Source organism: Vicia villosa, unplaced genomic scaffold (assembly GCF_029867415.1).
Source record: "Vicia villosa cultivar HV-30 ecotype Madison, WI unplaced genomic scaffold, Vvil1.0 ctg.000892F_1_1, whole genome shotgun sequence".
NCBI classification, from domain to species: domain Eukaryota; kingdom Viridiplantae; phylum Streptophyta; class Magnoliopsida; order Fabales; family Fabaceae; genus Vicia; species Vicia villosa.
Window position 1 is genome coordinate 360,424 of NW_026705401.1, and position 72,089 is coordinate 432,512.

The 72,089-nt window shown below is 35.9% G+C and overlaps 5 protein-coding genes across 5 annotated transcripts; 2 read left to right on the forward strand and 3 right to left on the reverse strand.

Moving 5' to 3' along the window:
* Positions 1-8,061: 8,061 nt before the first annotated feature.
* Positions 8,062-11,610, reverse strand: LOC131631978 (pentatricopeptide repeat-containing protein At5g14080-like). The gene is made up of 4 exons (XM_058902743.1): positions 9,800-11,610; positions 9,442-9,687; positions 9,230-9,339; positions 8,062-9,141 (listed from the first exon to the last, which is right to left on the reverse strand). Exons 1-3 carry the CDS (start codon positions 11,475-11,477, stop codon positions 9,335-9,337), a joined length of 1,929 nt encoding a protein of 642 aa, XP_058758726.1. The 5' UTR covers positions 11,478-11,610; the 3' UTR covers positions 8,062-9,141; positions 9,230-9,334.
* Positions 11,611-12,690: 1,080 nt separating this feature from the next.
* On the forward strand, positions 12,691-15,741 carry LOC131631968 (zinc finger BED domain-containing protein RICESLEEPER 1-like). Its single transcript, XM_058902732.1, has 4 exons — positions 12,691-13,160; positions 13,262-14,332; positions 15,018-15,567; positions 15,661-15,741. The coding sequence occupies exons 1-4, from the start codon at positions 12,691-12,693 to the stop codon at positions 15,739-15,741; spliced, it is 2,172 nt and encodes a 723-aa protein (XP_058758715.1).
* A 2,241-nt stretch (positions 15,742-17,982) lies between these two features.
* On the forward strand, positions 17,983-18,420 carry LOC131631969 (uncharacterized). Its single transcript, XM_058902733.1, has one exon. It carries the CDS (start codon positions 17,983-17,985, stop codon positions 18,418-18,420), a length of 438 nt encoding a protein of 145 aa, XP_058758716.1.
* Positions 18,421-23,749: 5,329 nt separating this feature from the next.
* LOC131631979 (licodione synthase-like) lies at positions 23,750-25,992 on the reverse strand. The gene is made up of 2 exons (XM_058902744.1): positions 25,103-25,992; positions 23,750-24,798 (listed from the first exon to the last, which is right to left on the reverse strand). The coding sequence occupies exons 1-2, from the start codon at positions 25,988-25,990 to the stop codon at positions 24,133-24,135; spliced, it is 1,554 nt and encodes a 517-aa protein (XP_058758727.1). The 5' UTR covers positions 25,991-25,992; the 3' UTR covers positions 23,750-24,132.
* Positions 25,993-31,652: 5,660 nt separating this feature from the next.
* On the reverse strand, positions 31,653-34,039 carry LOC131631971 (uncharacterized). The gene is made up of 5 exons (XM_058902734.1): positions 33,534-34,039; positions 33,279-33,361; positions 32,482-32,880; positions 32,024-32,245; positions 31,653-31,936 (listed from the first exon to the last, which is right to left on the reverse strand). Exons 1-5 carry the CDS (start codon positions 34,037-34,039, stop codon positions 31,653-31,655), a joined length of 1,494 nt encoding a protein of 497 aa, XP_058758717.1.
* Between the last annotated feature and the right edge of the window lie 38,050 nt (positions 34,040-72,089).

Below are 72,089 nucleotides of genomic sequence, written 5' to 3' on the forward strand. Positions count from 1 at the left end.
CTTTTGGAACATGGAAATTGATGACTTCTCTTCTCTCTTGCTGACATTCGGGGTCAAATTTATGATTATCCAACGTAGTTGTAATCATCTACAGAACCGGAAAATGAATGACTATATATTAGAGTTTGACCTAACTCATCCTTACAAAACCGGTTGGTAAGGTGAGGAGTGTCCCTCTATATATATTCTTTGAAAGCTCTATCTCTAGCCAATGTGGGACTTTAGGATCTTCCTAATACACCCCCTCACGCCCAGCACTCTTTTGGGCTTGGTGCCCCAGCACTCTTTTGGGCTTGGTGCGTGGATATTAATGGTGGGCGGCCCATGGTCCGATCGATAGGCTCTGATACCATATTAGAGTTTGACCTAACTCATCCTTACAAAACCGGTTGGTAAGGTGAGGAGTGTCCCTCTATATATATTCTTTGAAAGCTCTATCTCTAGCCAATGTGGGACTTTAGGATCTTCCTAATACTATATATTAGAATTAATGTTGGTAGACGACATTAACTTATTTAATGTTTTTTTTAATCGATTGATTTATAAGAGATGGTATATTCTTTTATTCACGCCATTTGTTTGATTATTATTTGTTCATTGATGTGTTGAATTTTATTCTAGCGTTAAATTTCATCCTCCTTAGTTCTTTTGGGTATGTATCTAGCCAAGAGTGTTACTATAATATGCATCATCATTCCGTCCCACAATGGGTGAATGAGTGATTCAGTAACCATTTTGGGTTAGGAAGTATAATGAGTGAATGAGTGATTTAGTAACCATTTTACATATTTATTCCAAATGGGTTAGGAAGTATATTATACGTGGAACATAAATGAGAAATAAAAGAATTAAGTAAAAGAAAATGAAAGCGGGACTAATAATTATTTTATAGTGAACCTAAAAAGAATAACTTATTAGATTACAGACTTAAAAGTTACTTAACTTATTTATTTGGACTGTAATTAATGTATGATATTTACTTTGGTGCAATATAAATATGATACAGCCTGTACCGTAAAAATGCAGAACTATTCAAGATCAGGCTAAAAATGTATTGCACGTTAAAGTAGATTAAATTAATTTAGATTATTAACACAGGGTGCTTTCCTGAATCCTGATTGAAAACTAGCAGAGTGCTTAGAGATGGATGTTCTTCTCTTCATGTTGTGTATTCCTGCAAGTGCTTAGAATGGGTGAGTAGTATGAATTGTCGGTTGTAGTAAGTTTCCCTTCTCTTTTGTGTTCAGGTCTGTTTGTTTCCCAAAAGGTTTTAGGTTTAAATAGGTTTTTTCTTCTCTAATGTGTGAGTTAAAGGTTTAATCTGGTTTGTATCTTCTAGTTTTCTTCTGTTATGGGGTAGAGAAAAGTGTCAGTCTAGATCAAGGATACTTAGGACAACAACATTAGGAAGAAACACGATGTTGAAGTAACAAATTTTGTTTAGATTTGGAAGGGCCAAGGAAACAAAGAAGTATGTAGTGGAGTTTCGACTAGAGGAGATGAATATGAAAGTTAAGGAAATCCTTTAAGAAAGGAAAAGTTGTTGTAACTTTTTCTATAAAGTTATAGCAAAGATCATGGTCAAAAGGCTCAAAGACAATATGGATAAAATCATCACACACCTAACCAAAGTGCTTTTATGAGAGGAAGACTCATCTAGGATAATCTCATTGTAGCCCATGAAGTCTTCCATAATATCAAGAAAAGAAATATTATTGGGTTAGATAGCGTGGGTGTTAAATTGGATATGAGCAAAGAGTTGAATTTTATGACCTTTAGTTTATGCAGGTTATGAGTCTAGTCACTTCAGTTTCGTATAAATTCAATATCAATGGTCAACCTAGTCCCAAGCTTATGCCTTCGAGGGGTTTATGGCAGAGATCCCCTCTCACCATTTTTGTTTATTTAAGTTTTTGATTCCCTATCCAATATGCTCATTACTGCTATGTCAAATGATTTGATTAAAGGCCTCAAATCAGCACAAGATATCCCTTCCGTTTCTCATATCATGTTTGTAGATATTTCGATTGATATGACTTTCACTAGACAATTTTATCTGATGAATGTTGTTAGGGAGATAAAAAAAGTTAGAAAAGTTGGAAACACCAACAGACGCCCAATGTTTCAGGATCACAAGAGAGGTAGACACTACATTTCCACCAAACACTTTAAGGCATTAGGCATATGGATTATCTCTCTTATATGTCCAACATCTTCATTTCTAGTCAATGTGTGACTTAATCACCACACTTAAATTCAACAATGTCCCTCACAAGTGTAAGTCATTCATATCACTAGCCTTGATCCATACTAGGTTCCCTCTTCCGTTACTTCACCAATGAGCGCCTAATGCTCTAGGACCATAAAAGAGGGAGATGCCACATCTCCACCAGAAACCTTAAGGCATCATGTATATTAGATATAAGTTCCATCTCTTATATATCTAACATCTCTTTTATTTCTAGTTGATTTTCAGTTGATGTAAAATTTAATCACTCACTTGAATTCAATAACTTCATCCTCAAGAATAATGTGCTAATTAGAGTCAAAGGGGGTTTAGTATTTGGTAAGTTTATCCCTAATAAGCTGGAGGAGACATATTTCAATTATTTCTAGGATGAGAATTTGAAAACTGGAATGGGTAATTTCTTTTCCCACTCTAATGGTGTGAGTCACACCTCTGAAAACTTAAAATTGTTTTCAGAAATATTCGGAGATGCATATCCAAACGCATCATTAACTATTTTTTTTCCGAAATTTGATACAGAGATGCATCTTAGAAAACTCTTATTTCGAATATGCATCTTCGAAAACTTCTCTGCATACATCCAAGTTTGTATTTTTTTTGAATTCGAGGTCATTTTAATCCAACTAACAATGCCATAATTCATAATTTGATTCAAACATTAACATCTGAAAATAAGGTAATGCATTAATTAAAAAAACATCTAAAAAATATTACAAATATAGTTCTCAAAGTAGGGAAAATACTAGTAAAAAATTCGAAAATACAAAAAAAAAGAAGAACAACCTACTACGTATGTCTAATACTAACCTCCTGGTTCCTCCTCTGCCACCGGTAAGCCAAGGCTTTCAGTGCCTCGGTAAGAATGGAACGTGCTAGGGCAATCACATCATCGCCACATCTCTCAAACAATGCAAACTCTATGCCCTCATATGTAATCATTATGATATTCTAACAAATTGGCAATACATAAGCAAAATGGTCATCCCTGAACTGCTCATTCTCCTGGATCTCTTCATGAACAGGACTAGGTGGACGTCCATGAGCGTCTGGTGTCATGACATGGTGTGATATAGAATAAAACCAAGTTATGTAATCGTCAGCATAACGACACTGACTTGTGGCTGACATACTCTTATACTCCTCTGGTATCAGATGACTTTCGTAATCCACTAGTATGTCATTAAGATATCTGAGAATGACGTTGATAGGAGCAGTCACGAAATGGGATCTCATAACGATCTGCACAAATTCAAACTGATGCATGCATTGGTCCAACAAATACATGTACATCAAATTACTCCCACATGCCAGCCATCCAGAGTAATATGAAATTGGGTCGAAGGAATTAGTCTCCCGATGAGTGGTGTATGTTTTCCAGTCAATGTCATAATGTTGAGTCTTGTCAATATACAAACGGAATGACCGTACAATATCATTCTGTCTACGTGGAAAATATAGACAAGCACGTGAGTAATCCTCAATTTACCTTAGCACACGATCAAATCCGTGTATAAGGTGACAGTGGGATAGAATACATCCCTAAAAATGAATAAGAAAAAAAAGTAACAAGTGTAAAAAAAGTTGTTTTTAATTTAATAGTGGCTATGGAAATTACCGTCAGAAGGGTGCATGTTATTTGTTTTGTCGTACAAAGAGAACCTTCACTAAGCTTGGAGTACATGTATACCAAATAGGCAGCCCCCAAGTTACACTTGTTAATGGCCGACAAGTCAATGAAGTACTTAAGGTATGCCACACCGATGTAGGTTACACTTTTTTCCTCAAGCATGAACGTGCCAATCAAGAACAGGAGGAAACACCTCAAAACACATTCTTGGTGGCAGGTAACCTTTAGATCATCACCGCCCGCTTCCTCGGCCAACTCCAAGTTTTCTTCATATAGCTTCTGCAAGTATGAAAATTTGACATGAGCACCTCTAGTGTTCTCACACTGCATCAGGGCATCCATTGGGCCAAGTCTCAAATAAATGACCATCATCTCCTGGGTCTCACCGCGTTTGATCCTGGAATGATCAAGTAACTTTACCCTGATGGGAAGGTGTAGAATCTCGCCAACGGGGAAATGGAAAGATGACATTTCTTTATGCCATCTCTCAGCAAAATCCCTCAGCATGCCATGGCTGATGGTTCTGTACCCGGAAGAACATAAACCAGAAAAACTATAGTATCTGATGACACTTTGGAACCACTCATGCTTAGGATGATAAAGCTTGAGAATCTTTCTGTCGTGGTTAACAAATTTCAAATAATTGTGTTCCTATTAAAAATAAAACATAACAATATCACTCCCATTAGATTTGGTTAAAACAAAAAATAACAATCGTTAAAAAATATACCTTTCCAACCCAGACATGCAGAGAAACATGGTCTCTACAATATATTAGTAATGAGGTGTCAATGGGCCCTCCTGGATAAGAGTTTGCAAGTGAAGGGACACCATCATGTGTAGCATGAGTTTCCTTCCGGTGTACGTGAGCAGGGGAGACGTGCCCCTGGGATGAGGACCCTGTGACAGGCGGCTCCTAGAAATCAATGCTTCCCCATCATGAGGCCTAGGGATGGTTCTCCGCCTAACTCTGGCCTGCTCATTTTAAAGTCGATCCCGCTCACGGCGAATGGATGTGTGTTGGGTTTCACGTCCGAGTCTCAATTTGTCATTGTTGTTTGCAACCATTTCCTAAAAAAGTCGCGAAAACGACATTAGTTTGAAATTCAATAGCACTAAGGACCCAATTTGGAGATGCATCTCCGAAAACCAAAAATGACCCAATTTGGAGACGCATCTCCAAAAAAGCTTGTGTTTTGCTCCAATGGTAGAAATAGTTTGTACATTTTCTCTAACAATCCAAAATACAACCAAATTATAATGCACGTCTGTAACAATACCTATTTCAAATTCTAATACTACATAATGCATAAAAAAACCTATTTTAGCTAATACATTAATCAAAAGTAAAAAAAATTAAATGACAAACTTACTAAAAAAGGTGTTGATGAGGATGAACAATGTTGAATGTAGTATGTGGAGTGAGTTGGGATTGGAAAGATTGAAGTAGAGATACTTTTGTTGCTTGAAAAGTAGACTTGCACAATGTTGCTCACGAACTCCAATGGGTGGATGAAAAAGATTCATATAATAAAGAAGGAGGAAAGGGAGGGTATGACACACGTTATATATACATTGAACGCGTTCAGAGATGCATCTCCGAAAACTTCCCTTAATTTGAAAACAAGGATTAACTTGGAGATGCATTTGCAAACAAACCCTAAAACACATTTGGAGATGCATCTCCAAATTAAATTTTGGCACAGTGAGGGAAGCTCAACAATTTGCGCTTATTTTATGTGAAAATGATGCGTCCGGAGATGAATCTCTAAAAACAGGGAACTTTTTTTATTTTTTGCCAGAGATTTGGGAGTAACATATAAGGGTGTGAAAAGAAATTGTCTTAGAAGGAGCCAGAGAAATATTTAAACTTCCTAAATATTTGGGTTATATTAAAATGAAGGCAAGGTTGTTAATTGTTAATAACACGTTACAATATTAGGTTTTGATATATCATCCATAATTATAATATTAGGTTTTGATTTCATGATAACTTACTGGTAAGATCATTTTTGTAGTAAAATCGACAAGCTTATTGAGTTTAGCCTTGTAAGCTTGTTGTAGTATCAGTAATATCGAGTAATATTGTACGCAACTACGATAATATGTCGGTTTTACCTTTTTAGAGGAACATTTTTGTTTTAATTGGTTTAGCCGGTGGTTTTAAATCCGTTATTTCTGGATATGCAATCTTCCTAAGATTCCCTTTGATGTGCAATTTCATGATGCCATTAGCTTTCATGAATCTCTCTTGAATTACTTTGTTTGATTTATCATCATTCCTCACACCATCATCATCAAAACGAAGTTGGGTCCAGTGAGTGCAAACTTCGTCCATATGTATTGGTTTTTCATGTTTCAGCTTCTTTGAAATTATTCAAGTGAATGGAAGATTATAAGTCTTCCTAAATGTACAACCACAATTTGAGCTATCAGAACCTATTTACTTGCTCGTTTGACTTCGTGAAAAGTAAAATTCAATGTTGCCCGAGATATATTGCCAACCAACTATAAGTAAAGGATGTTGTCTTTGAATCAATGTTCTAACACATTAATGCTCCAACCAAAATATGTGAGTATGTCATTATGTTGGTTTTAAAGCATTTGGTTAACGACGTCCCAATCTCAACAAAAATCACCTTTACTATTTCCCAACCAATTCTTAAGTCTAGCATGCACGATTAGTTGTTGTACTGTCAAAGTGTCGATCCTGGTGAGTTCATGCACAAACAATCTTCTCTTTAACCTGATTGAGAATCGTGCCCTCAACATATTTCAATAAATATGGATATTTCGCACACATACTCCTTAAATGTAGAACAAATTCGACATATAATTCTTTTGCGGAAGAGTTTATTATACCATTTAATGCATCCATTATTTTTTCAACAACCACATCGGGTTTGGAAAATTAACCATCTTCACCTTTGACTTGTTTCGTACCAACCGTAGAGTTTACTCGACTTCTCACATTTTTGGTTATCTGATACTTACAAAGTAATGTGAAAGAAGTTGGAAAAACTGTTCCAACCGAATTCATCTGTGTGGTGTCATGATCGATGATCATCTTCCAAAATCTTCAACAGTTGTTGCATCTCAAATATTGGTCCTCTTACCGCCTTGATGTCTCGAGCACGCACGTTATATATTTGCTTGACATTTGAAACATTTCGAGGTCTTTTCCTTTTCAAAGACGCAAGTATGTTTCTTGGCACCACTATGTTTAATGTCATGCTCGAAACAAGTTCCCTTTTCCGTGGAACAAGACGACATACAATAGGATGACCCGTTAGCTTTTCAGTCAAAGCATGATTATACATACGGGAAGTCACATTAAATTTCCATGTCTCATCCGCCATACGGTATCCACGCAATTTAAACGGACATTCACATTTCCTCGTTCCCGTGTCATCTCGTTTCAACTTCCTAATCTTTGGTTGGTAGGTGCCACTTCTTTTGCATACCATTGTTACAAATGCATGTCTTAAATCCGAACCATTGTCAGACCTTCCAATTACAACGCCACACCCCAATTTTCTGGCCTCCATACAAACCCATTGTAGCATATGTTCATGAACAAAAAACACTTCTTTATTTGTAAATTGTGCATGAACATCTAACTCCCCCCCAATAAAAGGTTGATTGAGAATGAGAGAGTTTTTTCAAAGATTTTTTTTGTTGCAATGGAAGCTTAGTTTGACATGAAGAAGAAACTCATGCAAAGTGGCGTTTTATCAACCTTTCAGCGGAACATTTTCAGAGATGTCATTGAATCGTTTTCAAAATCAGTTGCATGAATAACAAAACAACTTAAATGAGTGCAGGGAGTATTTCGGAGATGCATCTCCGAAATACATCCAAACAATATAACGGAGACACATCTCCGGACTTTTTTTTTTTAAAAACTGGGTGACACTTAGAATAGAGGGCATTGGCGTGGTTTTGGGTGCGTCCGAAGATGCATTTCCAAACACTTAAGAGTAAAATCGGATTTTCAAAGATGTGGTATGCTCATATAAGGTTGAAATGAGCATTTCCCATAGAAGAATGCAAGTATCCATGAATCATGATGGTGATTAGTGATATCATCTATTCCAAGTTTAAAATGCCATATTTCAGTTGGCAAGGAAAGTGTGTCAATCACAGAACACCAGATGAGATGTACTCACAAAAAAAAACACTCCGACAACCATGTTATCATATATTTTTACTAAGATAATGGTAGGGAGATCAACTTTATCTTAGTGCTTCATGCCAACACACCATTATAGCGTGTAGGTCAATTTGTCAGTTATTTAATCTACAAATGTTCTCTTTCATAGTTCCTGCCAACATACATAACCTGATGTAATCTTCAGTCCCCATTAGAAACCCCAGCTAGTAAACTTGTTGTTTTTGATGTCTCTTGGAATGGATCCATTTAGGCACACCTACTGACCACTGGAATCATTTGTCACTCGAACTACAGCTTCATCCTTAGCTGCCCCGAACTCGGATACGAACACGGGATACAACGCGGACACGGACACGAGGACTCTACTAATATAGAAATTATAGGACACGGACACGGCTATATATATTTTATATATTAATATAATAATACAATATATGAGCATAATTTATAAAGAATTTAAAACAAGAATCAAAATTTATATATATTTAAACTCAGTACTTTCAATCAACAAAAAAAAAAAAAAATCCACCAAAACAAAATAATACAAATCATATCATAGTCACTCTATATTGATAAAATCAGCTTCTAAACCGTAGAATAAGAAAAAAAATAAGAAATCCTAGTTGTGTTATTTTTATAATGGAGAAGAGAAATATGAAAGGTAAAAAAACCCTGTTACTTTTATAAATAAAACTCCGATAATTATTGAGTTGGGCCTTTTTGTTTTTAAAAAAAATCTAAATTTTTTTGAGTTGGGTGCGTCCTTTATTTGAAATAAGGTGTCGTATCTGTGTCCGTTATAATTAAATTATTTTTTCGTTGGACACTGCAAAAACGTGTCAGATACGTGTCGTACACGTGTCGTACGAGTATCCGTGTCCGACGCGGCGACACGCCTTCTGAATGGCATATCAGCGCTTCATAGATCCTTAGCATTATGTGTCCTTTGTCTACATCTCGCAGCCACCACATTAGGGTGAATTTCAGTGAGAAATGCAGAGATTTTGAAAGTCTGTCTATGTAGTAAGTTCAATTATGATGTGCTCTTCTGTAGGTTCAACCTCAAGCCAGGATTGTTTTCTTTTTTCAAGTCTGCAGAATTCAAAAGAAAGAAAATCAGAAACTACAAGATTTTTCACAGTATCATTCAGAGATAGTAATAACACATATAATAACTTACCATCCATGAACCACACCCCATCAGAGGAGATGTAGGCCTTTATTACAAGGTTCGCATGTGAAATAACTTGACAGTATCCAGGAGAATTCTCTGTATGTAGCATTGTCAACCTGCAAAGATATTTCCACAGTTTATCAAAATTTTACACTCATGGTCAGAAATGGCATTATCGGCCGTTGTCCCAATGAATAAAATTTGAAATCATAACACACCTTGAATTCTTTGAAGAAACTGTAATATTGGCTCTGGGCATTTAGAAACAGAAAGGGAAGCTAAAAGTCCGGTACATATATCCTGTAGCATTGAAGGCGACTTGTCCTGAACCCACCTCAAATGCTCAATAGCAATTGGAATCTCTCTTGCATCTGCCAAACATTTCAACAAAACTACGTGGGATTCTGCATGTCCTATATTATGACTGAGACTGCAAAGTAACTCGGAAGCAGCTGCTAGATGTCCTGCATAGAAAACATACATCATGACATGTTGTGCTGCTAAATCTCGCACCACGCTGACAAGTATTTGACAAAGTAAAAAACAACCTAACATATAATGCGGGAGTAATAATACCTTTCTTGCTGAGTGATAATATAAACGAGCTCAATATGTCTCTTGCAATGGTAATATCCTGTTTGACAGACTTGTTATAGAGTTCAAAAGCTTCTTCAAGCCTGTCTTCTTGGGAGAGCCCTTGTAAAAGAAAAGTGTAACTCGCACGATCGGGTTCGACTCCCTTGTCCAACATCCGGTTAAACAACATCTCAGCCTCATCAATCTGCCCTTCTTCTGAAAATTTATGAATCAGAATATTATATGTTTTCAAGTTTCCACAACAGCCACTCGCAAACATCTCATCCCAAAGCTTCCTAGCAGGGCGAAGTAAATCCTCCTTACAACACGCTTCCATCACATAATTGTAAGACGTTACATCAGGATTCAACCCTTTCTTTTTCATTTCCTGTAGAACAGCATATCCTTCTTTCACTCTCCTAGCTTCGCACAACCACAACAGCATCACATTGTAACCCTCCACATCCTTGAAATAATTCCGACAATCCAAAACACGAAACACCTCCAACAATTCATCCACTTTACCCACCCTACACAAATTCCAACTCAATCTATTCAAACTTGAAACACTCAAAAACCTTTCCCTCTCAACAACATAATTAAAAAACACAATCGCCCCAATAGGATCAACATCCGACACAGACTCAATCAAAACATTAAAAACATCGTCCTCCACAACAAAATTACCTCCAACAATAACCTCCCCAATCATCTTAGCTTCACAAATCCGCTTCTCCGAAACCAATTCAAATATAATCTCTTTATAATCACTACTTCTCGGAGCCACACCTAACTTCCTCTTCATCTTCAAAACCTTAATCTCATCAACCACATTCCCCATTTCCCTAAACCCCTTCGCCACAACCCAATAAGCCATAAAATCAGGCTTCCACCCTCTATTCCTCAATTCAGACAACATCACCATAGCCTCACTCACCTTCCCAGCAAAACACAAACCATTCACAATCATAACCGCCACAACAGACCCGTTAATCTCCGAACCACATTTCCCAACCTCATCCAACAAACCCAACACTTTCCTTAAATCACCCTCTTTACAAACCCACCAAACAAAAACCCCAAACCCCAATGTACTAAAAGAAACACCCTTTACAAACATTTCATCAAACACCTTATATGCATTGTCATTATTGTTAGAACTAAGTGCAGCCAGAAGTGAGTTACAAGTGGGTGCACCAATTTCATTGATCAACGAAGCAACCTCGTTGAAAATGGAGAGAGCTTGAAGTAAGTAATTACGGGAAATATGCATGGCTATAACCGAACGGTAAACGGAAGGGTGAATTGGGTAATTAAAAGATTGAGCTTTTCTGAGAAGTGAAAGAAGAGAGTGGTAATTAGACTGAGAGTGGTTTTGTGTGAGGGAGAGGGATTTGAGAATGGAGTGAAAGGTTGAATCAGTATGGGTAAACCCTGGTTGTTGAGAAGCCCAATGGAAAAAGCCCAAAGCGAGAGAATGGTGATGGAGGAGGAAAGGGTCGATGATGGAAGAAACAAGGGATGGAGTTAGATTTTGGTTGAGGTTGTTGTGAAGGGTTTGTTCGATTTGTGAGGTCCATGGGTGGTGATGATGGTGTTTGGTTTTTGTGTGGTTCTTTGAGGTTGAGATTATTGTTCTGCTGATTCTCTGTGCTAGTTCTAGTGATGCGGGTTTCATGTTGAAGTTGTTTTGTTTTTCTGTTACGTGCAATGCATGTACTACTGTACTGTACTTCGTTGTTCTATGTAAGTGTTTGAGTAGAAAAGGTGAAAATATCAAAATTTCATGACCTCTCCCATACTTCTCCAAATGCCTTACCACCACGACAAGATTATTGTTTTGTCAAAGAATCCATTTAAATGTATTAGATATATGGCCGGTGCGATGTAAGTAGGAATGACAAAAATATTCATACTAGCAGATATTTGTGGATAAAATCCGTCATGGGTACGGGGCGGGTAGTTTAATAGATATTCACGGATAAAATAAATGGATATTTAAATATCCGTTTATTAATAAATATGAATATGGGTTTAAGGTTACCGTGCCTAGGGTTATATTTGGGAATGCGGATCCGAGATCCGGACCGGTGGAACTGGTCCAATGGACCGACCGAAACAGTGAATGGGATGGTAATGGATAAAAAAATTATCCGAATCTAGAATGAAGAATCGGACCAAATATCCAATGAGTAACCGAAAATAAAAATATAAATAGCCTTGTCATTTCATTTCCTCACTTTTTCTCACTCCCTCTCTCTCATTCACTCTCAGACTCCTCCGGTCCTCCCTCTCTCACTCACGTCTCTCTTCCTCTCCTCCCATGTCTCTACCTCAGCCACCTCTGACGGCCTCCTCTTCCCCTCCTTGTCTCCGATGATAACTCCTCACACACTAGTTATTGTTTTTACTTCTTCTTGAATCGTGATTTCGTGTATCTGTTTCAAAGAGATTTCTTGGAGTATCTTCTTCGTATAACTGTAATGTATTCAAACTTTTTGTATTGTTATATTTCACATAAATTTCATGCTATTTACCATGTTTGCATGTTAGGTTTGATGCTTCGTTCTATAGTATGTTGCTGTTTTGCCCTAATTTGTTTTGACCTAATTTGTTTTGCCCTAATTTGTTTTGACCTAAACTTTTTATAAATGAAATGCATGTTACAATTTTGACCTAAGTTTTGCCTATTTCAGTTTTCAAGTTTGATTAAGATTAATAAAGCGTTAGGGTTTTTTTATACTGAGTTTTTTTATTCATAAATCATAATAAAGCTCGATTAGGGTTTTGACCAAATTTTTGGGTCTGTTCTAAATAAAGTTGGGCTTCTGTTGTTGAGTTTTGTTACAGTTTACTATTATATTATTGTTTAATTCTTTGTATTTTCTTCCATGTCGTTTCAAGATTCATCATTGACTCCTCCAACAACGGTGGATGATCTTATTGATATTGAGTTGTTGCTTGGTGACATCGGGGAAGAGGAGACAACGGATGGAGGTAATTTAGAGCTTGGTGAGATGATGGATATGGAGGTTCCAGTTCCGAGTGATACAACTACTCAAACCAACCCCACTGATAATACTACTACTCAGACCCCCACTCAAAATACTGCAAACACAAACATTGATGCTTCAACCCCTCAAGTTGCCCAAGCTCAGAGTTCCCAGAGTCAGAGAAATGCTGATGGTAGAGCTCCACGTCCCAAAAAATCTGCTGTTCATTCTAAAATGGTGCTTATTGTAGGTCCAGATGACATTAAGAAGTGGAAGTGCAGATGGTGTGGAAAGCTTTACACATATGATGCAAAGTGGAAGAGTACCTCTAATGGTAAGAAACATTTAGATGCTTGTATTCAGAGAAGGTTAAGGTTGAAAGAAAATAATGAGAAAGAGTTTGCTCAGTCTAGATTAAAAATAGGTGATATACTCCTAGTTTAGCTACTTGGACATATAATCATGCTAGGGTTAGAGAAATTGCAGCACACATGATTCTAGGTCATGAATTTCCCTTTTCTGTTATGGAAGGTGTTATTTTTAATGAGTTTCTAAAAGAGATTTATCCATGGTACAAAAAGATTACTAGGCAACAGGTTAAGTTTGATTGTGATACATTTTATGAGGCTGAGAGAATTAAAATGAAAAGGTCTATGGCTTTGATTAACAGGGTCAGTCTCACCACTGACTTGTGGTGGTCTGGTGAACAGAGGGTAGGCTATATGACTGTGACTGGTCATTTCGTTGATTCAAAATGGCAGCTTCATAAAAGAGTTTTTTCTTTTAAGAATGTGCCACCACCACATTCTGGAGAGGTTTTGTGCAGGGAACTGATAAAGGTAATGAATGATTGGGGAATAAGGGGTAAGGTAGCATCTATTTCTGTTGATAATGCCAGTGCGAATGATAATTGCATTTCTAGGTTGAAGAGAGATTATTCTGGTAGGAGAAATTTACCCTTAGATGGTAAGTTATTTCATGTAAGGTGTTGTGCACACATCTTAAATTTGTTGGTGCAGGATGGACTTGATATGATTAAGGTGTCTGTTGATAAGATAAGAAATGGTGTCAAATACTTGCTCAATTCTGAAACAAGATGCAAATCATTCAAAAAGATTGTTGATGAGTTGCAACTTGAAGGCAGAATGCAAGTGTTGGATACAAAGACTAGGTGGAACTCAACTTGGTTGATGTTGTCTACTACATACCATTACAGAGAAGTGTGGCCTATATATGCTGAGGAAAATGGTGCATTTCTCAGTTTTTTGCCTGATGCAAATGATTGGGAAGATGTTCATGATATTTGCAAGTTTTTGGAGGTTTTTGCTGATGTGACATCAATTATTAGTGGCACATCTTACCCTACTGCTAATCTGTTTTTGTCTGAGCTTTACAGAGTGAAGGTTTCACTTGATAATCCTTCAAGTATCTCACATAATCCTCAGTTGCAGGCCCTTGCTAGTGAAATGAAGTTGAAATATGACAAGTATTGGTCAGAGTCTAATACATTGATTTCGATTGGTGTAGTTCTTGATCCAAGGTATGAACATCTTAGCCTATGATGTACGATTATTATTTGAGGCATGATTATTATTCTCTGATCTTGATATGAATGATTATTATCTGATGCATGATTGATATCCTGTTATTGATATGTATAGTGAGTTGTGACTTAATTGTGTCTTATTAAGTTGCCTTGCTGCTGGTTGTGGTTTAATAGTGCCTACTGCCTGCCTATGATGTAATCTTTTCTTAATTGTATGAATTATGATTACCTGAGGCATATGATGGATCCTGTTCTTGATAGTCTCATTTAAGTTGCCTTGCTGGTTGTGGTTTAATAGTGCCTATGATGAAATCTTTTCTTGAATTGTATGAATTATTATGATTACCTGAGGCCTATGATGGATTATTTTGTTGATATGCATATTAGTGAGTTGTGACTTAATAGTGCCTATTTTCTCATTTAAGTTGCCTTGCTAGTTGTGGTTTAATAGTGCCTATGATGACATGTTTTCTTGACCTGCATTATTAGAATTCAAGATTCTGAGGCCTATTCTGTTACCTCTTGGTGACTTTAGTTGGGGTTGTGGCCTATTCTGTTACCTCCTTGTATGTTGCCGATGATGAACAATAATTTTGAGGTCATTAATTGTTAATGTTGCCTTTCTTAATGAATTATTCTGAGGCCATTGTTGTTACCTTATACTTTATTTTATGCAAAGGTATAAGATGATCTGCATCAAATGGGTATACCCTTTTTTGTATCCAAATCCCACTCAATCAGATACATATCAACAAGTGTTGTCTGAAAATTTAAGTACCCTCTTCCAATTGTATCAAGATTCCTATGGAACCAATGATGCAACTACCCCTACTGCTGCATCTGAATCTCCAGAAGTAGGATCTACTTCTGGATTGGGAAGGAGGAACTTTGAAATGTTTTTAGAAACTGTTGTGGGTAATAATTCCAAAACTGATCTTGAATTATATTTTGAGGAGCCTCCTTTGAAAGTTCCCCCTAATGCTAAATTTGATGTTTTAACTTGGTGGATGGGAAATGAGGCCAAATATCCTGTTCTTAGTAAATTGGCAAAGGATATCCTAACTGTTCCAGTTACTAATGTTGCTTCAGAAGCAACTTTTAGTGCTGGGAAAAGGATTATTGATCCGAAAAGATCTTCTATGAAAACTAAGACAGTTGAAATGGTGCTTTGTGGAGGTGATTGGGTGAAGGAGAAATATGGAATAAAGAAGGGGTGCACTGCTTCTATTGTAAGTTTATTTTTCATGTCTTCTTTCAATTCTAACTAATACATGTTTATTATTATTCTATCTTAACTAATACTTTTCAAATTTGTGTTGTAGCTTGAGGAACCACAAGATGAACCTTTGACATATCATTTTGGTGAAGATTTGGGTGTTTCATCTACTGTTGCTGCAACTTGAATACAATGCCAATGATGAGATTGTTCTGAGGCATTATGAAATGTAATGATCTTTTGAGTTTATTTTGACTTATCATTTTGAAACCTCATGTATTTTTGATACAATTATCTTTGGTAGCCTCTTATCAAAACATTAACATTTGTCTTGGTATATTATATAAGTTGGTATATTATATAAGTGATTATGAAATGCTGTTGGGTTGTTAATTTGATATGTAAAATCATTAGTTTCATTTCATGTACAGTTTGGAAACCCATAAATAAACATGAAATTTCATTAATTTTTTCTTGTGTATCGGGTGGTCCGGTTACCCGACCAACAACAACGGTCCGGTTTCGGTTATTTTATTAAAAAAAATCTAATTCGGTTCGGTCTTCGGTTACCTGAAATTGTTGGACCGGTTTCGGTCCAACTATTTATCCATCACTGTGCTGGACCGGTCCCGGTTTACCCGGATAAGTTTTCGGTCCATAAATCGGGACATCAATTATCCGGACCGAACCGGACCGATAACAGCCCTAACCGTGCCCGCGGAAATTCATATCTGTTAATAAGTTATAAAAATTACTTAAATATTATTAAAACATTTATGTTCTATACAAATTTTATTGGTAATTTCATATTTAAGCTTCTTTCATACTTCATACCTCATTTCAACAATTCCACCGTCCATCCAAACAATATCACATTTTTCCTTTCCAACTAGTGTCATCCTGATCCTTTCTACTTCTCCGTCGTCCTCTCTTCCACCATAACTCAAAATCACAATATCATTCTTTTTTTAAGAAAAAAAATGAAGTGTATGGAATATTATGCTTTGGTGAAAATGAAGGAAATTAATTTCATAAAATTTTGTTGTTAAAATAAGAGAGATTTGTATGAGTGATAACAATCTTGTTTAAATTTCTACCTACTTTCTACCTACTCTACATAAACCCTAATCCTTTCTTTCTTTAAATTTCCTTTCTTATTTTCATCATTATTGTGTGAGTGATAACAATCTTGTTCATCAAGATTGATAAAAATTTATCGTAGATATTGGTGAATTTCCAACAGCAAAGACATATATTGTATTTTACATGAAAATAGAATAAATGAGTATGAAGTTTAACAATAAGATAAACAAATTTACAAATAGTTATTAGAAAAAAATTCTTACTGATTGAAGTTGTTATGAGACATGAAAATCCTAAAAAAGAACAAATACGTAAAAAATGGCAGCAAATGAAATTGAAAAAAAATCTTACTGATTGAAGTTGTTATGAGACATGAAAATCATAGAAAAGAACAAATAGGTGAAAAATAGTAGCAAATGAAATTTGTAAATAATGAAGGTAGGATTAAGAGTGGTTATAAAGGCGTGTACGAATACAAAAAGACACTATTTTATAACCGTTTTTATAGACTATTATTAATACTATTATTATAACCTCTCATTTTTTAGAAGTTAATTATTTTACCAATTAATAAAATATTGGACTAAAATAATTAACTTCCAAAAATAAAGTATTGGACTAAATTAGAAATTTTATGACCTACACTTTTATTATTTACAAAATTAGTCATGAAAAGTAACTTAACACCATGGTTTTTAAAATACCGAGGGGTAAATTTATTTGCATATGGGTTCGAACTCCATCACATACATTTTTATTATTTACAAAACTAGCGCCTCATACATCTCGGTTAATCAATAAAACTGAGGGGTAAGATATATATATATATATATATATATATATATATATATATATATATATATATATATATATTATATATATATATATACACACACACACACACACATTTTTTAATTAAAACTCGTTACATTGTTTACACAGAAAGTTAATAATTTTTTTTTGTTTATGTTTACCCAGAATATTACATAGTTTACATAGAATATTAAAATAAAAATTACATTGTCCATGAAGATCATATGTTGGATTTTCGAATCCTTGATATTTGGACAAAATCAAATGATGGGCACCACTATAATATTCTCAATTGTTTTTTTATGCATGTGTTTCTGATATAAACAAAAAAGGATATAAATAAATGATTTTGTGCTCAAATAAATATTGAAGAACACAAACCTTTAACCCAAATAATTTTATGCTCTTGCAATCTATCATAGAGAATTCTTCATGGTAAATACTCTTGCAAACTTTAAATTGGAGGATGTAGATAGTTTTAAGCGCTTCATGATGTTTCATTATCAATTTTAGATATTAGAATGCTTTTATAATGAAAGTTTTTGGGGATCCTTTGTCTCCGTTTCTTTTTGTTCTTGTCATGGAAGGATTAACCACCCTTGTCAAAAAGTCGGTAGAAGTGGGGGATTTCAAACCTTTCAAATTTAGAGAAGAGGACTTAGTGGATATTCTTCAATTCACGGACGATACCGTTATTTTAGGGGAGCCTTCTTGTGATAATTTTTGGAGCTTGAAAGTGTTGCTGAGAGGTTTTGAACTTGTGTCGGAGTTAAAAACCAACTTCACTAAAAGTAACATTTTCGGTGTTAATGTGGGAGATTGGTTGATGCATACGACAACATCGTTCGTTTCTTGCAAAAAAGGGAACTTTCCTTTCAAATTTCTTGGTATTTGGGTGGGCGCTAATCCTAGAAGCAAGAAGACGTGGAAGGAACTTTTAAACAACATTAAGAGTAGACTATTATCTTAGAAGGGGCAGAACATTTCAATTGGGGGAAGGTTGACACTCATTAATGCGGTACTTAATGCTATCCCTACTTTCTCTCTTTCTTTTTATAAAGCTTAGAAGAAAGTCATACAAGAGATAAGAGAGCTTCAAAGAAACTTTTTTGTGGAGTGGTAATGTGAATAAAAGGAGTATACATTGGGTGAAGTGGGAGATCGTGTGCAAACCAAAAGATAAAGGCGGATTGGGGGTTAGGGATGTTAGAGAGATGAAAATGGCTCTTCTTCTTAAATGGAAATGGCGGATTCTAACGGAGAAAGATGCAATATGGAGGAGATTCATTGATTTGAGGTATCGCAATCCAAAACTCAAGACGCAAGTGACTAATGGGGATATCATTAATCATGATGATTCCATATGGTGGAGGGATGTCATGATAAATAATGTGAAACTGGAACGTTTTGAGGAAGGCTTCTCTAGTTGTGTTGACTTTCATTTAAAGAATGGTAAAAACATTCTTTTCTGGGATAATATTTGGTTGGGAAATCAAACTCTTCGTGACAAATTTCTAGATTTGTATGATCTATCAACCAAAAAACTGTGTTCGGTAACAGATATTTTACACAGGCAGGACGACGCTGTTCATTGGTCTGCGAACAACCTGTTCGGACAAAATTCCTCTACTGTCCAGGGGCCGAAACTTGATATGGCAGTTGCGGATGCTGCTTCTGTCCAGCAACAGTGGCGGGATTTGCATACTACCTTGCAACCTGTCTCGTTGAATAACTTGGAGGAAGATCATTTTGAATGGAATTTGAATTCTAACGGTGAGTTTTCGGTATCTAGTGTTTCGAAATTGGCGGAGGAATCAAAAGAGCTAGCGTGGCCGTTTTCAACTGTATGTTTGATGAAAGTTATATGGTCTTTGAAATTACCTTTTAGAATAAATGTGTTTTCATGGAGGTTCTTGTCCGAAAAACTTCCTTTAAAAGACCTTTTGATTCAAAGGGAAGTTTCAAATATTTCTTCGGCTAATTGTATTTTTTGCGAGGCTCATCGGGAGAATTTGAATCATATGTTCTTTGATTGCTTGATGGCGAAATCGGTTTGGAGAAGAATTTATGTTTGGTTGGGAGATGATCCTATACTTTCATTTTCCGAGTTCTTGAATTTTGGTTCCATCCAAGAGAAGGTGATGATAGTCAACTACAAGAACAAGATTAACATCATTTGGATATTAATTATTTGGAGTTTATGGCTCATGAGAAATGCCATGATTTTTGAGAACAAGCCTTATAGATTTGATACTCATAAAATGGACGACACATATTTGTTTAAGGACGATGATCCATATCCTTAATTATCACGTTAAATTATTTGTTAAAAACCGAGGTGAATTTTTTTTTTTTACATTACAATATTTACACAGAATATTAAAATATTATATTACAATAAATCTAGAATCTTGAAGAACAATAAAACTTTGCTGTAAGGAGTTATCTAATTCAAACATTGAAAAATGTTACATGGATTACATGCATCCAACTTCTAAATGAGTTATCTGTTCCAACCATTGAAAAATGTTTTTCTACACTTGCAATCCATCATAGAGAACTTTTTCAAGCGTCTTTAAGTTCCAAAATTTCATTATCTTGAGCTAATGTGTTCATGGCCAGATTCTATTTTTGGGAATAAATTTCTCAAATATTGTCAACAGAGGAAAGCAAAGATGTTTTCTTTGAAAGTTACTAATTAATAAAGAAAAAACAGAAAAAATTAACTAAGAAAAAAAGGAAGTTGGAAAGGCGCCAAGTGAGAAATCATTGAAAAAAACTTTAAATGTAGTAACAAGATTTCGAAGCGAGTTCCTTTATAGTTATATTCCTTTAGTTTTATAAAAAACAAGGGGATAGGTTTATTATTTTTTTTATGGATAAAATATCGCACTCACTTATAGATATGTCACCTCGGTTTTTGAGAAAAGCGAGGGAAAATGTTGTTTATTTAAAATAAAAAAATCAAACACGGTGCTCCCAAAATCTATACTCTTGATTTTTAATATGTTCGAGATGAAATATTCGTTATAAAAAGTGTTATTTGTAGTAGTGAATATTTCCCACGCTTGGTTTGACAATTCACAGTCACCAACCTTTTCGAAATTATCACTATCCACACATTGATGAACAACGCTTTTGAAGTCTTCTTTGAATTCTGTCTTCCTTATGCGTTGCTCTTTGTGCATCTGTTGCACATTCGATAGGGGGTTCACTCCATTCTTGATCCCTTCAAGAACATCTTGGTAGCAAATTAAACACCTTCATTTGCTTGCACTATTTTTCGTAGTTCTTCGCATCAAGGGTTGGTAGGTTTGTAGGGACTCTATTATTGAATACATAATTCATGTTGCACACTAGGTGATTGTGGATCAGAACCAGGCTCTTGATGCTATTTTTTGGGACAATTTGGGGGGGGGGGGGGGTCAACACGATAAAGCATTTATAACTTATAGAAATTTCTTTTTATGAGCATCACACCTTTGTGAGAGACACACCACATACTCCTCCAAAATCTAAAGGTGACAGATGTGTAGATTCTCCCACTTATAAATATGCTGAAGTCTCCACATTCTTAACCAAAGTAAAACTTCTCCACTCTACTCACACTTATAATTCTTTCCAATACAATTTAGTCATAATAAAAGAAAGGGTCACGCTAACATGTTCCCTAAGGGCACATATTAAGAATACTATAATTAGAAAAAACTAAATGAAATTAAATGTTATTAAGTCATATTTAAAGTTTCGACACATTGAATGCACGTGTTTCAAGAAAATATTTTTATAAATAGTTTATTAACTTGTGACCTTGGGGCACATGTTAACTTTTTCTTAAAAGAAAATACTAGTAGATAAGAATTGTCAACATTAATGAAGATCAAACAAATCTATTCAATTCTCACCTTGAAAATGTTTTTTTAATAGGCAATTATTCTATTAAAGGGAGTTAAAGGGAGACTCCACCCAAATACAAGCGGAAAACTCCGACTACTCAAAAACATATGAGCGGAAGGATATTCCAAACGCGAAAATTACAATTGTCTGATAACTTATATCTAGAAGCTAACCACCTCCACGAGATAGAAATGATCTCCGACATACACTCGGTAAAACTAAAGGGCTCTCCTTTAAAAATAACCGCATTACGCTTAAGCCATATGCTCCAAACCGAGGCAAGCCAAATGACCGCTATGGTATGCCTTCTATTTAAACGCTTCACCTTAACACAATGCTTAAAGAACTTCTCAAACTCCTCCAACGTGATCTCATCCAAAGTACCCAACCAAAGATAGACTTTCCTCCATATCCCCATCACGATCTCGCAACGACATAGCAAGTGGCTTAAAGATTCAACTTCCTCCTCGCAGAACACACAAAGTAAGTTATTCATGACCGCCGCTATGCCTCTTTTAAAAAGTTGGTCCTTTGTGGCGATCCTATCAAGAATAACCCTCCAACCGAAACAAAGAATTTTTGACGGGACCTTTAACTTCCACAGGTGATTTATGGCCAAGACAATGGCTGCGTCTAAAGGAGGAGACGATAGCTTCTCCTTGTACCTGTCAAAACAAGACTTAACAGAAAAGACTCCATCCGCCGTTAACGCCCAATGGAACTCGTCATTAACATCCTGCTCCACCGATATCTGTTGCAAGTAACCCAACTGCTGCTGAACCAGGAAATTAGAAGCAACTGTGTCTGCCGAAAATAGAGCTGCATTATTCCATTCCCAGCCAGTGGCTGGGACGCTGCCAGCTGCAGCAACGGAGATTAGATGGTCCGAAGCCACTGCGAAAATGTGACTAATGATGCATGCATATAAATGTCAATAATGAAGATCAAACAAATCTATTCAATTCTCACCTTGAAATGTGACTAATGATGCATGCTATACTAATGAGGCGCCACCCATCTCCAAACAAAAACAATTGTCGGCACATACAAATTTGTACACAACTGTTTATGGTACCGTTCGTGAGAAAACTGAACCAAATCGAATTAAATCATAGTTAAAATCATAGTCACAGAATTCGCTGCCCCCTATAGAGAACCGCGAATTGGTTCGCACGTACCGGTTCGCGGTACTTTTGCGAATTGGTACGCGAAAATTCGCACAGAATTCTGCAAATATGCCGTACCAGAGTACCAACCTTAATAAATAAAATTCAAACTAATTTTAAAACCCACTTTCAACCAGCTTCTTTAATAGCTGTATGAGACTTGCAAATCCAACGTAGCTGCAAAGTGTATTTATAAGTAACCATAACACTAAAGCTAAGTAAAGGTTCCGATGTGGGACTTACATATATTCATATGCACAAGTTTATCTCTATTAGCTTATATAATTATTCAAATAAAGTTTATATTCCACAAATAAAGTTTAGAATTGTTTTAAGACTAAATAAGTAGAGACTTTATTTTAATTAAATATTTTTTTGTTATAACGTACCGATTATTTTATTTGAACGTACCGCGAACCGAAATAGCGTACCAACTCTGTATACCCCTCACGTACCTAATTCTTTGAGAGCTGCGTACCGCGTACCCGAATGCGTACCACGTACCGGAGCGAATTGCGAACCATGTGACTATGGTTAAAATTTACTCGAACAAAATCAAACCGTTTTAATTTATTAAGAGTTGAACCGAATCAGAATCATAGGTTTGATATATTGTTTTGAAATTCTGAACCGTATCGAACTGTTAGAAGACAATTTTTTTCAAACCGAACTGTTTATTAAAGAATTGAATCGTTAAATTATTTTTCAATTTTTTTTAAGAAAATGTAACTTGTTTTAAATATTTTTCTTCTCGGTTTTTATTCGGTTCAGATTCTGTTTCAATTCAATTCAGTTTCAGGTCAGTTCTAAAACTATTTGTACATTATAATTTGATTTATTATCTAAACATAACTGTTTGATTATTTCAGTTCGATTCCGTTTGACGATTTGATTTAACTATTAAATTTTTTGAACAACCCTATCCACAACCCTTGTTTAATCTTCCACCAGCAGTTCCACAACAAAGATTCTCATTTTTTATTGATTGTGTTGACTCCCGGCAAGCCTTCCAAATGACATTGGTATACTCAGTTGCTACGGTCAGGTTTGAGAAATTCCAAAACAATTTATTACATAAAATTTCCGGATAACATGCCAGCAATATAATTCAAAACAAATTTTTTACTTTAATTTTTTTTAATTTGAAACGAATGTACTATATCTCAACTCACTCAATCAAATGACAAGAATGGAACAACAACAATTCAATTCATCAATAGTAACACCTTTCCCAGGTTATCTATAAATACAATAATAATATTTGGAGAATAAAATACAACACCTTTGATAATTGGAGATTCACTCAATTGAGCATCTAAACAAAAAAAATAAGATACAATACTTAACATATTATTTTGTAAAATGGATAACAGTAAGCTGATAGTTGCAAGGAGCGTGCCATATCACATAGTGATATATCCAACTTATTCATATTAATTATTAAGACATGCAACTTATTATTTAAATAATATTCAACCTATTAAAATAACAGCACACAATTTTTTTTAATAAACAATTTGTATCTAGCGGATTTTGAATCTGAGACATTGACAGGAACACACTTTCAGGAGTCAAGCGTTTCATCGCTAGATCACGCAGGCACACATGACAGCACACAATTAACATCCAAGATTTTGAAGCAGTCCCCTACATTCAACTCTTTCCACAGGAACACAAACCAAATCATTAGCCCTAGGAGCAGTCAACCCTGGCCTTTCATTCCCATCAATAACAATATCATCACCCTTCATAATCTCACCATTACAACCCACAACATGAAAATCAAAACACTGTATTATAGCCCCAAACAAAGCAGGTAACGCTTGCATGGCATAACCAACACTAGGGCACATCCTTCTTCCTGACCCAAACGGCAATATCTGAAAATTTTGTCCCTTCACATCAACCCCCTCATTGGACTTTCCTAAAAACCTTTCAGGATTAAACTCTAACGGTTTCTCCCAATATTCTGGATTTCTTCCCATAGACCAGTTATTCACAATGACTAAACTGTTTTCTGGGATCACGTAGTTTTCGATGTTGCATGTTGTTACGCATCTTCTGGCGATCATAGGTACCGGGGGATGGAGACGGAATGTTTCCTTCATTATGGCATTGAGATAAGGAAGATTTATGCAGTCAGATTCATCTACTAGTCTGGTTTTTCCTACTACTTTGTCTATCTCTTCACGGGCTTTTTGGAGCAATGAAGGGTTATTCATGAGTTCTGCTAAAACCCATTCAGTGGCTATTGCTGTTGTGTCTATTCCAGCTGAGAAAAAATCCTGTGGAAACATATCACATTTAAAGAAATTAAATTTATCATTAGATATACTATGATTGGATGTGATTTATATGCTCTGCAACACCGACACTTCTAAAAAATAAAAAATATGTATGTCCGGTCTAATGTCTAAAACCTACAGAGATACTTTTGATTATATATTATTTATTTATTTTTTAAAATTATTATTGATGTAGACGTGCCAGTGTCAGTATCATCCGGTGATGTGTTTCTGATGTGTGTGCGCTTCAACATTTTATATAGACATCTTAAGAAAAGAAAGAAGTAGGGATGAATTTAATTACCATAACCAAGCCTTTAAGGTGAATCCTTTCAATTTTAACTTCACAATTCACATCCTCAGCACAATCTAGCAAGATATCAAGAAAGTCTTTAAATTCAACACCTTCCTCATTCTTATTTTTCACTCTTTCTTTGTTCTTCCTCACTTCCTCGCGTTTACTAATAATACTTTCTACCAGCGTATCAAATCTTACAAACAAATCCTCAATCCTTTTCCCAAACTCTTGTAAGTCAAGTTTTTTAAGTAACCAGATAAAATCGGACGCATTAAACTCCCCGAAAATTTGTGTCACGTCACGCACAACATCTCTAGCTTCTTCAGCTTCTCCCAACATCATTTTAGAAATGATGTTGTTTGACAACTTTAGTAACTCTTGAGCCACGTTCACAGTCTCATAGCTTTTCGCTTTGTTAGCGAAAAACTTAAGGAGACTATGTGTTTCACGTAATCGTAAGTATTTAAAGTTGTTAACGCTACGAGCACCTAGAAGCTCGCTCATAGCAAGCTTCTTAATGAATCTCCAATAGTCACCATAAGGTGCAAAAGCTAGAGATGACTCGTAGGTGAGACGCTTAATAGCGGCCGAATGATCGCGGTTATGAAAGGCGTGTTCGTTGATTTGAAGGATTTGTTTTGCGAAGTGAGGAGTGGATGCGACAACGACGAGAACAGAACCCAAATTAAGAGAGAATAAGGGTCCATATTTGTGGAAGAGGTTGTCAAACGATTTGTGGAGAATGGGACTTAGCATATGCATGTGGCCTATGATTGGAAGCTTAAATAGAGGAGATGGAGGGAGTTTTTTGCGGCGGTTTAGAAGTGGCCGGAAAATCATGTAGTAAATGAATGATGAGAGAAAGATAGTGAAGGCTAATAGAAAATTTTCCATGATTTGTAGTTGAATAATATGTATATGAGACTATGGTAGTGAAGACTATATATAGTGAGTGTGACGATGAGCCACTAGCAATAAAGAAACGTAATGGGGACCTCACACATGAAAAATTAAAGAAATATGAAGACTATTCGCATTAAGTAGGGGTAAGGGGACCTCACACGTGAAAAAATAAAGAAATATGAAGACTATTCGCATTAAGTAGTATGTAACGTGGAAAAAAATCTGTTTACTAGTCTTGATTTTTGACTTAGAATAAATAAAAAGTTGAATAATCTTTTTTAGAAAAATACTTGCATGAGCACAAACATAACAAGTGGCTTTACAAACAACCAATCACAAATTTTTATTAATTAAAAAATAAAAATATATTTTTTCCCTCTCCTACTTAATCTCAACCGCCCCATGAATTCAATTAAAAAAGAAATTAAATTTTAAATAAATTTAAAATTTTCCCTTTTTTTATTGGTTGTTCCTAACACTAATGATTTATGTTCGTATCCATGCAAGTTTTTCTCCTTTTTTTAATAGGTTAAATAAATTAAATTAATATAATAGTGTATAAACTTTAACTTTGTATAACAGTGTAGGTTGGAGTGTAGGTTGGACCGGTTACACTAGATAAGGTGTATTGTTTGCCAAAATAAAAAGGCAAAAAATATCTAAAGGTGTCCGAAATTTTTAAAAAGATAATATTGAAACTATAATTGAAAACTCCATTTGAATATTATAAGCAGGTTCTTTAAAATAATAACTAAGTCCATATGCCAAAATCACTTGTTTGAAAAATAAAATAGTTGTTTCTCAAAATAGGACATAAAAAAAAAGTAATGTACATTAAGATAATATCATATTTAACTAAAATATTATTATAAAATAATGTAAAAATTTGAAACGTTAGTTGAATTAAAAGTAGTATTTTGGTAACCCAAATAGGTGGTAAGTAATGAACGCAAGCATTGGAACGTCCAAAAGTATTCAAGTGCCATAAAATACTTTGTATCCATTATTTCCACTCAGACTTCACTATCATCGCAAAGAGAAGTCGACGATTCATTCTTGCAACAATGACATCTGACATCATGCGCGAAGAACATCAAGTTCTGGCCATGGATGATCAACGTTCACGGTAAGTTGTATTCTGATCATGATCTCGACTGCCTTGGTGTTTTACGCATTTCTTCCACCGTCCCTTCTGTCGTGAAAGATTTTGGTTACAATTAGTTTGTTCATGGATCAATGTCATCCTTTAATAAGTTATATTTCCACACTCTACCGCAATTCATCTAATCCGGTCGTAGATTTGTGGGTTGTTTAGAAATACTATTTAGGGTGTCGTATAAATTTGAAGTAGATTTCCATGTTGATACCTTATTTAGCCTTTCCGAATGCCGATTGTTTGGATATTAGAGGAAATAGTTAGTGTTTATGGTAAATTTCGTGGTTGCATACATGTGGATATGTTGTTAACGTTTTTTCTATCAGGATGCCATTATCAGCTAACGTCTTTCCGTTTTGCAGACCGGATGATGCTTCCTATGAAATGAAAAACCATGGGAAACGTACACGGAGTGTCACTCTTAAAATGATGTTGGAGGAGTTAGCACGTGTGAAGAAAGATAGCAGAAAGGCGATGGCCAAAATAAAGGCATCGAAGGTGAAAACGGAACCTGGGATGGAGAATGAAGTACCGTCAAGAAAGGAAAAAGGTGTTTTCATTGGTGAAGAATGTGTATGAGGTAGTGCGAAAGGGAACAAGAAAGGACATGCTCAAGCCAATCCTGGTGGTGCTGCAAGCAACAATTATTATACATACATTTACCGATCATCTGAATCCAGAAGGTATTTCTAATGTGATTTTTAGCATTATGAACATGTATTTTACCATAAAAAGCTGGTTGAATAGGTAGCAAGTATGATATTAACCTTTCTTTATTTGATTGGACTCTATGTAGGAGTATTCAACCTAATACGGTGTCGACAAAACTGAAGGGAAAGGCCGTAGGAGTGGCAATTGGTGATGATTCGGGAAGGAAGCGCGAGAAAGACAAGGGGAAAGGTTGTGTTTCTAGAATGGCTGCTGGTGTTGCACGGGGAACCCGTAAGGAAAATGTTCACCTATCAAGCGACACCGCAAGGTACCTGTGTTGTTAATCAGTGCAGATATGGTCAAGTAATAATCTCTTACAATCATGAATATTGGTGTATTTCACGATTTATTCTGTGTTTTCATCTTGACGGAAAATGTTTCTTCTAATGATTGTTCAGTTTATAAGCATTGTTTGAATGTCATATTCCTAACATTGATTATGGATTGTAGCTGATGTATTAAAGTTGTGATTTTTCGATTGTTAGAACCATTTATTACCAAAATATAGGTTTTATACTTTGGTTGACTGCATTGTGAAATATTTTGACTTGGATGATGTTTGTGTTTTTAAATTTTTTAAGGAATAATGTTGCCCAGAGTGGAGTGGGGGGTTCCAGGAAATGCAGTCTGGATGAGGTCACCACAAAAGTGATGAAGGACAAGCAATCTGTGGAGAAAGGAAAGAAGAAAGTTTAGGAGGGTGAAGATAGGTTGAATCATAAGAGTCAAAGTGTGGTTATAAGTGATGAAAAGAAAGGGAAACTGGAAAGAGTAGGTCGTCGCGAAGGTGATGTTGGAAGTAGCGACAAACATAAGGGTAAGGCCGTAGGTTCTTCGGCTGTCCCCGATGTTCAAAGAGATGACCGTGAATACATAACTATATCATCTGAGAGCGAAAGGTAAATGTTTTGTGAACTAAAGTTCTATTGAAATAACTCATTTGAATGACAGTTACCTAATATTACACGGTGTTTACAATATTACAGGATGTATAGTCTTATCATTGTGGATCAGGACGAAGGGTATTGGTTTCAAGAAGTCTTTGATGCAAAGAAGATGCGCACTAATGTTATGGTAGGAACCTTTATTGGCAGATTTATTGTATTAGGAGAACTATTTTGGAATTTTTAATAAGCTGATATTGTTTGATAACTTTTGTAGCAATTTCCAATCAATGGATCAAAAGCTGCCTTCGCCGGAGTATTTCAAACATTGTGTTATATGACTGTGACAAAGGAGAACCCTGTTACTGTGAGATAAAGAAAAGGCCCAAGAAGGTGGAGAAGCATTTGTGTGGAGCTTGGTTTGATTATGCAAGTGACGCTGATATGAAGGAAGGGACAAACTCCACTTTGTGATACGCTACCCACCGGTGGAGGAAATTATAGTTTATGTGGTTGCAACCCTAGGAGGGCGCTGAAAAAGCTGAGTGTTGTATTGATTTAGAGACATCATAGTAGGAATTATGTTGTATCCTGGTTGTACTTTTGTGGTTGAAAAAAATATAATCATGACTTGTAAATGGATAAGGATGTTGTTTAGGTTAATTTTCTAATTTTGCAGCTACTAAGTTTGTTGTGCGGATAACTTTAGTGGGATTTATTGCGTGGTTGGTAAATTATGATGTAAACATGTTGAATGGTTATGTACTGATGCTAATGGTTAGTAAGGTTTCTGTAGTGTATTGTTTTTGTATGTATTATACTACATACTGTTGTGTTCAAGACAGTATATATTACTTTTTCATTTTTTTGCTCTAATACGTGTTTTAGATACACATCCAAGCACCCAAGTACCAAGTCATTCATAAAGTAAATATGTGTGACAGAAATTTTGAAGTCACATGTGGTACTTGTGCATTTTATGTAGTATGTTGAGGATGGATGTGTAATTTAAATGTGTAGTTGGCCTACACAAAGATTCCATACTGCACAAAACCTTAGCATATCCACAAGAGTTTAAAAAAATATAATGCAAAAAGTCAAAAAAGTTAAAAGTAAACTGCATTAAACCCTACCAATAACTGTACACACGCGAAACATTGTGGTCCCAAAAGAATCAAATGTTTGGTATAGAAATAATTGCTGCTGCAACCACCCATACTTGGTATTGAAAACACTAAAGAGGTTGCTGCATAATTGCAAATGGAGCATAAGAAACTGAAAGTTGAAGGTAATTTTGGAAGGGTTATGCGCAGGATTGGAAGGCTATTTAATGGAGAGTTGATGGACACACTCTCAGTTGTGAAGCTATTAGTTCAAGTAAGGGTAGTAGTAATTGATGTAGATTGAAAACTAGAATCTCTTTGTACAAAAATATATTCACATACTGGTATATTAATATAAATAATGAGGATACACATTTTTTGTAGCGATTTCCGGAGATAGAGCCGCTGTTCGTTAGAAGCCACATTGCGGATCTGGGCTCAATATGGAGGATAAGGAACAATGAAGGTGCCATTCATCCGCTGGTATTCAATGAAAATGATGATGTACCTCTTGTTGCTGCTAGTTGGATAGATTTGCAAAACTATTATGAACTACAAAATGATGTGGTAGTTATTTTGGGTTATTACGAGAACAATGATTTTGAGGTTACCGGATTTCACCAAGTAACGTCAATTAAGGATTTACCATGTTATAGCAGTAGATCCCTCAATGGTGACGGGATATATGCATTTGATGTTGATCTCACACCAAGTTGTGCTGTATCAAGACAAATAGTTGAGTGTGAAATCTTTGTTGAATTCACTACATCCTTTTGGTGTTTAGCATGCATGCTTCGCTATAGCCGTCTTACGTAATTGGTTTTATGTTTGTTTTGATGTAGAGGCTATAGCCAGCGTTTGGGCGTATATTGAGAGACAATGATTATGAGGTATTGATATTGTGCGGTTACTATGGAAGAACTCAGATGCTTCTGATTTTAAACATACACGATTCAGACCGCACAAAATCAGCATATGAATGGGACCAATTCTACATGTCAAACCATCTTGAGGCAGGGGATAGAATTCGATTACGAATCAATGTAAAGGACATCTACAAAACATGCCACGTGTATAAGGTTCGTAACCCATAAATGTGTTGGTTATAGAACAGCTTTTGTTCATTTAGAATTCGTATCCTGTTACGTTTGAAGTGAAGTTAATATTTCGTGTATTGTTAGCCAGCAATAGTTCTTTAATTGACAGTAAAAGTGGTATGATGGAATGTACTCAGTTGGTCTCATTATTGTTTTATGTCATGATTAAGAATATTAATTTGTCAGACAACATTAGTTGTGTATTAATTTGGTTAAAGAAAGAAAGTAGTTGGATGCTGTTTTATATTTTTGCTAACTTATGGCATAGCAAATAAACTAAACACAAAACTAATTAGAGTTGCAATATTACATTTGTTGTCAAATTTACAGGGCTCAGAAAGAGGTTAAAATCATGGCCTTGTATGTGTTACGATCTCTGTGGTCAATTTTACACGGCTCAAAGACTGGTCAAATGTTGTTGAAAACCTCCTTGTAAACAACATTCGTTGTACTGCTTTTGGCGGTGTTGTTATCATCGTGTATCAAAAATTTGATTCCGTTCTTACTTGTTACCCTCAAAAGTGCGACATATATTTATCCATGAGTAAAAATGTCCCGAGGAATGTAAAGACCTACCCAATCTAATGATTGGCCTTGTGACTTGTTAATCGTCATAGCATATGAAACTATTGTTGGAAATTATCTCCGAATTAGTTTGAAGGGCCACGAAGATTGAGAATGGGACATATCCATCATGGGAATTTAGATGATGTTCCCATGGCGCTTGCCTCCCATAATCTGTGCCTCAAGTACGTGCGACGCCATCTTTGTCAAAATGAGTCGTGTACCGTTACACAACCCTTCGAATTGATCAATATTCCGCATAAGCATAACCGGTGTTCCAATCTTTAGTTTTATGAGATGGTTAGGAAAACCTGAAGTCTTTAAAGAATTCAGAAACTCTAGAGTGAGAACATCAAGCATGTCCCGGTCATGTATCTCTGTCCGCTCAACCGTGCTGCAACTATAGTAGTCCCTCAGGTCACCTAAGAGAAAAGAAAGTGATACATCAAAGGGTTGTACAATTTTGAAGAAATCATAGTACAGTAAGTGTTATAGGAATGTAAACATACCTGGAATCATGCCTAAAACATGATCGTTAATTTTGTCGACCATATCGATGGTTGACGCCAATATAGCCCTACATTTGAGGTAGATATAGTCGCGGTAATTATTGAGGAAATTAGGATACATACTCGTCACGATTCCAACAATAGGATATGTGAAGTCAGTGATTATCATCTCTTTTGGAAATTCTATCTCTGCAGTCCCATCATTTGGACCTCCCAGCCTACCTTCACATATTTTCAGTAGCCAATCAGAAAATTTAGATATTTCCTTCTTTCGTGTTCGGTTGTTCCAGAGCTCAGGTGTATATTTTTGGTTAATGTCAAAACTTGTACTGAGTGCAAAATGTATGAAGCGTTTATGGTTGCATGCACAACGTCAAATCGAGTTCCTCTTGTAATAACCAACAATATCTGCCTAAAGTCTCCACCAAATACAACTACCTTGCCACAAAAAACCTCACTCGAGTTGCCACTGACACTAATGAGATCCTTCAATGTCTTGTCAAGTGCTTCGAAGCACCATTTGTTGGCCATAGGAGCCTCGTCCCAAATTATTAACTTCGATTGACGAAGTAGATCGGCAGCCTCATCGTGGTATGGAATGTTGCAATTTGAGTTATCCAATGTCAGAACGGGTAGTTTGAACCTTGAGTGAGCAATTCTCCCACCGGGTAACAACAGTGATGCGATTCCACTTGTCGCAACGATTATGCATATGTCGTGTTTAGACCCGAGTGCACTCGCCAGTGTCTTCCACATGTAGGTTTTTCCCGCACCCCCATAACCGTGAAGGAAGAATACACATCCTTTCTGACTCCTAACTGCTGTCATAATTTTCTGGAATATGCCGCGCAGTTCATCTGTTTGAAATGAAATATGTTATAATAGACAATATAACGATATACGGGTTAGAAATTAGTTAACCATAATATTTCATATGATCACTACTTGTGAGAGCAGTATGTAGGTTTTGGAACTCATCTGCCATGGATTGGATGTCGTAACTACGCTCCTTGTAGATGAGGCGATTCCCGAGTTATTCCAACACATAGTCATCGGGATATGGTATAAGCTTGTAGTCCTTAAGAGTTCTACGATTGAGTCGAAGGAGTTTTTCAATCTTCATCAAAGTAAGATTCATCAACTATTCCTGATTGAGAATAAGGTCTGTTGCAAAAAAAATCGAATCAGGCTAAAAACATAGATAAATGTTTAGGCTAAAAACGTAGATAAATGTTATTTGTAAATTAAAACACACCTTGATTATTCACCAACAATCTTTGTTGGTGCAACAAACCATATGACAAAAGCACCCAAGACTCTTTCCATACATGGGCTGGCCTGTTCACATTGCCCGACAGTAGCATAACCACAAAAAGCTTTCGAAGGAAATGGCCTTAGCCCCATCCACTTGCTTCCTTAATGGCTCCGATGTATTCATGGTCATCTTCAAGAAAACCTATAGCAAAACATGCATCCCTAAAATAATTGAATTGTGTATCCCCAACCTTACGTATTTCTCTGTAACTTGTAGGACCTTTGACAATACACTTGTCCCATCAGCATCATCCGTAGATAATACACTTGTCCCGTATAGAGTGGAACCCAAATCAAATGGCCAATTGTAAACCCCTTTTTCCGAGGCTTCCAGAGTCGCAATCTTTTATGGTACACAAGCATTGACACGAACTGGCCGTAAGTTAACAGCCTAACATGCTCATAAGTTTGGTTGGCAATTAACCATGCATCAAACATTGATTCCGTCACGCTTGCCTTCTCTAAAACATTCTCCATTCGAGTGTAATTAGAGAAGAAAAGAGACTTTTCACCAATTAGGTGGTAAAACATTCTCTCCACATCGGGTTTCCTCCCATGAATTTTGTAAGAAAAAAATTCTCCAACACGCTTCACATGGTGAGATGTATCGACAATCAAGATATTGCTGGATTTCATCAACAACTTCATGAGAATTTGAATTATGGCGGGAACTTTGTCTAACAGACGTTGTAATTCGGTCATATCCTTTGTGTATATATTTGAAAAGATATTTGATGGAAGTACTCTGGTTGTACCACTCCATATTGATGTGTGCCTGGTACTTTAGTGTTGTATTTTTTAAACTTGCAATTTTGTTTTAATAAAAAAAAGTTTCATTTTTAAAACCTTTTTATAACAACTTTGATTTATATATTATTGGTGTATTATTTTTTTTACCATACATCAACACTCATACATCAACACGTCAAATAAATATTTATAAAAATATTTTAATAATATATTTAAAAAGTGATATCATATAATAATTTAATTAAATAAATATATAAAAATATCATTGAATACAAATTTATTTACTTTTATAAACATGTTTTCAAAAATTTTTTTTGTCTTGTAATGGCAAGCATATTTGTGAAAGAAAAAACAAAATTTCAAATGAATATATGTCTATAACATTATTTAAAATATTACAATTGATCTTAAAAAAATATAAAATTAGAATATAATAAATATATGAAATTTATTTTTTAATTTTCAGAAATATATCAACATTTATTTTAATTTATTTAATAAATTTCTTCAAACTTTAATTCTTATAAATTTTTTAATTACCAATTTTAGTCTTTGTTGTCATTAAAAAATAAAATTTAATAAATATACAATTAAAAATAGTAATAAATAATATAAAACATGTAGAAAAAAATATATTTTAAAAAAATTCTATTAAAGCAATGTCCTTATTAAGAAAATATTTGAATATTATAGTCTATGTGTCAAACACATTCTCGAAATATTCGAATACTATACTATCTGGGTCAAACACACTCTATGGGTCAATTCAAGTACTCAATTCCAAATTCAAAGTCCATTCCTCAGAGAGTCAGCTTCAATTTTGGGCTTAGTACAGAACAAATAAATTCACTAGTCTCCACTAAATAGAGTATCCTCTCTGAGTTAGCCTCAATTCTGGACTTAGTATAGAACACATAAAATCTTTCAGTCAAAACAATCTCCAGTGGGCACATCTCCAACAGATTCAGTCTCAAACTTCCATTTAAGCCTCAAGCTTGGGCCGTGTACAAGTCAGTCAAAATTTTTGATCTTCTATACAGAAGTGAGACATGATTCATCTCTATAGAAAATATATTTCTTCTATTACACCACATTCAAACATACAAACACTATCAGTCATTATCAAATCATTATCCTCACTTACTATGAAAGAACCTCCTTTCTGTCACTTTCAAAAATATTTGTGGTGAAATAGGTGAAATATCTCTCTATTAAGATGACAACTTATCTCTTTTCTTTAAACAGAGATCATTTCCAGCTTCAACCTTGAGCTTTGAACAAGGCACGCAAATTCAATCCATTTACCTATTAGTTCCCCGAACTACTAAAGCTCTGACTTCCATTAGGGATATGTAGGCATGAGATTCACAAGGAATCTTTGCGAGCAAACAAAACACCAAAAATAGTCAGCTTATCTGTCTTTCTTCAATTCATTATCTCTCTTATCACAAAGGAGAAACTTTCTGAGTAATCAAATAGCAAACAACCTAAAGTACAAACATAAATAACAAAGGTCTCCCGTAGAGTACTATGGATACTTAGGGTGCTAATACATTCCCTCTGTAAAACCAACCTCCCGAACCCTATATCTCTATTTAGGAGATATCCCCACACCTAAGAACACCCCAGAGTTTATTTAGATTTTTCCCTTCCCATGTCAGTGCACAAGGCATGACAATGAGCGGCTCTTTTTAACTTCTAGGCAAAAACCGAATTCACATCTGAAAGAGAGAGATCCAAAGGTTTTGCAGGAATGTGACTACATAGTTGAAGGAAGATTAATAAGGAGTGATTGGTACTACATATACCAATAAATGGGTCAAAGGCATGTTGTAGCCCAACAACATGATGAACTAGGCTCAAATTCAGGTGGAGTGCAAGATTCGGTTGAGTGAGATATTTGTTTGAAGACTTAGCATTGATTTATTGGTCGAATCACTGAGTCACTGGTCGAACCACATGACAAAATTAGATTAAACTGAATAACTCAGTTGAATAAATTTGTTTATATAACAAAAATATATATTTATTAAACCTGTCAAATCAGATAATTCAGTCTCTAAAAAATATCACAACACCTACAAAATTTAAAAATATCATAATTTCACAAGTTTATTATTTGTTCCAGACTGGTCAAATGGCTAGACATGGCCCAAGCCACATCTGCACCCAGAACGATCCAATTGCCTTGGCCCAACCAGCTGAGGGTAAATGAAGACCCTTTTCCTCCCGCCCCTTTGTCAAGGACACATCTTCATCTGGCCCGAGGACAACAGACCATCGTTGTCCCCTGCCAGATCTCCATCTGTGCCAGCAGCAAGACATTCGCCATGCCCCTCAGTCGGGGACAATTGGCCTCCTGCTCTTTGAGCACCTCATTCGCCCAGAAGTACGTCTCTGCCCAGGATTCCTAAACATACTTCTAGAATCATGACAGTCACGCGTTTTGGGCCTAGATCCACGATCCAACCCAAAATATGGACGAATAGCCAAGCGTTGGGGGGCAATATAAAAATCCTCTCATTTGAGAGGGCTAGATAACACAATTTCAAACCCTAAAAACATTCAAACGTGCCTGTGCTCCTACTTACTTCATCATCAGAGTGCCTCGCAGTTACACCCCTCCTCTCCATTGGCGACATTGTGCAAGAAGTCTCTGTCCATTTCTGATCAACCAGTAAGATCATTATTTAAATTCAAATTCTAAACATAGTCATCACACACAAAAAAATAGTAGAAAATACAAATCCCCATATATTTTTGAAAAAAATCCAATTACGACATAAATTGAATAACAAACTAATTGTAGTGTTTGATAAATTTAATTTCCACAAGGAAAGTTGTTCCAAATAAAATTTAAACAAAGACTATTTATATTTTAATTTTTTTATTTATCAAAATGACGTTGTTTTGTAAAAAAAGGCATTTAGCCCATCGATTTTTCAAAATCGTTGGTTCACCAGTTCTAGCCGGTTCACACTGGTTCAATAGTTTATCTGATTCAACAATCAGATCATACCGATGACCCTTCTGTTTGTCAGTTTGACCAATCGGTTCAGTCTGATTTTTAAAATATTGATGGTGATAAAAGTAAGAAAAAATTTGAAAAATGGTGGTTAAAGTAGAGTCGAAAATGAAAAATATTTTTGACCAAATTTTTCTTTAATTAATAATATTCTAAAAAATAAAAATTTATTTCTTGAAAAAACATATTAGTTTAAAAAAAATCATTCTTAAAAAGAAGTTGTAACACTTAATTTTAAATTATTTTTTGTTAAAATCACACCAATTCTTTCGGCTGTAAAGAAAAAAATGTTCCAAATTAAATTTAACATATTTTTTATTTGTTAAAATCACACTAATTCTCCCTGCTGTAAGGAAAAAAAAGTTCTAAACAAAATTAATACCTAATGAATTACAAAATTGTTATGACTAATTTAAAATAAATTAAACTTATCAAGATCACTAAACAATAAAAACAAAAAATTTATAACTTAATAAAAAAATTATTTTAATATACTCAATCAAAACATAATATAAAATTTCCAATTATCATCAAAACAAACTATACAGTCCGTATTGCTATAATACATTGCATAATCAAAATAATTCTTAACTTAACATTTATTCCAAATAATCCCTATTCTAGCCTGTTCTACAGCTAAATTTGAAGGGATGACTTTAAGAGATAGTACACCTTACAAAGCTCAACTTTTATGAATGGGTAGATAAAAATTCTAATATATAATAGCTGCAAGCTCATGAAAAAAATAAAGATGAAGACTATGCGCATAAGTAGTATTTAACTTGGAAAAAAAATCTGTTTACACTTCTTGATTTTTGGCTTAGAATAAATAAAAAGTTGAATAACTTTTTAAATAGGTTAAATAAATTAAATTAATATAATATTGTATAAATTTTAACTTTGTATATAACTTTTCAAAATTGCTATCTTGACATTAATATTAAAAAAAAAAAAAAGATGACACCATACATGATACTAAATTTGTTTTTTAATAATTTATTCTCCTTTGATTTTTGTGATGAGGTGTATAAAAAGAGTGTCAAATTAGCACACCTCTTAATATTAACAGTGCATGTATCAATACTATTTATACATACTAAATAATAATAATATCAGGTTTGCTATATGTACACCACATTTGGCTACACCGTACATTTACACCACATAAGACAAACAAGAAATGGTAAGTTGCACATAAATCAACGTAAAATAAATTATTAAAAAAATAAAATTGGTATATTTTGAGTATAATTATAGGGTGTGAGTGTAAAAGTTAATGTAACAATATCTTTTTCCTAATAATATAATGTTGAAATCAGATTTTACATTTTGAATCTATTTTATCTCATCTTTCTTTCTCTCTTTTTCATTGTTATCTTCATCTTCTTCCTTTTTTTTTTCTCCAGCCCTATCACCCATTTTCTCTCAATTTCTCCAACACTTAATCAACTATTTTCTGCAAGTTTTATAATCAACAACGGAGTAAAATTTTATAATCCGTAAGTTTTTTTAACCCATTATAGTTATATCTTTGGAATGATATCATTCTTAATATTTTTACTCATATGCGGTATTATTTTTACTCAATGTATACTAGGGATGGCAAAATGGATGGATTGGATGGATTTGGATTGGATTGTTAATGGATTGATCAAAACGATCCGTTAATCCATTAACAATCCACTAAATTTTCTTTTGAAAAATCCAATCCAATCCATTCACTAAGGGATATAATCCATCAAATCTATCCATTAAGGTATTTCTAATGGATGGATATCCATCCATCCATAAAATTAACTTAAATTCTTTTTTTTTTTATTAATTTTACAAAAACAATTTTTTTATGAAACTTTGTAAAAGAATTTTAATTATAAATATTTGTCTCTATAGTAACTCTAATCAACTAACGTCTTGATTAACTTTACTTTTTTTTATTAACTTTCTAATTCTAACCAACTAACTTATCGAAAGAAAATTAAAATTCATTGTACTATTTTAACATGAATGTTAAATTAAATAAATTCAATGCGTACCAATTAAGCAATTTTAACGTTAATATTAAATTAAATATAGACAAGGCATCTAAGTTTGAGCATCATTAATTTTTTTCAAGGAGATACTGTACATATTGTATCATTAATCCTGCATCATAAATTTTAACGTTAATACTAACGTTAATATTCATACTTTTCTTACAATATGATACAGGAAAGAAAATTTATGGGTGTGAATATTATGAGAAACAAAAATATAAAAAATTGTTTAATTTTAAATTTTTCATGTTTTTTAATAAAAAAGTAATTTAATAAGTAATAAACTAAAATTCATTGGATTTATAAAATGAGATGGATGGATGGAATCATCCATGTAGTTTGATGGATGGATTAGACCAATCCATTAAATTTGTTTTTTTGGTTAATGAATGGATTGGATGGATAGATTATTGGATGGATTGGATGGATATTCTCTTAATGGATTTTATTGCCACCCCTAATGTATACACACCATTAACCGAGTTTGTTTACTTTTGGTTGATGTCATATTTTTTTCATGATTTCTTATTAACCATATTATGAAATGTATTGCCCCACTTGTTTCACATAATTAACCAACTTTATTATAAAGAGTGTTATAAAGTTTTATTCAGATATGTGTGTTTATTAACCAATCTATACTTCATTAATCAAGTTGTTACACATTATTAACCAACTTTGTTAAACATCTATTTTATACATCTAATTAATACACTTTGTGCAGTTTTGGTGTCATACTTTCTGCCATAACTAAAACATAATGGAAATATCAAACAGTTTGGTTTGTGATAGTATTCAAGGGGAAGATGTAGAAGTTGATTATGGTAATGGTGATGATGATTCACATTGGATTCCAGCTATTGGGATGTATTTTTCATGTGTAGAGGAAGTTAAAATATTTTATCAAGAGTATGCTTTGAAAAAGGGGTTTGGATGGAGGATCAGATCATTGAAAAAGTGAGAAGACGAGGAGCTCAACTACCTTATACTTGCATGTTCAAGAGAGGGGTCCAACGTTTCCAACACTCCGTCTACGTTAAAGACACTACCGTGTATGGCAAAAATTGTCCTGCCAAAGTTTGTATTAAATTGAAAGAAGATGGTTTATGGTACATTACAAGATATGAATCTAACCATTTTCATGAGACCATCCCTATAAAGGCAAGATTGTTCAAGGCTAACAAGAAAATAAACTTACATGTAAGGAGAACAATCCAAATCAATGATGATGCAGAAGTAAGGATCAACAAGACATTCCAATTTCTTATTCAAGATGCAGGAGGGCATGAAAATATTCTTTTTTGTGAAAAAGACGTGAGGAATCATGTTAACCAGGAACGACGTGCAATTGGAAAAAAAGGTTATGGTAAGGCCTTGATAAGCTATTTTTGTAAAATGAGAGAACAAAATTCAAATTTATTCTATGACATAGATTTGGATGATGATTTTCATATGAGGAATGTATTTTGGGCCGATGCAAGAAGTAGAGTTGCTTACGAATATTTTGGAGATGTTATAACTTTTGACACAACATACTTGACTAACAAGTATGACATGCCTTTTCCTAGATTCAAGTATTGTGGTTTGTGTCCATTATAAGATTGTATTAACTAGATTTTGATTTCATATGTACTGGTTGAGGAATATGTTGTGTTTTATAGTTAATGAATTCATATGTACTAGTCGAGGAAAACTTATGTAGTAGCTAAGGATTATTTATGTCTACTTATTGAGATACTAATTTTTCATTAATTTGATTTTATGTGCATCATATGTATGTTGTTGTTCATGTTGGAAGTAATCTATCATTCATGGATCTTTTGATAACATGTGAAACACCCTTGACGGGTTCATCCCAAGTTCGTACAAATTAATGGTGATTTTGGGAATTTTTCGTTATTAACTAGTGGCATGTGTATTTTTTTGAATGGCTGCCACATATGTATGCTAGTTTGAAGAATATGAAGACAAGTTTGACAAATTGTGCATGATGGTATGATGTTCAATCATCTTTATAATCTTGATTAATATTAAACTAATGATAGTTATTGTTGTGAATTCAATGCCAAGAACAAAGTATAATACAAGGGAAGAATAAAGAACAAGAAAGAAGAAGAACACAAGAATTGGTTATAACTGTTATTCTTTTACTTTCTCTTAAAACAAGATTACAAGTTTACAAGAATAACAAATAACCTCTCTCACCCTATATTAGGATTTGCTCTGTGTGTGCAATGATGAGAGACTAGTATACTATTTATAATAAAACCTAATATACTAACTAATGGGTTTTTTCCACAAGGCCCATTACACAAGCCAACTTAATAAACAAGCTAACTTAACAAATTATGGTTTAAACACTAAACCTAATTCAACATGCTAACAATCCTAGCATCTTCGACACAAGCATGTGAACAACCTTCGACTTCATGCTTAATCCTGTCGAACCAAGAAGCTACCCTTGGACCATACTAGAGTTCGATCCAATATCTCACAAATCTCCACCTTGGACCTAACTCTACAACATCAAAGGAACAAACTAGCTTTCTTCATACAACTTTATCAATTGGATACAGTGGAAAAACTTGCAACTCAGCAATGTCTTGGTGATCATATCAGCAACATTGTCCTCAGTCGAAACCTTCAGCACTTGGACTTCTCCATGCTCAATTACTTATCTGACGAAATGCAGCCTCACATCAATGTGCTTAGTTCGCTCATGATATGCTGAGTTCTTCGACAGGTGTGTTGCATTTTGACTATCACATTTAACAGTGATACCTCGACCTTGAAGTTTCAGCTCCTTTGTAAAGCCTTCAAGCCACGATGTTTCTTTCATAACTTCAGTTAGGGCAATATACTCCGCTTCAGTGGTTGATAGAGCAACAACCTTCTGAAGTGTTGCTTTCCAACTAATTGCAGTGCCAAACATAGTGAAAACATATCCAAAAATAGATTTTCTAGAATCCATACAACTTGCATAATCAGAGTCGACATATCCTTCGATTACTGCTTTACTATCTTCACCCAAGGCTCCACCATAAATTAGGATCCTGTTCAGGGACCCATTTATGTACCTTAAAATCCACTTCAATGCTTGCCAATAAGCCTTTCCAGGATTCGCCATGTACGTGCTTACAAGACTTACTGCATATGTTATGTCGGGTCTAGTACAGACCATAACATACATCAAAGAACTAACTATATTAACATATGAGATGCTATTCATATAGGCTCTTTCGACATCAGTACTGGGACATTGATCTATACTCAGCTTGAATTAAGGGTTTGTTGGAGTCACAACTGGCTTCAAATTCGACATACCAAACTTTTTAAGAATCTTTCGTAGATATGCCTCTTGAGATAAGCATAACTTCGACTTCTTTCTATCTCTTCGAATGTCAATTCCAAGAATCCTGGAAGTAGCTCCCAGATCCTTCATATTGAAATCCTAATTGAGTTCATCCTTCACTCTCATTATATCTTCGACATTGTTGCTTGCTATGAGAATATCATCCACATAAAGCAACAAAATAACAAATGAATTACCAGGTCGAAATCTGAAGTAAACATAGTGGCCGAACTGACTTCTAATGAAACTTATGCGTGCCATGAACTTGTAGAATCTCCTATTCCACTGTCGAGGAGATTTTTTCAGCCCATATAAAGATCTCTTTAGCTTGCACACATGATCTTCATTTCCTTTTTTGACATACCCTTCAGGTTGCCTCATCAGGATCGTTTCATCTAGATCACCATACAAGAACGCAATCTTCACATCCATCTGTTCCAATTCATAGGCGAACTGTGCCACCATGGCAAGCAACATTCGAATGGACCCATGCTTCACAACAGGAGAAAACACATCATTGAAGTCAACACCTTCTTTCTGAGTGAAACTCCTTGCGACCAACCTATCCTTGTATCTTTTTGACATCACTCCTTCAATTCCTTCCTTAACTTTGAAAATCCATTTACAGTTGACTAACCTTACTCCAGCAGGTTTCTTGATCAGTTCCCTGGTGTGATTATCATGAAGAGATTTCATCTCATCATCCATGGGCTTCTGCCATTCAGTCTTATTTCGACTCCTCATAACTTCCTTATAATCTCTAGGTTCATCATCAAGAACCTCACTGGAAGACATTAATGCATAAGCTATAAGATCTGCATACCCAAGTCTCTGAGGTGGCTTGACGACTCTTCTCGACCTATCTCTCGACAATAGATAGTCATCGACAGATTCCTCAACTTCCTTAGCATCTTCTTCTCTTCTTCAACTTCATCTAGAATATGCAATTCAGCATCAACTTGCTCAGCCTCAACAGGAATTTCTACCTGTTCCAGCTCTTCTGCACTTTGACCATCATCATTATCACCAGTTTTCTTGAAAGCCGTCTCACATTCATTGAAAACTATATCTTGACTGGTGATACACCTACTGTGACTTGACTCTAGGCACCATAGCCTATAAGCTTTGACTCCTTCAGGGCATCCCATGAACATGCATTTCAGAGCTCTAGGTTCAACCTTGTCTTGCCTAATGTGAGCATAGGCTATGTGTCATACCCCAATTTTTGACCTAAGATACTACCTCATATCATCTGCATATGCATCATTTGCATCTCTAACAAATTGCATAGCTTGTGTTTGCTACTTGTGACTCAGCAGGATTTAAACAAGAAATCACTCATCAGTACAAGTAACACTCAATTAGGGTTTTTGTTCTCCCTTCATCTCAAATGGATCACCTTCATCAACAATCAACATTTGGTCCTCAAACGTTCATTTCAACAAGCTCAAAGGCTCTGAATCAATTCCAGATTAGGGTTTTGACTGAAGATAGCATACTCCTGACTTTTGCTTAGGATTTGACCTAATAACTTGGGACATGACCTCAAGACCCCAAGTACATCATTTTGACCTAATATATTGGCTCAAGACATCTCCTACACAAGGATTGATCAACAGTGAAATTTCAAATCATCAGATTAGGGTTTTGAACTATCAGGGACTAAAATCAGGGATCACATTTGGGAAACCCTAAAAAGCTCCAGGGAATCACTCAAAGGTTTCAATCATCTTCAAATAATCCCTATGAAAATATCCAATGGAAATTGTATCTCAATTCAAGATCCACAGTCATCAATTTCATCAGGTCGACAATTAGGGTTTTTGACCTAATTCACCTGAACAACTGACTTTTTAATCAGAACATGGTGCCACAACTTAAACCATGGCTCAAGGTCCTCCAATAACTCAATGTGATCCATTCATACCATTCATTTGGTGAGGATAGCTTGTTTCATTTGAAATCTCCAGAAACGCGATTCGTCTGAAAAAGTCAACTGTACAAGATCACCATTGACTTTTTGAAATTTTGGTCAACCATGACTTTTGAAGTTTTAAATCATCAATATATGATATATGAAGTCATTTGATCAAGGAAAATCAAGAAAATCAATCAAGGATCAAAAAGTCAAAAGTTTGACTTTCATACTTAGAAAATTTTCTAAGTGTTTTTCAATGGTTTTTTCCAAACTTTGGAAGGGAATAACTCAAAATTTCACCTACAAACTGAAAAAAACTTCCAACATGAAAGTTGTAGATTTTGATCCAATGAACAACTTTGTCACATATAATTTTTTTCCATAAGATCAACCATTTAAGAGATATGGAGCTTCAAAGTTGGTATCTTTTGAAAAATGCACTTAAAATCTCATTTTCTTCAAAGTTCATGGATCTTTTTCACCCATTTCCTTAAAGGTCTTGAAGAAACTTTCAACTAGGGCTTTGAAGTACATATCATGAGCTTTCCAAAATGTCCAAGAGCATGAAAAAATATGGAGCATAGCTATGGTTTTGAATTTTGCCATTAGTGATCATTTCACTTGAAATTTCAAGTCATTTTGCCAAAGTTTTGAACCATTCTACCAAATGATGCAAGTAATGATACACCAATGCAATAATTGAGAGATATTTTCTGATTTGAGATCAGATTGGAAAGAGATAAGAAGCTTGGAAGATTAACCATTGTTAAGTCATTTTAACTATTTGCATTTAATGTGAAAGATTCCATTTTATCTCCAAATGCCAAATCACCATTCTATGATCAACTTGCAAGGCTTTGTATTCAGAAAACTTGGCCTATAAATAGAGGTCATTTCCACTCTCAAAATCACACCAAAACCTCATAATCATAGGTTTTCTTCTTCTTTCTTGAATTGCAAGTTTCATAGTTTTAAAAGAGGTAGAAATCTCAACCTCTAAACCATTGAAGTTCTGAGCAAAATGGTGGTTCCAACAACTCATAAACATCATATAGGATGTGTTTGATCCACTCATGCACCCCAAAAACACCTAGAACTCAGAATCACTACCTCACTTCCCAAATATGCATAACACTAGCCTTATCATGCCAAATTCAACTTAACCTCATTTCTGTCCAAATTAATCATCCAAACACATTCCATATACCATATATGAACTATCCCAATCATCATCCATGATCTGTAACACCAGAATCATCAAATTCGATTCACACTCCAAGTGATTTCAGATCGGGTTCCATGGCCTCACTCAAGTGAATTCAGATCACTCAAAGCCTTCAAACATGTTCCCTAAGGTCCATTGAAGCTGTTCAGATCGAGCAACAACATCTGTAACACCTCCAAGCAGGAATTCAATTTCCAGTTTTGCAAACTTTCGAGGTAAGCCTTATGAACTTCAAACTCCATGAATCATGCATCATAAATGAAATATTGCTTTTCCATCTTGTTTCTGCACTATCACTGATCATTAACCCTCAATCAATTTCATAATTCATCAATCATACATGATTTCATGATCAATCTCATAATTAGGGTTCTTCGTGTTCATCAGAGAATTAATGGTCTTAGAGCAAAAATAAATGAAATTAAATGGCACCGTCGTGTTCCTTGTGAAAAATCGAGCAAGATAGGCTATTCACTTGATCCAAACAATTCAGTTTTGAGAATTTTCAAATTCAAATTGGGGTTGTGTTCTTGGCACGCTTTTTGTTCATAAATTTTGAATTTTGGTTGGAAAATATATTTAATTGAACGCGCATGTATTACAAGTCACAAGCGTGGCTCAGTTGGCAAGTGTTTTGGTTAGTGAGAGTGAGGGCGTGGGTTCAAACCCTTGTGAAGACAAAACCTTTTTTTTAACACTTATTTTCATCATTTTTCTTCACAACTTTAACCAATTAATTAACCAATCAAATTAATTCATTTTCACTTCATTTTTTATACACTTCTTATTTAATATACATATTTTATGAATATAAAAAAATCACAAAAAATATATATTATTTGGTATATTTTTATTAGGTTTAAAATGACTTGTTTTTAAGTGTTTTTAATACTTTAAATATTATTTTTCATTTGATTTTTTAACTTAATCAGTTGTAAATATTTTTTTGTGAACAAATCCTAATCATTTAGGTCTTAGTTAAACATAAGATTTGTCTTTGTTTAAATTAAGTTGATTTCTTTCAAAATTTCAAAACAAACGATCACGGTTTTTCAAAATAAATAAACCTTTTCTTTTTGGTTTTTCTTTTCAAAAAAACTCTTGGTCAAATCTTTTTGGATTGATCAATTGATTTTCAAAACAATTGGGCCTCTCGAATATTAGAGAGTATAAGTCCCATTCCTTTTTCTTTGTACAGTTTTTCTTTAAAACTTCTTTCAAAACTTTCAAACTATTTTCAAACGATGAAACCTTGTGTCTGTTAATAAAACAATCAACCATGTTTTATAAAATAAAACATGGGCCTCCACATAGGTATAAGTCCCATTCCCTTACATGAAATTAGGTATTTCATTGTACATACACCTTTTTGTACATACCTCGATCAATTTGATTTTTAACCTCGAATAACAAATCAAAAATGAAGGTTTTCTTTAAATCTTCCCAAAAATACCATGGGCCTCCATGTAGGTATAAGTCCCAACCTCCCTTGTAAATATTTGTTTACATAGCTTTGAATAAACTCAATGGGCCTCTCCCCGAGTATAAGTCCCGAGCCCCCGTGTATACAAACAGATCATCCTTACAGGTATATTTCCTTCATAAACTCCATTGTATACAAACACTTTGTCATATATAACTGTTCATACTTGTTCATATTTGTTCATGTACTTGTTCATATCTGTTCGTACTTGTTCATATTTGTGATCATGTTATATATATACTTGTTTAACTTAGTACAACACTAGGTTCCCCATAGCCTCCTATTGGGCTTCGTGCAAAGAATCTCCCTTAGTTTAGGTTAGGACATAGAGTATGGTTTCCCGGTGAAATTGCTCTAAGAGCACAAACCAACTATACCATGCCTCCTCTTGGGCTTCGTACAAATGACTTGTCCCTCCCATAGCCTCCTCTTGGGCTTACAATGCAAGGACCCTCGATCGTCCCTCCCATAGCCTCCTCTTGGGCTTTCAATGCAAGGACCCTCGGATAGCCTCCTCTTGGGCTTCGTACAAGGACCCACGGGCTTCTTAAAAGCATCCCCAATATCCAAATCAAATACCCTAGGAGATTAGACATTTATCATCTCTATGATAGGAGTATCTCTTCTATATCATCACAATCAATCAATCAAACTTCTTTTTGCCACAAGGCTGGCTAATCAATCAAACCTTTTGCCACCAGGCTGGCTGATTAATCAAAGTTTTTTGCCACAAAGCTGGCTTCATTGAAACTTTTGCCACAAGGCTGGCTGATTAATCAAAACTTTTTGTCACAAGGCTGACTTATCAAAAGTTTTTGCCACAAGGCTGGCTAATCAAACTTGTTTTTGCCACAAGGCTGGCTAAACAAAAACATCTTTATCATTCTAAGCACCATAAGTGGCACAGCCCAGGGCTTATAATGAAAAGATTTCAAATAAAAATCAAACAGATGTATGTGATGATATAGATTAGATACATCGAACATTTAGATGACATTTGTCTCTTATCCTTTGCTTCCACTAGCATAAGTGGGAACTAGGATTGCTCTGACTTTCTCAACATCCCTTTGAGAATACGTAGGCACAAGGTCGTATCCTTGGCGAGCAAAGCAAAACTTCTATCTCCCTCAAACCACTCAAACCTTAGCACCCGTAGACCTCGAGCTATAGATGCTCTGATTCCCTCTAAGGGATATGTATGCAGAGGATCGCGATGATCTTTGCGAGCATAATCAAACAAACACCTTAGGTCCCACCTATCTCACCATAACATAGAATGAAACAAACATAACAAAGAAACCTATAGAGTACTATAGATGCGTTGGGTGCTAATACTTTCCCTTCGTATAACCAACCCTCTTACCCGGAATCTCTCCCCCACTTTTGCATTGCTTTTAATTTTGTGTTATTTGCTTTGCATCTCTTTTAAGGTTATTGGAGCTTTTTTCCTTTCCTACTTTGGAAACAATAAAAAGTTTGGTCGTGACAAAAACAAAAGAAAAATCTTTTTCTTGAGCATCGAGCCCAAAGAAGGCATCAGGTGTCTCATCCCACAAACGATTTTTCCCCGCGACAGAAAAATGGCGACTTCACTGGGGATGAAATTTTTTTATTGTTTCCAAAGAAAGGGTTAATTCTGATTGTTATGTTTTTCATTTCATTCTTGTTACTTCTGTGGTTCTGTTACAAGTGATACATTATGGACAAATCCTAACCCGGATTAAGTACACATAAGAATTAGGTGGAGGGTATAGTCATGTATGGCATACAAGGAGTTCAGTCCTTAAAAAGCTGGCATGAGAATCCTTCCGCTCAGTGGAGGTTCCTTGTTGGTAGTATATGTTTAGCAAGTTCAATTGCAAAGACATTATTGCTTTCATTGAACTGTAGAAGCTGAGTTGGCTGTAGAACCCATAACCCATCCTGGCCTTATTAGGTTGTGGCGGAGAAACTATTCAGGTGAAGACTTGGATTAGTTGTCATGCGGAGAGCCACACTCAGACGAGTTTTTCTTGAGAATATTGCTAGCTCACAAGTTCAATTGTGCAAGCCGGTAATATCCGAAAGAAAAATGTAGACTCTGACGTATCAGTAGAACATGTTGTGCAGGTGATTAACCCCTAGTACTATCCCATGTTTGGTTCTCTAACCTCATGCTCGTGACGCTGGACCTTTGAACCTATGTGTACCATGTTTGTATTACCATGTTCGTAGTACCATGTTTGCGTTACCATGTTTGCATTATCATGTTTGCCTTACCATGTTTGTATATGTGGCATTCATGCATCCATGCATTCATACATTCATAAAAAAAAATCCATCTTTTTCCATAAAAAAAATGATTTTTCCAAAAAAAATTTTAGAGAGTTTTCTTTGCAAACATTATAGGATTAAGTTATGGAGTGGGTAAAAAGGCATACCAAGAAGTACGGTTTCAAAGCGCCTAATGTGGAAAGACTGAGAGAGTTGGCATCTTTTGTACAAGATCCTTCCGATTTTAGGAAAAGCCATGGAAAGCTTTTGCCTATCTTGAACACTCATGTTGATGAAGGACTTCTCAAAACTCTGGTTCAGTTCTATGATCCCGTCTACCGATGTTTCACCTTTCCAGACTATCAGTTGGTACCAACCTTGGAAGAATATGCCAATCTTTTGGGTATTCCAGTGTCTGACAAAATACCTTTCAATGGTTTGGAAGCCATTCCTAAGTCACAAGTCATTGCAACAAGTATCCACTTGAAGAAATCTGAAGTAGAGAGCAATTGGACTACCAAAGGAAACCTTCCGGGTTTGACTTCGCAGTTTCTAATAAAGAAAGCCTTTGATTTCATTGAAACTGGTAGCATGATAGCTTTCGAAGCTATACTAGCCTTGCTCATTTATGGGTTGGTTCTATTTCCCAACGTCAATGACTTTGTTGATATCAACGCCATAAAAATATTTTTGATTGGAAATCCTGTTCCGACTTTGCTTGGCGACATGTATTTCTCTATTCATCATAGGAATCGCCAAGGCGGTGGGATCATTGTATGTTGTGCACCTCTGTTGTTCAAATGGATTGTTTCACACTTACCTAAGTCTCCTACTTTCACGGAAAACCGAGAAGGTTTGCGTTGGCCTCGAAGACTTATGTCTCTTACTAATAATGATATTCATTAGTATACCTTGGCTCGCTGTGGTACAGAAACCATTGATAGTTGTGGAGAGTTCGCCAACGTACCCTTCATTGGTACACAAGGAGGAATTAACTACAATCCGGTCTTAGCCTGACGACAACTCGGGTATGCAAATTCAGCTAAACCCATTGGTCTCGCAGTGGAAAGCTACTTCTATCAAGAAGGGGAGGATCCTCAAGGGTTGAAAACAAGAATGGTAAGAGCTTGGTACGATGTCCGAAGAAAAGAAAAAGGTGGGGTAAGAAACTGCATTGCTACGGACGCCTATACCTGTTGGGTGAAGAAAAGAGCAAGGGAGTTTCAAATGCCTTATGATTATGAAAAACCCATGTTCCCTGCGGTATCTCAACTACCCAACATTCCCATTGACACTACGGAAGAATACCAGGAGATTCTAGCCAAGATGAAGTTAGAAAAAGACGCTTGGGAAGACAAGTTTCGTAAAACTGATGTGGAAAACAGAAAGTTGAAGAAACGGGTGAAAGATCACGAAGAAACTCTCTATTATCAAGATGGATGGCTCATGAGTAAAGAAGAGAAGATCCATCGGAAAGATGCTGCAATCAGGAGGTACATCAAAGAAAGCAAGAAAAAGCTTGAAGGTTCAACAAGCAACGCTCCAATGCCTGACGACTGGAAGAATGTTGTTAACAAACTGAGCACCGAAAAGGCCGAGTTGAAAGCTTACTATGGGAAAGAAATCATGAAGCTCAAGCTGCATAACGCATTTGGTTCTTCATCCGATGAGGATGCTTAGGATTGTTTAGCTTTTATTTATCATTTGCTTCTGTAAGGAGCTACGCTCCAATGTTGTAACATTTCCCATTATTGCAATAAAATAATAAAAAAAAAGAGAATAGTTTGTGCTCAAATGTTTGCAAGAAAATAATCTTTAAAATGTTTGGAAAAATCATAAACTTCTTTTTGCATACATCATTCTGCATATCGAGTCTGTTGTATAGAGTCTCATCTTTTGGATCTTTCTCCATTAGATTGTCAAGCTGTCGCGTCTCAAAGTTTCTCGACCGCGCTCGCAATCAGATCACAGATACAATACTTGTTCAAGCAAAAGAAGAGTGATGGAAAACTTGGACCAAGAGAATATTGAGCTTCGTGGTACAGTGACCACCCTTCAAGAAAAGTTGGAAAGTCTCACTACTCTGGTTGACTCCTTAATGGCCGCACAGAATCAGTAGCCACCACCCAACAGTCAAGCAACAGTGATGTCTGAGATCACTACTCCAGTCTCTACAGTTGCATTCAGCATTCCATCCTTCTCCATGCCAGAAGGTTCGAGCACACCTTTCAGCTTTGGTACATGTTTTCGCCATAATGTCTCTGGGGTTCAAACAACCACAACTGAAGCGCCTGCTGCACAAAGTTCAGTATTCACTCCACATCAGGGGGTAACTTTTTCCCAAATCACTATGGCACTCTCTCAACCCACTATGACATTTCCGACCCCTACGGTTCACACTGTTCCTTACGGTGGCAATGAGATTTATCATGATCAAGGTGATAGCACAAATCAGCGTAACCGCGTGGAAGATCTCCAAGAACAGTTTAACAAGATTCAACTGGAAGTCAAAGCTATTCGTGGGAAAGATTTGTTTGGGAAGAATGCCCAGGAGCTATGTTTGGTTCCCAGTGTACAAATACCAGCTAAATTCAAGGTCCCTGACTTTGAAAAATAAAAAGGTAGTTCTTGTCCACAAAGTCATCTCGTGATGTATGCTAGGAAGATGTCTACCTATGCAGATAATCATCAGTTGCTCATCCATTATTTTCAAGACAGTTTGACTGGTGCCGCACTGAAGTGGTACACAGGATTGGATAGCACTAACATTCGAACTTTCAATGACCTAGGTGAGGCCTTTGTCCGACAATACAAATACAACTCGGATATGGCTCCAGACAGAGATCAGCTTCGATCCATGGCCTAAAAAGATCATGAAGCTTTCAAGGAATATGCCCAACGATGGAGAGAAACTGCTGCTCAGATTAATCCATCGTTAAAAGAGAAAGAGATGACAAAGATCTTCTTGAATACTCTTGGCCCGTTTTATTATGAACGCATGATTGCTAGTGCGCCAAGTGATTTCACCGAAATGGTAAACATGGGGATGCGTCTAGAAGAAGGAGTCCGAACCGGACGTCTAACTAAAGATGGTGGATCTTCAAGCGGAACCAAAAAGTTCGGAAGTGGTTTCCCAAAGAAGAAAGAACAAAGTGTTGACATGGTATCCCAAGGGAGGCCAAGAGGAAATATCAATCGTCAACGACAGATTGCTGCTATCGCACCAGCCGTTAATGCAGCACCAAATCCGGGATTTACCCCGCAGTTTCAACAACAACAGCCTCGACAACAGGCTCAACAGTTCAATAACAATCAGAATCGTGTGCAAAGAGCTCCATAGTTCGATCCGATTCCAATGACCTACACAGAGTTGTACCCTGCCTTGATTGAAAGAGGTTGTTATACCCCAAAATTTGCCCGCATCTTTTTCAAAAAAAGAAGGCAACAGACTTCTGTCTAAAAATTGAGAGTTTCATATAATCTTGGATTTTATTTCATAAATATCCTGATTTTATGAATACTCGGTTTTTAGAATTTTTATTATACGATATTTTGGCTCGCTGTTGAATTTATTCTTACACAAACGCCAAATACTGTTTATCATTTCACACACGCTGTTTATTTGAGATTTATTTGCAGATAAATAGTACTGACGCAATTGGTACAAAATTAAATTTTGCAGGCGCAGAGTTCGGGGATTCAGACTGTACTGGTAACGAGTAAATTATTATTAGTTTTTGTTTCCCACTAATTTTTGTACTATATTCTATTATTTTCAAAATCTTTTCCTTTCTTTTCAAATCTCTTTCTTTCAAAATCAAATCCTAACTTTATTCTACACATCTCTCTTTTTCAAACCCTACGATACACTTTCTTTGAAATCCTACTACCACTCAAATTTTCCTTTTTTGTACGGAATCACTTCATTCCCCAACGTCTCTATCCTTCTTTTCACTCTATAAATACCTCTCATTTTTTCCATAAATTCTCACATCAAATTTTAACTCATCTCTCAAATTTCTACCTCATATTTATTTTCTCTTCTTCCCCGGCAAAAATGGCGAAGTGGATGGATACGTGTTTTCTTATGGTCATCACCGTCTTGGTGGTGATCATGTCCTTTTTCTGTCTGCACAGTCCTGAAAAATGCGGACCTGGGTTGTTTACACTCCCGATCATCTATATGCTGTTATTTATAGCATGGGTTTTTAATCGTCATTTTTAAAGTTTGTCGTATCTTTTGTTCTCAAATAATGTACCGTTTATTTGTCGTACTGTTCATTATATTATGTAATATTTGTACTATCTGTATTAAATGTCGTACTATCTGTCGTACTGTAGTTTAATTATCCAGATAATATTTTGTGTGTTTTCTGCCAGTTAAATATTTATTTCACTGTGCATTAAATATTTTTCAAGGTTATTATCGGTAATTTTGTTCGCGTACAGTATATTTTATTTATTTATTATGTTTGTGTTTTTTCTAACAACTCATGTAAATAAATTTTCACCATTAACACAAAAAAGAAAAAATTAACTTTAAATGTTGAATTTTCACTTTAACTACTACGTTAATACCCGGACAGCCAGTTGACAGTCAAACCCGCTGACAGCACGGTTCTCCGTGTTTTGTACCATCAATCAAATCAATCTTTTTGCATTTCAAAATTCCAAGATTTTTGTTCTAGAAGTCTGCTGATAATCACATGATCAGCAGAGACTCAGCACTGCACAAAAATCAGGTACGCTTAACTGTCTCCTACACAAACAGTCCCTAACTAGGGTTTTTGTTTTTTTCAGGAGAACAAGTTTTTTGAGACCTCAAATGGATTTCGTGGACCTCCATATATCTCAAAGTACCACCATACAAATTTTCAGACTTCAATTCGCTCAGACGCACAGTCAGCAGCTCAAACAGTCAACATACGACCAGTTTGACCGAAAAGTCAACAAACAGTCAAAAATGAAATTTTTTGTCAACATCCATATTTTGTCAAAAGATTCATCATTTGATCATTGGTTGATCATAATTCATCAAGGAAAGATCAAAAATCAACAAAACCCTAAGTTCCAAAATTAGGGTTTTCTCCTTCAAAAAATTCCAACCAAAGCTTGTTTTGAAGGAAATTCAATTATCTTTCAAATGCAATTGATCCCATGGTCATTGGATTCACCATTTGAAAAATATGAGCTCAGACATTACAGGTCATTTTTAAAGTCAACAAAAAGTGGGTTTTTTGTCAAAGGCCATAACATCAAGATAACTTCTCCAAATTAAAAAAAGTTTCGAAAGTAGATTGTAGAGGACATCTTGAGGTTTCTAAAAAGTACAGGAACTCCTTCATATGATAAAAATTGAGGGATTTATGCCTTGTTGAAGTTGGCTATATTTTGGGAAAATGCATGAAACCAACATTGATCAAAAGTGTTTTTTTTCCAAAAGGGGCCAAGTTTTCATGATCCAAACATGCTTCTAACAATGTTAAGGGCCTCCCACGACCAACCTAAGGCCCATAGCATTTTTATTTCTTTTTTGGTTTAATTTTATTACATTTAAAGTTAAATTGAAAAAGAAATGGTGAAGGATAATGATGCAATGCTAGATTCTTATGCTAAGGCCACCAAGAATGATTCAACTCTGCAGCAAGAGAGGTACAAAGCAGGCCTAGGGCAAGAGATTGAAGAAAAATCAAGCCATGGTCAAGAATTCAAACTTTTTTATATTAAAGAATTCAAAAGTTCAACAAAGATCATCAATGCTTCTTAGCTTAGTTTTGAAGCACTTCATTGCTTATAAATGAAGTAGGATACTTCAGTAACATAGACACACAAGTTCATAACCAATACTATGCATATACCACTCTTGTAACAACTTGTAATTTTGAAGAAAATTTAGAATTCGAATTTTAAATTTCAGCTAGTTTCAATCCAAACCAAGTATTCAAACATCATCTCTGAACTTCATTGAACCTATCCAAACAAATTCTAAGCATCAAAACCTCACAAATCGAGCTACACAAGCCACGGTTTGTCCAAACAATAATCAGCTCGTATTTGATCATTCATGCATGTTTAACAAGATGTAGACATATATTTGTGTTTAGATTGGTGCTCTGGTCGTTTCTGGAGCTCTAATTGAGTTTTAATGGCCGTTTGTAGAATATACCATCTTAAGCTAAAATTTGGGATTTTTCGCTAGAGGCAAAATTAGACAAAACTAATGGCATATTTGAATTCAGTGGATCAAGGCTAGTTGAATACATAGGTCGCAAATTTTTTTTTGCATGAGTTTACCCCTATTCGCTATTTTGCAGGTTTGAGACTCACTTATTACAGCGCTTTTTTTTTAAGAAAACGCTGTTAAAAGTGGTGGCGAGAGGTTGAAGACGAAGACGTGGCCTCTCCCTATTGGCCAGAACGCGCGCGTGTTTTTTTAAATTGATTTGTGATTCAGTGCTTTGCAGGTGATACACGTGCCATGCTCCTTCGCTTTCAGGCCATCTGATCTCATTAATTCCATCATCTAACGCTTATGACCTGCCAGTCCATACCATAGACTCTATCATCCACCACACATGATCATATTATTATATTTTTTTTAATTTTATTTAGTTTTCTTTGCAAAATTAATTTAAAATAGTTTAAAAAATCAAAAAAATATAATAAAAATATTTTTATGTTTATAAAATAATCTATGAATTTTTGACACAAAAATATTTTATTTTTCTTAATAATTGAAATATTTTGTTTAATTAATTAGTATATATTTAGATATTTGCTTTTTAATTATTTCAACCAATCAAAAAATCAGAAAAAATTTGTTCTTTTTATTAAATTAGGTTTATATATTATAGACTAATTTTGTACATATTTAGAATATTTTTCTCTTTAAGTTTTAATTATTTGTATAATTATTTGCATAATTATATATTAATTAACTTAATAATTTCAAAAACATCTTCAAAAAATCCAAAAAAATTAGTTTTACTTTAAAATTAATTAACAAGCAATATGAACATATTTTAGACTTAATTTTTAGTTTTAAATTTTATTTCTACCTTTTCTCATTTTAATTAAATTAATTATGCATTAATTCTAATTAAAATCAACCATACAAAAAAATCCAAAAATATTTCTTTTATCTTATTGCAATTTAAATTCATAGATAAAGTGTATAGGTTGTCAAAATCATGTAAATAGCGTAGTTTACATTTCTCGCACAATCGATGTAATAGCGTAGATTTACTTTCCGCATTTTACATTCCCGCATTTTAATTCCTGTACATATAAAACTGCGTGTATGTCAAAGATAAAAACTGAAGCGTTAGGTCACTAACTTCAAAGATAAAAATATCTGAATCAGAACACAATCACACTTGCACCTCTTAGGGTAATCCCTCTGTTACTCTTTTTCAAAATCAATTCCACAGTTTCAAATACAAAATCCAAACTTTTGTTTACATCCGGTAAAAGGAGAATTTTCTAAAAGAAATAGGAAAGGACCTTATAAACTTAGGGTAGATCTCCTAATTGCTTGCTCAAATCAAAACAAACAAATGTCTCATATATCATTGTTTTTCAAAATAAAACTTTCAAAAAAGACAATAATTGGTATATATCCAGACAAGGATCATTACGAAGTTAAAGTTCTTTTTTCAAAACATATTTCGAAAGATAAAACACTTTGTATACATCCGCATAAGGATCATTACAAAGCCAATTTACAAAAATTGAATTTTAAAACCACATACAAGCATTTCAAGGCAAGACAAATGATTCAAACAAGTGAGCTAAGCAATTAAGAGCCCATGGATAACCATGGATACAAAGGGGTGCTAATACCTTCCCTTTGTATAACCTACCCCCTTACCCAAAATCTCTTAAAGGTCTTTTTCTGTTTCTTTTATAAACCTTTCCTTAATTGGATAAAATAAAAGTCGGTGGCGACTCTCTGATTTTCAAAACTCAAAAACAAAAGAAGAGTCAGTTCGTATCTCTCACGAGATAGAAAAAACCGAGTGCTTACAGAGGTCTTGTTCAAACTAAAACACCACCGCCAGTACCTGAGAAACTTCCATGGTGGTACAAAGCTGAGGTCTCATGCCCTTATCATCAAGGAGCACCTGGCCATGATCTTGAGCATTGCATAGCTTTGAAATATGAAGTTCAGAGGTTGGTTAGATCTAATCTCCTCTCTTTCAGAAATTTGAATCCAAATGTGCAAGCAAATCCGCTGCCCAATCATGGAGGGCATGTTGTAAACATGGTGTATGGATGTCCTGGTCCATACTGAATCTATAACATCAATTTCTCAAGAGCAGATTTGGTACAAATGCACGCCATTCTCTGTCAAGGGCAGAATTTTCGCCAACATCACTACGGTTCCTGTAGCATATGTTGCGTAGATCCTCATGGATGTTCGATTGTGAGAAGAGATCTTCAAGTTTTGCTAGATGATCGTACTATTCAGATCTACAGAAATAGGAATGAAGATGAAGTTAACATGATAGGATGTTATCCGCATGAGCTTTTAGTCTCAGATATCAACTCGGAAATGCCTAAAGTTAACGTCATCGTTCCTCATTTCAACATGCCTGAGCGCATAGAAGTTACTTACAACAAGCCAAGGGTTCCTGTTGCTCCTTTGATAATTTGTCTACCTGGACCTGTTCCTTATGACTCTGACAAGGCAGTTCCCTACAACTACAATGCAACAATGATAAAGAATGGACAAGAAGTTCCCATACCTACCCTTTCATCTGTCATAAACATCGCTGATGTGAGTCGAGTAACAAGAAGTGGACGTGTGTACACTCCATTGCCTCCAAAGCAACCTGTTGCTCCTGCAACCAGACAAAATCCTATCAATACAACAGTGGGGAATCCTGTGGAAACTCCTATCAGTAATACAAGCACTGATGTTGGCCAATCCAATGGAACCAATGTCAATCCTGACTTTGATGAAATTTTGAAGCTTATAAAAAGAAGCGAATACAAGATTGTGGATCAACTTATGCAGACTCCTTCAAAGATCTCAATACTTTCGTTGCTTTTAAATTCTGAAGCCCACAGGGAAGCTCTGATGAGAGTCTTGGATCAAGCTTTTGCGGATCATGATGTGACTGTTGACCATTTTGATGGGATAATAGCCAACATAACAGCTTGCAACAATTTAAGCTTCTGTGATGAAGAACTTCCCGAGGAGGGTAGAAATCACAATCTTGCTCTACACATTTCTATGAACTGTCAGTCAGACTCTTTGTCCAATGTGCTGGTAGACACCAGATCTTCCTTGAATGTGATGCCAAAGACGACTCTTGCTCGTTTATCTTACCAAAGAATGCCTATGAAGTTCAGTGGTGTAGTAGTCAAAGCATTTGATGGATCGCGAAAATCTGTTATCGGAGAAGTCAACCTTCCCATGACAATTGGTCCACATACATTTCAAATCACCTTCCAGGTCATGGACATTCAAGCTGCTTATAGCTGTCTATTAGGACGACCATGGATCCACGAAGCAGAGGCAGTAACTTCTACGCTCTATCGAAAGTTAAAATTTGTAACAAATGGAAAATTGGTAACAATAAGTGGGGAGCAAGCCTTGATGGTGAACCATTTATCCAATTTCTCTTTCATAAGTGCTGATAATGTGGAAGGAACGCAGTTCCAAGGTCTCTCTTTAGAAGACGAATCTTCCAAAAAGAAAGCATCAATCTCTTCTTACAAAGAGGCAGCAAAAGTAGTAAAAGACGGAACTACCACTGGCTGGGGGCAAGTTGTGATCCCTACCAAGAATGAAACCAGAGCAGGACTCGGATGTTCACCGATGTTCTCAAACTGCACCAAGAAGGATGAAACCCTTCGTCCGATCAAAGAAACGTTCCTTAGTGGAGGGTTCCTTAACCCAACTCCTCAAGAGGTTAATGTCCTTATCGAAGAATGCATCGAAGAAGGTCTACCTGATCCTGAAGAAGAATGGAAATGTTATCTCAATGACTCAGGATACATATCTCAGGAAGAACCGTATGCACCGTTCTATCCTCCTTCAGAGAAACCCAGAGGCAAAGTCAAAACAAGTGCTAATGAAACTCCGCCTATTCCTGCAGAGATCTGGGACACCTTGGGACAACCAAGTGGCAAGTTTGATTATATGGTGAAATATACTGCACCTGAAAGTTCAAAGATTGCGATTGAAGATATCCAACCAACTGGATGGGGAGATTCCTTTGAATATAATAGTCAACCAGAAGAGGCTTATCAGCCCTCTCAATTTTCTCAGCAGCCTGAAATTACTGAAGATTTCAACTTCAACGCATCTACCAAGATTTATAATCCTGAAGATGGTTATTATCACATAAATGCCATTTTTGAAGATGAAGGGGAAGATGGCCCTGCAGTTGACTTGGAAAGTGTCTCTGATAATGAGTCTCTTCATCCTGAAGATTGGGAATTACATCCTGAAAATTCTGAAGATTGTGACTCATCTTATGCTCTTCAAGAAGTAGAAGAAGACCGTTTCAACTCTACAAAGAATAAAGTTGACAAATCAGGACCTTCAAATCCTCCTCGACCAGAGGTCAATGTCAATACTAAAGATAATTCTGAGGGGAATTTTCCTGAATACATAATACACAAAGGAGTTCGTTGCTACTGGAAAGCTGTCGACGTTCCGAATGTTGTTCTCCGTTCAAAGTAATCACCTTGCTGTTATTTTGACCTCCTGCCTGGCCCAAAGCAGAGAGATGTTTTATAGGGCTTTGCTTTTAAATGTTTTGTTTTGCCCAAATAAGTTTGTGTATAGGGCTTTGTTTTAAAAGTTTCCCTCTTTGTCCTGCCCAAGGAAAATGAGTTTGTGTTTAGGGCTTTGTTTCAAAAATGAATCATAAATAAAGTGTCATTTTGAATTCCCTACACTATGTGTTTTATTTTTTGCTTTTTTCTGGAAATGGTAATCCTAAAAAACCAAAAAAAAAAAAAAACTTTTTCAATAATCTGCATACACTCTTGCATTCACAGTTTTTTCTAAAACAAGCATAAATCATATGTGCAGATTAACTATTGATAAACCCATTGAATGCAATAACCCTATGCCCTCTCCCAACTTTGAGTTTCCTGTGTTCGAAGCCGAAGAAGAAGAGATCCCGGACGAGATCTCTCGATTACTTAAGCACGAGGAAAGAGCCATTCTGCCTCACAAAGAGCCTTTAGAAAAGATCAACTTGGGTTATGAAGAAGACAAAAAAGAAGTGACCATTGGATCGCTACTTGATACTGATATCAAGAGTAAGTTGACAGACCTTCTCAAAGAATATGTTGACGTGTTTGCCTGGCCCTACCAAGACATGCCTGGGTTGGATACCAATATTGTTCAGCATTACTTGCCATTGAAGCCAGAATGTCCGCCAGTTAAGCAGAAATTGCGAAGGACTCACCCTGATATGGCTAACAAGATCAAAGTGGAAGTTCAAAAACAACTTGACGCAAGTTTTCTTGTCACCTCTGAGTATCCTCAATGGTTGGCCAACATAGTGCCAGTTCCGAAGAAAGATGGAAAAGTCAGAATGTGTGTTGACTACCGTGACTTGAACAAAGCCAGTCCAAAAGATGAATTTCCATTACCGCATATCGACATGCTGGTCGATAACACCGCTAAGTTCAATGTCTTTTCTTTCATGGACGGGTTCTACGGTTATAATCAGATCAAGATGGCCCCCGAAGACATGGAGAAGACATCTTTCATCACCCCATGGGGTACCTTTTGCTACAAAGTGATGCCATTTGGATAAAGAATGCAGGCGCAACTTACCAAAAGGCAATGACTACTCTCTTTCATGACATGATGCATAAAGAAATTGAAGTTTATGTGGACGACATGATAGCCAAGTCCAGCACAGAAGAAGAACATATTGAATACCTTTTGAAGTTGTTTCAACGACTAAGGAAATATCAGCTTCGCTTGAATCCTAACAAATGTACTTTTGGGGTTAGATCTGGAAAACTTTTGGGTTTCATTATCAGCCAAAGAGGTATTGAAGTAGATCCCGACAAAGTCAGAGCTATTCAAGAGATGCCTGCACCAAAAACTGAAAAGCAAGTAAGAGGATTTCTTGGACGATTGAACTATATCTCCAGATTTATCTCTCAAATGACTGCTACTTGTGGGCCAATTTTCAAGCTTCTCTGCAAAGATCAAGGGGTTGTATGGACTGAAGATTTCCAGAAAGCGTTCGACAGTATCAAGGAATACCTGTTAGAACCGCCAATATTGATTCCTCCGGTTGAAGGAAGACCACTAATCATGTACCTTTCCGTGTTGGAAGAATCCATGGGTTGTATGCTTGGACAACAAGATGAAACCGGTAAGAAAGAGCATGCCATCTATTACCTGAGTAAGAAATTCACAGACTGTGAGTCTCGTTACTCCATGCTCGAAAAAACATGTTGTGCTTTGGCTTGGGCTTCAAAACGTCTCCGCCAGTACATGATCAACAATACTACTTGGTTAATCTCCAAAATGGATCCGATCAAGTATGTCTTTGAAAAGCCTGCATTAACAAGAAGGATTTCCCGATGGAAAATCCTGTTATCCGAATATGACATCGAGTACCGTGCTCAAAAAGCGGTCAAAGGAAGCATTCTCGCCGATCATTTGGCGCATCAACCAATTAATGAATATCAATCTCTCAAGTTTGACTTTCCTGATGAAGATGTATTGTACTTGAAGATGAAAGATTGTAATGAACCCTTACCTGAAGAAGGTCCTGATCCTGGATCAAGATGGGGCCTAATTTTCGATGGAGCAGTTAACGCTTTTGGCAATGGAATTGGGGCAGTCATCATCACTCCCAAGGGTACTCATATCCCGTTCTCCGCCAGATTGCTATTTGATTGCACCAATAACGTCGCGGAATATGAAGCTTGTATCATGGGTCTTGAAGAAGCCATTGACTTAAGGATCAAGATCCTAGACATATATGGAGATTCAGCCCTTGTGATCAACCAAATCAAATACAAGTGGGAAACTTACCACCATGGCTTGATTCCTTACAGAGATTATGCAAGACGTCTTTTGACTTTCTTCAACGAAGTTGAATTGCATCATATACCTCGAGATCAGAATCGAATGGCAGATGCCTTGGCTACTCTATCTTCCATGTTCAAAGTCAGTCATTGGAATGATATGCCCAAAGTCAGAATTACGCGCCTCGAAAGGCCCGCCTATGTGTTTGCAACTGAAGCAGTCATCGATGATAAACCGTGGTTCCACGACATCAAATGCTTCCTTCAAACTCAAGAGTACCCGCTTGGGGCATCAAACAAAGATAAGAAAACTCTAAGGAGGCTTTCCGACAGTTTCTTCCTGAACGGAGATGTGCTATACAAAAGAAACTTCGACATGGTTTTGCTCAGATGCGTGGACAGACACGAAGCAAACATGATAATGCATGAAGTGCATGAAGGGTCCTTTGGAACTCACTCAAATGGGCATGCAATGTCCAAGAAGATATTAAGAGCAGGATACTATTGGTTAACAATGGAATCTGACTGTTATAAACACGTGAAGAGATGTCACAAGTGCCAGATCTACGCAGATAAGATCCATGTGCCACCGACTCTACTCAACGTTCTCTCATCTCCATGGCCTTTTTCCATGTGGGGTATCGACATGATCGGAATGATCGAACCGAAAGCTTCAAACGGTCATCGTTTCATCTTGGTGGCTATTGATTACTTCACCAAATGGGTCAAAGCAGCATCTTACGCCAACGTTACAAGATAAGTGGTCGTGAGGTTCATCAAGAACAACATCATTTGCCGATATGGTGTTCCCAGCAAGATCATTACTGATAATGGTTAAAAATTGAACAACAAGATGATGAAAGAATTATGTGAGGAATTCAAGATTGAGCATCATAACTCTTCTCCTTACAGACAAAAAATGAACGACGCTGTTGAAGCTGCTAACAAGAACATTAAGAAGATCGTCCAGAAAATGGTCGTCACTTACAAAGACTGGCACGAAATGCTGCCATTTGCTTTACATAGATACCGTACTTTAGTGCGTACTTCAACAGGGGCAACTCCCTTTTCTCTAGTATACGGCATGGAAGTTGTGCTCCCCGTAGAAGTTGAAATCCCATCAATGAGAGTCCTCATGGAGACTAAGTTATCAGAGGCTGAACGGTGTCAAAGAAGATACGATCAGTTGAACTTAATCGAAGAAAAACGTATGACTGCTCTGTGCCATGGACAATTATACCAAGCAAGGATGAAACAATCCTTCAACAAAAAGGTTCGACCTCGTGAATTTCAAGAAGGCGACCTCGTGCTTAAGAAGATCTTGTCTTTTCAACCAGCTTCTAGGGGCAAATGGTCTCCTAATTACGAAGGCCCGTATGTTGTCAAAAGAACATTTTCTGGCGGCGCCATGACTCTTGCAACCATGGATGGTGATGAACTCCCACATCCTGTGAATGCTGATGCAGTCAAGAAATACTTTGTCTAAAAAATACAAAAGAATAGCTCGGTAAGTCGAAAACCCGCAAAGGGCGACTTAGGCAAAAATGAGCGTCTCGGTGGACTGAAAACCCGAAAGGGCGGTCCAGGCAAACATTAGAGACAATAAACAAAAAAATTTATCCTGGTAGGTTGAAAACCTGAAAGGGCAATCTAGGCAAAAATTAAGGATTTATGACAAAGTAACTGCATCAGTCCGTACTTCGTCACCTGAAGAGTCTTTTCATTAAAGGATCTTCAATCAAATCATCGCCAATCTGAAGCGACAAGCACAGTTGGAACTCAAAGTTGTTAGGGAGAATAGTGGTTATTGCTTTCAATGTAGCCTTTTCCGCATATTACCATTTTCAACTTTTGTAAATACTCCATGGAATCACGCCTTTAGCTGATTACCATCCTATTAAATAAATTTGAGCCTTATGCCCATTCGTTTGCAATCTCTAATTTCTTTTAGCTTGCAAAATGACGCTTTAATTGTGTTATCCACTTTTAAAAAAAAGAAAAAAAAGTTTTAAATGAATTTACTTCACTTTTTCAAAATAAAAGCGAAACTTTCCTTTGAGTTGTGAACAACAGAAGGAAGCATCAACAGCTGTCTCCAAAGGATGAACAAAAGGATTTTCCCTGAGGATTGTTCTTTTCCCCAAAAGAGATGATGAGACAACGGTATTCTTATCCCGAAAAAGAATTCCTAAGCTAATTACCCCTCGCGGTAGAGAAGTTCTTTCATCCCCAGTGAAGAAGTTCTTCCATCTCAATAAGAAAAAATGCTTATCTTCCCCAGAGAAGTTTAAAGCATGCAACACCATTCACCACCCGTGTTATCTGCACCGTGTTGAAGAACATTTGTCGAGTATCTGGTTGTATTGCGACGTTGGTCCTTTTCCAGTATATACTTCTTTGTCTATCAGTATCGTCAGTATGCATGCGACATTCATGACATTCATCATTCATACATACTTGCATCATTTATGTATTCTTGCATTTTTTAATGTCTGCTTTAAAATCACTTGTTTATGGATATATCTATCCCAAAAAAAAAGAAACAAGTATGGGCGTGTCATCTCTCCAAGTAGGTTGTCACCCATAAGCAGAAAAGAACATCTTCTTTCTCCAAGTTCCCCACTGAGATCATTCCTCGTGGAAGAAGGTTGCTTTAGTTTCGCCTCTCAAAACGAAGGAGAAAATCCCCAGTTGAGTTCATCCCTCATTGGGTACAAAGTCTTGTTTGACTATTTCGTTCCAATTCATTCATGGATAGAACCCTGTCTTCACCAGATTCAAATTCCGATTATCAAAATAGAGTCGTGAAAAACAGACAATAAGCAATAGCCTCATCATCTGAGCAGCTTATGTCTCTTTCAAAAGACTTTTCCTCTTAAGGAAATCAATCATGAAGACCATTTGACAATCAGGGCCTTATTACTGTTCACAAGGCTGAATAACCAGTAATTTCCCTAGCAAAGTCTCCAGAATCATTTTATCACTTGGCTGATAATTGATCATGTCTTCAGAACCGCTATCACGAGGCTGGTAGTCGTTAACCTTTTGTTCTGGTTATATTACTTTATCATGTCTATCACAATGCTGATAGTCGGTAATATTAACCGAACCTTTGAAACTCTTTTTACCATGTCAAGTCTATCACCATGCTGATAGTCGGTAATACAGTTTCATACCATTCACCTTCGCATTATTTAACAAGTCTATCACTGTGCTGATAGTCGGTAATGTCGATAGGTAAGCTTTTCTTACAAAGCTATCATTCCCCGGTGAAGCATACACTTGCTTTCCCGAAAAGAAAAAAACGGATTCTCTTCCTAAAACGGATTGAGACATCCTTCCCGATCTTTTGTCCCCAGTGGAGTCAGTTCTTGATATCCCCTCGGTAAATATATCCTTGCATCATTCGCAATTTTGGTATCTTAGGTCCAAAATTTGCGTCTTCTGATATTTAAGTCTCTTCCACCCTATCAAAATGAAGATTTTCAATCTCCATATCTCAGGTTGAAGAAACTTAAATAGGGGCATCTGTCATACCCCAATTTTTGACCTAAGATACCACCTCATATCATCTGCATATGCATCATTTGCATCTCTAACAAATTGCATAGCTTGTGTTTGCTACTTATGACTCAGCAAGATTTAAACAAGAAATCACTCATCAGTACAAGTAACAATCAATTAGGGTTTTTGTTCTCCCTTCATCTCAAATGGATCACCTTCATCAACAATCAACATTTGGTCCTCAAAGGTTCATTTCAACAAGCTCAAAGGCTCTGAATCAACCAGATTAGGGTTTTGACTGAAGATAGCATACTCCTGACTTTTGCTCAGGATTTGACCTAATAACTTGGGACATGACCTCAAGACCCCAAGTACATCATTTTGACCTAATCTATTGGATCAAGACATCTCCTACACAAGGATTGATCAACAGTGAAATTTCAAATCATCAGATTAGGGTTTTGAACTATCAGGGACTGAAATCAGGGATCACATTTGGGAAACCCTAAAATGCTCCAGGGAATCACTCAAAGGTTTCAATCATCTTCAAATAATCCCTATGACAATATCCAATGGAAATTGTATCTCAATTCAAGATCCACAGTCATCAATTTCATCAGGTCGACAATTAGGGTTTTTGACCTAATTCACCTGAACAACTGACTTTTTAATCAGAACATGGTGCCACAACTTAAACCATGGCTCAAGGTCCTCCAATAACTCAATGTGATCCATTCATACCATTCATTTGGTGAGGATAGCTTGTTTCATTTGAAATCTCCAGAAACGCGATTCGTCTGAAAAAGTCAACTGTACAAGATCACCATTGACTTTTTGAAATTTTGGTCAACCATGACTTTTGAAGTTTTAAATCATCAATATATGATATATGAAGTCATTTGATCAAGGAAAATCAAGAAAATCAATCAAGGATCAAAAAGTCAAAAGTTTGACTTTCATACTTAGAAAATTTTCTAAGTGTTTTTCAATGGTTTTTTCCAAACTTTGGAAGGGAATAACTCAAAATTTCACCTACAAACTGAAAAAAACTTCCAACATGAAAGTTGTAGATTTTGATCCAATGAACAACTTTGTCACATATAATTTTTTTCCATAAGATCAACCATTTAAGAGATATGGAGCTTCAAAGTTGGTATCTTTTGAAAAATGCACTTAAAATCTCATTTTCTTCAAAGTTCATGGATCTTTTTCACCCATTTCCTTAAAGGTCTTGAAGAAACTTTCAACTAGGGATTTGAAGTACATATCACGAGCTTTCCAAAATGTCCAAGAGCATGAAAAAATATGGAGCATAGCTATGGTTTTGAATTTTGCCATTAGTGATCATTTCACTAGAAATTTCAAGTCATTTTGCCAAAGTTTTGAACCATTCTACCAAATGATGCAAGTAATGATACACCAATGCAATAATTGAGAGATATTTTCTGATTTGAGATCAGATTGGAAAGAGATAAGAAGCTTGGAAGATTAACCATGGTTAAGTCATTTTAACCATTTGCATTTAATGTGAAAGATTCCATTTTATCTCCAAATGCCAAATCACCATTCTATGATCAACTTGCAAGGCTTTGTATTCAGAAAACTTGGCCTATAAATAGAGGTCATTTCCACTCTCAAAATCAAACCAAAACCTCATAATCATAGGTTTTCTTCTTCTTTCTTGAATTGTAAGTTTCATAGTTTTCAAAGAGGTAGAAATCTCAACCTCTAAACATTGAAGTTCTGAGCAAAATGGTGGTTCCAACAACTCATAAACATCATATAGGATGTGTTTGATCCACTCATGCACCCCAAAAACACCTAGAACTCAGACTCACTACCTCACTTCCCAAATATGCATAACACTAGCCTTATCATGCCAAATTCAACTTAAGCTCATTTCTGTCCAAGTTAATCATCCAAACACATTCCATATACCATATATGAACTATCCCAATCATCATCCATGATTTGTAACACCAAAATCATCAAATTCGATTCACACTCCAAGTGATTTCAGATCGGGTTCCATGGCCTCACTCAGGTGAATTCAGATCACACAAAGCCTTCAAACATGTTCCCTAAGGTCCATTCAAGCTGTCTAGATCGAGCAACAACATCTGTAACACCTCCAGGCAGGAATTCAATTTCCAGTTTTGCAAACTTTCGAGGTAAGCCTTATGAACTTCAAACTCCATGAATCATGCATCATAAATGAAATATTGCTTTGCCATGTGGTTTCTGCACTATCACTGATCATTAACCCTCAATCAATTTCATAATTCATCAATCATACATGATTTCATGATCAATCTCAGAATTAGGGTTCTTCGTGTTCATCAGAGAATTAATGGTCTTAGAGAAAAAATAAATGAAATTAAATGGCACCATCGTGTTCCTTGTGAAAAATCGAGCAAGATAGGCTATTCACTTGATCCAAACAATTCAGTTTTGAGAATTTTCAAATTCAAATTGGGGTTGTGTTCTTGGCGCGCTTTTTGTTTATAAATTTTGAATTTTGGTTGGAAAATATATTTAATTGAACGCGCATGTATTACAAGCCACAAGCGTGGCTCAGTTGGCAAATGTTTTGGTTAGTGAGAGTGAGGGTGTGGGTTCAAACCCTTGTGAAGACAAAACCTTTTTTTTAACACTTATTTTCATCATTTTTCTTCACAACTTTAACCAATTAATTAACCAATCAAATTAATTCATTTTCACTTCATTTTTTGTACACTTCTTATTTAATATATATATTTTATGAATATAAAAAAATCACAAAAAATATATATTATTTGGTATATTTTTATTAGGTTTAAAATGACTTGTTTTTAAGTGTTTTTAATACTTTAAATATTATTTTTCATTTGATTTTTTAACCTAATCACTTGTAAATATTTTTTTGTGAACAAATCCTAATCATTTAGGTCTTAGTTAAACATAAGATTTGTCTTTGTTTAAATTAAGTTGATTTTTTTCAAAATTTCAAAACAAACGATCACGGTGTTTCAAAATAAATAAACCTTTTCTTTTTGGTTTTTCTTTTCAAAAAAACTCTTGGTCAAATCTTTTTGGATTGATCAATTGATTTTCAAAACAATTGGGCCTCTCGAATAATAGAGAGTATAAGTCCCATTCCTTTTTGTTTGTACAGTTTTTCTTTAAAACTTCTTTCAAAACTTTCAAACTGTTTTCAAACGATGAAACCTTGCGTCTGTTAATAAAACAATCAACCATGTTTTATAAAATAAAACATGGGCCTCCACATAGGTGTAAGTCTCATTCCCTTACATGAAATTAGGTATTTCATTGTACATACACCTTTTTGTACATACCTCGATCAATTTGATTTTTAACCTCGAATAACAAATCAAAAATGAAGGTTTTCTTTAAATCTTCCCAAAAATACCATGGGCCTCCATGTAGGTATAAGTCCCAACCTCCCTTGTAAATATTTGTTTACATAGCTTTGAATAAACTCAATGGGCCTCTCCCCGAGTATAAGTCCCGAGCCCCCGTGTATACAAACGGATCATCCTTACAGGTATATTTCCTTCATAAACTCCATTGTATACACACACTTTGTCATATATAGCTGTTCATACTTGTTCATATTTGTTCATGTACTTGTTCATATCTGTTCGTACTTGTTCATATTTGTGATCATGTTATATATATACTTGTTTAACTTAGTACAACACTAGGTTCCCCATAGCCTCCTATTGGGCTTCGTGCAAAGAATCTCCCTTAGTTTAGGTTAGGACATAGAGTATGGTTTCCCGGTGAAATCGCTCTAAGAGCTCAAACCAACTATACCATGCCTCCTCTTGGGCTTCGTACAAACGACTTGTCCCTCCCATAACCTCCTCTTGGGCTTACAATGCAAGGACCCTCGATCGTCCCTCCCATAGCCTCCTCTTGGGCTTACAATGCAAGGACCCTCGGATAGCCTCCTCTTGGGCTTCGTATAAGGACCCACGGGCTTCTTAAAAGCATCCCCAATATCCAAATCAAATACCCTAGGAGATTAGACATTTATCATCTCTATGATAGGAGTATCTCTTCTATATCATCACAATCAATTAATCAAACTTCTTTTTGCCACAAGGCTGGCTAATCAATCAAACCTTTTGCCACCAGGCTGGCTGATTAATCAAAGTTTTTTGCCACAAGGCTGGCTTCATTGAAACTTTTGCCACAAGGGTGGCTGATTAATCAAAACTTTTTGTCACAAGGCTGACTTATCAAAAGTTTTTGCCACAAGGCTGGCTAATCAAACTTGTTTTTGCCACAAGGCTGGCTAAACAAAAACATCTTTATCATTCTAAGCACCATAAGTGGCACAGCCCAGGGCTTATAATGAAAAGATTTCAAATAAAAATCAAACAGATGTATGTGATGATATAGATTAGATACATCGAACATTTAGATGACATTTGTCTCTTATCCTTTGCTTCCACTAGCATAAGTGGGAACTACGATTGCTCTGACTTTCTCAACATCCCTTTGAGAATACGTAGGCACAAGGTCGTATCCTTGGCGAGCAAAGCAAAACTTCTATCTCACTCAAACCACTCAAACCTTAGCACCCGTAGACCTCGAGCTACAGATGCTCTGATTCCCTCTAAGGGATATGTATGCAGAGGATCGTGATGATCTTTGCGAGCATAATCAAACAAACACCTTAAGTCCCACCTATCTCACAATAGAACCTCCACCATAACATAGAATGAAACAAACATAACAAAGAAACCTATAGAGTACTATAGATACGTTGGGTGCTAATACCTTCCCTTCGTATAACCAACCCTCTTACCCGGAATCTCTCCCCCACTTTTGCATTGCTTTTAATTTTGTGTTATTTGCTTTGCATCTCTTTTAAGGTTATTGTAGCTTTTTTCCTTTTCCTACTTTGGAAACAATAAAAAGTTTGGTCGTGACAAAAACAAAAGAAAAATCTTTTTCTTGAGCATCGAGCCCAAAGAAGGCATCAGGTATCTCATCCCACAAACGATTTTTCCCCGCGACACTATGCAGCCAAATACTCTCAGTTTGTCGAGATCTTGTGGAAATCCCGACAAAACTTCTTTAGGTGTTTTCATATCTAACACTGTCGAAGGACATCTGTTTATCAGATATGTTGCTGTCGAAATAGCCTCGGCCCAGAACATCTTTTTTAACCTAGCACTAGTCAACATGCATCTGACTCTCTCCAAAATAGTTTGATTAAACCTTTCAGCCAAACCATTTTGCTGTGGAGTACCTGCAGTAGTTCTGTGCCTTGCAATACCAAAGGCAACACAAAAACTGTCGAACGCCTCATTGCAAAATTCAAGGCCATTATCGGTTCTCAACCTCTTGACCTTCCTCCTAGTCTGATTTTCGACTAGAGTCTTCCAACTTTTGAAATTCGCAAAAGTTTCATCCTTAGTCTTCTAGATGAATATCCATAATTTTCTAGAATAATCATCTACTATGGATAGAAGATACCTTGCTCCTGAATGTGATGGACACCTTGCAGGCCCCCAAAGATCAGCATGGATGTAATCAAGGGATCCATGTGTTCTTTGTTTGCCTTTGTTGAACTTCACTCTGCAAGATTTTCCAAGTACACAGGGTTCACAAAACTTCATCTTTTCGATTTTCTCTCCACCAAGCACATTTTGTTTCCCTAATTCGACCAGACCCCTTTCACTGACATGGCCCAATTTCATGTGCCAGATTTCTGTCTTCGACAAAGGTTTCGTGGATGCAACATTTGTTGAACCACTTACAACTTCAGCCTCAAGGGTATACAAGCCTTGTTTCATCACGCCTCTCAAGACTTCCTTCGACCCCTTCATGACTCTTAGGATACTTTTCTCTCCCTTGAAAACATATCCTTTCTTGTCGAATTCACCAAGAGAAAGCAAATTTCTCTTCAAATCAGGAACATATCTGACTTCAGTCAACAACCTTATTGACTCATCATGGAGCTTGAATCTCACAGATCCAACACCTGCAATCTTGCAAGCTTTGTTGTTTCCCATCAATACTGATCCACCATCTTGATTACATAATTCCTCAAACAAGTCTTTGTTTGGAGTCATGTGCCAAGTGCAACCTGAATCCATAATCCACTCTCTTCTCGAGTCATTACTTGAAACCACAAGAACATCAGATGATTCGAAATCATCTTGAACAATGGCT

Excerpts from the sequence above, each read along its gene's own strand:
- LOC131631978 (XM_058902743.1), bottom strand. The coding sequence starts at position 11,477 with ATGAAACCCGCATCACTAGAACTAGCACAGAGAATCAGCAGAACAATA. Across the intron at positions 9,688-9,799 it reads ATTATCACTCAGCAAGAAAG|GACATCTAGCAGCTGCTTCC; the intron begins GTATTATTACTC and ends TTTTCTATGCAG.
- LOC131631968 (XM_058902732.1), top strand. The coding sequence starts at position 12,691 with ATGTCGTTTCAAGATTCATCATTGACTCCTCCAACAACGGTGGATGAT. Across the intron at positions 13,161-13,261 it reads GATGCTTGTATTCAGAGAAG|GGTTAGAGAAATTGCAGCAC; the intron begins GTTAAGGTTGAA and ends TAATCATGCTAG. Across the intron at positions 14,333-15,017 it reads GGTGTAGTTCTTGATCCAAG|GTATAAGATGATCTGCATCA; the intron begins GTATGAACATCT and ends TTTTATGCAAAG.
- LOC131631969 (XM_058902733.1), top strand. The coding sequence starts at position 17,983 with ATGAAAGTTTTTGGGGATCCTTTGTCTCCGTTTCTTTTTGTTCTTGTC.
- LOC131631979 (XM_058902744.1), bottom strand. The coding sequence starts at position 25,990 with ATGGAAAATTTTCTATTAGCCTTCACTATCTTTCTCTCATCATTCATT. Across the intron at positions 24,799-25,102 it reads ACCTTAAAGGCTTGGTTATG|GATTTTTTCTCAGCTGGAAT; the intron begins GTAATTAAATTC and ends ATGTTTCCACAG.
- LOC131631971 (XM_058902734.1), bottom strand. The coding sequence starts at position 34,039 with ATGACCGAATTACAACGTCTGTTAGACAAAGTTCCCGCCATAATTCAA. Across the intron at positions 33,362-33,533 it reads TACAAGTTACAGAGAAATAC|GCCAGCCCATGTATGGAAAG; the intron begins GTAAGGTTGGGG and ends CAATGTGAACAG. Across the intron at positions 32,246-32,481 it reads TAGTGTCAGTGGCAACTCGA|GTAGGCTGGGAGGTCCAAAT; the intron begins GTGAGGTTTTTT and ends AAATATGTGAAG.